Genomic DNA, 58381 nt, shown 5'->3' on the forward strand with positions numbered 1-58381 from the left:
AAAACTTTTAGTGCAAAGTCTCTTAAGGAGACGCAAATTGATGAGTAATCTTTACATGCATTGTTCAAAGAACAGTTCAAAGTTAAAAACTATCATTGGACTAAAGTGCGATTTTTTATACATACTGATAAAATTACAGATTTAAGAAAAATGTATGACAAAATAGCTAAATGAAGCTACTCTGAATAGCTTAATAAAGCTAAATCTGGAGATTGTACTGGACCTGGTCATTTTTTGTCAAGTTGTTTTTATTGTTCTTGATTTGGGCTAATAAAATTTTGTTTGGGCTACCAGATTTTGTAACCTCACTTGCCCTATGGGCTTGTAGTAAAAAAAGTTAAATGCAAAGACTGTGTTTTTACAATTAATTTCCTGTTGCCAATGGATGAAATAACGGTATTCTGGTGTCGTGTGTATATACAAAGGTGTGAAACCGGTGACTAAAACACAGGTTGGGGGCACGTAGTGTACACCGTTACACTTCATTGCATTAACTGTGTTTTTAACATTACAATTTCTCTGCTTAACGGCAAGTCACTATTTAATTAATTAATGGAAAGAACACAAATTAAATATTTTATGTTTGCTATTTCATTTTCTCAAACATAGCGATTACGGGGGATAACTCTATTTGAATATGAAACCACGTGTTGAGCTAATTATGGACGCCATTCCCTGTATTTACAATTAGCTTTCAAAGTATAACTTGATTAAACGAAATTTAGCAATAAGGTATTAATAAAATATAAAAGGTATGGTAAAATATTATACCTAGTTCTACCAGACAGAACCACGGAGGTTGGTGTTGCAATTAGATTTACACTATGTAAAATAACGATACATAACGATACACCGATGAATACGGAAGAGACCAAACAGCCACAAAACACAGATGTATTTTTAAAAATTGCTTAAAATATATATGTTGAGCAAATTAAATAACTTTAATTACTCTTTTGACTTTCTACATCGATATTCTGAAAGTATATACTTAATACGATGACTTCCTTAATCAGCAGTCATACTTTCACTATAGTAATCATCAATTGAAAATCAACTTATCCCCTAATTTGGCTATTCTAAGGATTTTTCTTGAATTTTGTCCAAAATAAGCAATTCGGCCTATACCCCACATCGACATATGCCTATATATATGACTACCTCGACATATGACTATAAAACCATCCATTTTAGCTCACTGAAAGGTCAAGGGGAGCTTATGCTATACCCCCGGCGTCGGCGTCCGGACCTGGTGAAAGTTTTTGTTGCAGGTCCTGTATCTAAGTTATTACTTGTCCTATCTTCACCAAACTTGCATGGATGATGCATCTGGACCTACTTATGGACTTTCATTGAAAGACTTGGATGCTGAATCTGGGTCCTAAATTTCAAATGCTGGAGGAGGTTAAGGTTTTTGGAGCAGGTTAAAGTTTTTGTTGCAGGTGCCCTTTGATAGCAACATCTAAGTAACTGCTGGTCCTAACTTCAGCAAACTTGCATGGATGGTGTGTCTTATGATACTGATGCACCAGACAGGCTTAAATGCTGAATCTGAGCTATGGGTTTCGGATGCTGGAGGAGGTTAAGGTTTTTAGAGCAGGTTAAAGTTTTGGTTGCAGGTGCCCTTTGATAGCAATATCTACGGTAAGTAACTGCTGGTCCTAACTTCACCAAACTTTCATGGATGGTGTGTCTTATGATATTGATGCACCATACAGGCTTGAATGCTGAATCTGAGCTATGGGTTTCAGATGCTGGAGGAGGTTAAGGTTTTTAGAGCAGGTTAAAGTTTTGGTTGCAGGTGCCCTTTGATAGCAATATCTAAGTAACTGCTAACTTCACCAAACTTGCATGGATAGTGTGTCTTATGATATTGATGCACCATACAGGCTTGAAAGCTGAATCTGAGCTATGGGTTTCAGATGCTGGAGGAGGTTAAGGTTTTTAGAGCAGGTTAAAGTTTTGGTTGCAGGTGCCCTTTGATAGCAATATCTAAGTAACTGCTAACTTCACCAAACTTGCATGGATGGTGTGTCTTATGATATTGATGCACCATACAGGCTTGAATGCTGAATCTGAGCTATGGGTTTCAGATGCTGGAGGAGGTTAAGGTTTTTAGAGCAGGTTAAAGTTTTTGTTGCAGGTGCCCTTTGATAGCAATATCTAAGTAACTGCTAACTTCACCAAACTTGCATGGATGGTGTGTCCTCTGATGATTATATCTTAGTGACTTACTTCTGGTCACAGGGTCCAAGCCTGTTTTAACATTAATTTCAATGTAACCATAAAGAAAGAGAGGGGTCGAACTGACTGACCCAGATAAAAAACTACCGCTTGCTTCAAAAGCCTAATAAATCAATTAATTTTTAAAACACTTGCAATATGCATTTATTTTTCAGAAAAGTAATGTCTGAGATACACTCATGCCGAAGTTGATGGGTCTTAAAATGTGGAGATAATTGTCATTATTTTCTCGAAGTCGCCAGTATATTTTTACTCGGACATTTACCGGTCCAGTGCTCACAATGGGATTTTGCCTATGACAACAGCAGTATTGCAACAGGTCGAGAAACATTCGCACTATTCTTTTAAAATCTCACATCAAACGCACATCCTTAAATTCCGATAAAATTCCTTAAATAGTATCTTTCAGAAAAGTAATGTCTGAGATACACTCATGCTTAGTTGATTAGACTATAATATGAATGAATTTTTGAAACAGGTGCCTTCTGATGATGATATCTTAGTTATAAAACTGGACAGGTATTGCTTTTGGAATGCATGTCATCATGAAACAGAAGAGTCAATCAATATTTTATCTGGATTGTTTCCATTTGCTAACAGAAAAATGAATAAAAATTTGAAGAAAAAAATATCATGCAATATTCAGACGCGGCAGTTTCATTAATCATTAATTGTATTTAGCTATAGATTCATTCAAATCATTTGAATGACTTTGGGAAAGTCACATGTATATTTTATCGCTTCTCAGTACACTTTAACACGCATAATTTACTTGCTACATTAAACTCTTCTATTAAACTTACAACAAATATTGATTAATTATTCAAAATTAGTTTTTAAAAAACCAAACGAACAAAATCCAAGTTGAACGCATGTTTTTCTGACCGTACAGCTGTGTATATAAATTTCATTTTATTCTTTGCATGTACTACATGTATATACACTATATCTAGGGTTCGCAAATCCCAGCAATATTTCCGGAAAGCTATAGTTCTGTAGCTCAGCAGAAAACTACAGTCATCTATGAAGCACGTTTTTTGCCTTCATATTTCATTATTTATCGCAAATATAGCATGGATGCAGTTATCACAACACTATTTTTCCAAAGGTTCACGTCAAAACATGGCTGAGTGAAAATAATTCCCGAATTCCCCTTCGTTTTTTGGAGTTTTCCGCCAGCGACAGGGACTGTACTTTTTTATGAGATGAAAAACAATGTGTAAAATGCCTGATTTTCCCACCTTTGTAAAACTACGAGGTCACTTGAATTTTTGATGCCAGTTGTTTGGGCAGGGGAGTGAAAGGGCTTGGACATGATTTTCAAGCACATGTGTAACTTTGATGTAAACAAACTCTCGTGCCTTTGTTGATGGCTGTGTGTTTTTAGCTCACCTGAGCTGAAAGCTCAAGTGAGCTATTCTGATCACTTTTTGTCCGTCATCCGTCCGTCCGTCCGTCTGTCCGTCCGTCTGTCCGTCTGTCTGTCCGTCTGTAAACTTTTTACATTTTGAACTTCTTCTCTAAAACCGCTTATCCAATTTCAACCAAATTTGGCACAAAGCATTCTTATGTGAGGGCGAATATAAATTGCAAAAATAAAAGTCCGATCTGTATTCAAAGCGGAGAAAACCTTGAAACTGTAGAAAAAGGGGGGTGCATTTTTAAAAATCTTCTTCTCAAGAACTACTGATTCCAATTCAACGTAGTTTAGCATAAATTATCTTTATGGGAAGGAAAATATAAATTGCAAAAATTAAGTGCTAATTCTGTTTCAAATCTGAGTTATTACGAAAATAATAATAAAGGAAATGCGTGTTTCAATCAGTTTAATAGCTTCGGGTTCAGCATCCGGTAATCCGGCATCCGGTAAAATGGGTAGGCAAGACGTGGTCTGGGCAAAACAAAGATTGGCAGTTATTAATCTGCCAATCTCATTAAAATTTCAGGATATTTGATGGAGTAGTATATTTGTATTCGCTGTAAATATTGCTGCAAAATAATGCGTATTTGGAATTGACGATTGTCGATCTGCCTTGGCTTTTATTTTGCCACGGCCCGGGTTTGCATACCCATTTTACCTAGACTCGTATTCCATACTTCTAAAACGAGGTTCTTTGTTTAAAGCAGCCATGACATTATACGAAAAAGGGTCGATCTGACTATGATGAATTTGCTTGTTGTGCAGATGGTCTTAAATGCTATCATCCGAAATATTCATGATACGGAGTGGAATAGTGTCCTGTCTACGGACAAGTGTTTTAGCCAGCATACATGAATTCTGAAACTTTTCAGAGGGTTCTATCAGTCCAGCTTTGGTTGGAAGTCCTCCATCAGAACTTGCACATATTTGCCAGGTTCAACTAACAGTTCTGATCTAGGCGGTACAGTCAATCGGTGAATAATGGCCACCTTATAAGAGCTCGCAGACCCTTCAAGCTGAATTGGGTGTTTGATACCAGATATTGATATCTGAAGCATCCTCATGTTAATGACGGCCTCTTGCCTCACCAGGAAATCTAGTCCAAGTATCCCATCTGCTGTCAAGTCTGCTACATTCATTTCCTGCTGTAGGGCAATGCCATTCAATGTAAAATCTACTGGAGTTCGCCCAAGCACTCCTAGTACTGAGCCAGTAGCTGATAGTACATCTCTTTCTACCTCAGTCAACGCCTGATTTGCATCCCTTGTAATGTTCTCATAACAAATCAGGGATAGCAATGATACAGTAGCACCTGTATCAACCTATAGGTAAGCATCCATCCCATGTATGCGAGCAGTGACTTAAACCCCTTATTCATTTATAGAGTGTACTACTCTTGAATACTGATCACCCGAACATAGGTTTTTTGGGAAACTTTTATCAGTTTTGTGATTCGTTTCTCTTGTACTATTAACTTGTACATGTATTAATTTGTCATCAGATCCATTATTCAATTGTGGTCAGTCTTTTCTCAGATGCTTGTCGAATCCACATCTATAACATTTCCTCGTCCGGTCCCTATCCCTTGCATATGTCTCTGGGCGAGGCATGCGTCTCTGGCTTTGAGACTGAAACTTCCATTGTTTCAAATCTCTCATATCGCGCTGTAGCGACAGCATGTTTTTCTCGACGGTCTCAATAAAATTGTCGAGTTTTGAAGTTTTGTACGAGTCTTCAGTATTTTCACTCATTGTCCGGACAGTATCTGTGTGGCGATTCTCTGCCCTATAATATGCTTCCAGCTCAACAGCTCTCTGTATTGCGTCATTCAAGTTTATGGGTCTAGCCTGCTTTATCTTAAGATGGATTTCTGAGTTATGTAGCCCATCTAAGAACTGTTCAGTAGCTAGTATTTCCCAAACATCATTGGGGGCTGTTGGGTAAGCTAAATTCACGAGCCTCCTTATGTCCTGTCCCATCTCCGGTAAACTTTCAGAACCCTTTTGTCTCCCTCAGCTGTGCTCTGTATAGCTCAGTTTGATTCATAGGGGCGAATCTATCTTGCAAGGCCTTCACTAATTTCCTATAGTTCTGTCTCTCGTCTCTGGGCTGATTTCCTAACACCTTGTGCTAGTCCCCTCAGGGATGCAGCCAAATATAGCCCTTTCTCAGTCTCTGACCATTCATTTAAAAGACAGACTGATTCAAAATGGGACAGATAATCATTCCATAAACCAGATCCGTCATATGTTGCAGGTTTCACAGTTCCGAGATTGGACCGATCCAGGGTTCGTATTACTTGTTCTTGGGTTTGCATTGCTCTGCACTGGCGGCCGGTTACTAGGTACAGGATCCTCAGCCTCATCACACATCCACACATCTCCAGACACATAGCCACTCACACTGTTTCTCCGTCTCACTTACGGGGTACTGGTACTTATGCCTGGTCTGGGTCTCTGGAGGCCTGGAGAATTCATAACCCGTAGAGGGTCATGTATCTCTCTACTGAGCCAATTTATTTCCCGCTCTAAAAACTCTACATCGGCGTGTAAATTGCGCACACTCATAATTAAATATTATTATAACAACAATTTGTAGAAAACAATTGACTGATCAAAATTCCGATGCTGCCACCAATTTTGTAACGTGTTTTGGGTTCGATGATTGAGACCAGGCTGAGGAATGTGTTTAGTTAATAATTATAATTATATGAATACCGGCATCATAGTTAAATATTGTTTTGCCTCAGACTAGAATGTCTCGACGTCATCGGATGAATCGCGTCACGTGATTGCCTCATAAATTTCTTTGACCCCCCTTTGCCTGTGACGTAATATTATGATCCTACAATAGCTTCGAGGTTTGCACAAACAACTGATTAGAAAGGTAAAAAATTAGAGAATTAAGCTATGAATTTAATCGTTATATATTATCTTTTGTTTGTTTACATATCAAACTGTAGTTCCTTGACAAAACAAAACACTTATTAGGTTTGTTACTGACTGTTTACAGAAATTTGTGGGGTCGGTAAAGTCCATAGAAGGCGAGGCGGAACCTAATAAGTAATATTTTTATAATAACAATTTGTAGAAAACAATTGACTGATCAAAATTCTGACGCTGCCACCAATTTTGTAACGTGTTTTGGGTTCGGTGATTGAGACCAGGCTGGGGAATGTGTTTAGTTAATAATTATATATGAATACCGGCATGAAATTATCACAAAAATTACGAGTCAATATATACAGATATACAGTACCCGCAACATTATTTTTTACAAGATAAACGATAGGATAGGATTCATGCACGATAGAATAGCATTAACGTACGATAGAACAGTATACACACACGAAAGGATAGGATTAACGCACGATAGAACAGTATACACGCACGATATGATAGGATTGATACATGATAGAAAAGGATAAGTTAAGTACGATGTTCATGATCAATGTATGATCGCTTTAAACGATATTTACGAACAAACTGATAATGGCAGATTTTGAGAGAGAACACGTACAAATAAAGATTTACGTGGAATTTCTTTTTAGTAGCAATTGCCGAGTTGTTAATCATCATTGCATCATTTATAGAATGTATAAAAATGACCTGCAGTTAATTTTTTTTCAACTAAAATTATGAGCTTTAATGATCAATAAATTTTCTGTATTGTATTTCTGTATTAATGAAATTATTTTCATTACCGAACACCCTAGCCGATCGCCACGAATATTTCAGCCCTAGATTAAATCACTCGGAAAATAGCAGGTTTAATCATATAAATCCAACTCTTGTATAAAGAAAATATAAAATCTATCATAACTACATTTCTTTCTGTATAAGAAAATGATGCATTAAAAACGAATTATTACAGACAAGTTAAATAAATATTTACGCAGATACACATTCTGCGTACAATTTGTTAACATTGTTTTCATTATCACACACCCTAGCTGATTGTCGAGAACATTTCAGCCTGAAATCAAATATCACACGGAAAATAACGGGTTCAAAATACAACTCGGATTTTAATTAAATATAAATTATATCAAAAATAGTTTTGTTTCTGTAAAATATGATGCAACAAAATTATATTGCATAAAAGTTAATGTTTACGCAGGTATACACTCTGCGTACAATTTAATATATTCCATATACAGGTAAATATGTTACCTTGTTCCTAAGAACTTCGTTTTTCATTTTCAATGTTAACAGATATGATTTAGATATATTATTGGTTAATTTTGATCTAAAAAATTTAAAAATTAGTATCCTGACGGAATGTTGGATAGGATTTTACAATTCTTGTTCGATAATATTCGTATCTGGCGCACCGAACGATTTGCAACTTAGTAATAAATTTACTTGCTTATGAAATGGCAAGAAACGATTAACACGATAGGATAAACGGAAGAATTGTTGAAATTAAACGATAAACCTGATAGGATTAACGCACGATAGGATAGGATTAACGCACGATAGAAAAGTATACACGCACGATAGGATAGAATTAACGCACGATAGAACAGTATACACGCACGATAGGATAGGATTAATACATGATACGATATGTTAGGATTGATACACGATACGATATGATAGGATTGTAAAAAATAACATTGCTGGTAATGTAATGTAATTGTAAGGATGACTTATCCTTAAGCATGCAAAACAAATAATTCACAAATTATTAAAAAAAGGATGGGGCTTGATGATCTGTGGGTTATAACCTGGGGCTCTATCCGAGGCACAGGTCTCGGCTTTGAGACCTAGCTGCGAGATCTGTCTCTTGGCTCTATGCCTATATCATATGTACAGGGCTGTATCCCTGCAGCTGACACAAGCTGCAGCCTGGTAAACTCATTTAATAAGATATGATGAAATATTAAACGCTCAATTTAAAGATGAACCCAATACTAACACTGTGTAGTCGTATTAACGTACCTACTTCTTTGATAGCCGAACACAGAATCAGCTCTTCTCTCGAGTGTGCTCTTATATATACTAAGTGTCATCCGGACTACCCTCGCACAATGCCATAAGCATCAAAGATAACACCCGCATGATATAAAAATTATCAGAACCACAAACCCGATCATTTGTTACAGTATAATAATATATTTTGTTGTACTCTGGACCTTAGCTTTGGTTTAATGCCTGTTTACAGAGAGAGTTTTGCACAGAATTTCAACAAAGGGGATAGTTGATAATGACTCCATATGGCAATGGGGAAAATTAACTGTTCTGAGAAATCCTTCAGCTCTGGCATTGCATAAGTGAGTACTGATAACTCTGCCTAAGGAAAGGATTTGAGTAATCATGATTTAAAAGTTTCACAACAATGGCGTGTTTCGTGACATTATCGGAATAAAAGCCAACAAAAGCAGGTTTGATAATATAATGCAGTTATATACGTTATAATATCATATGTTTCAATACTGTGATATGATATTATATCATATAATTCTATATTGTATATATAGTATGATATTGTATCATGTGATCAAATACATATGATAATCATACAATTTTTTAACATATGATATACAATAGTATACAGTATCAAAACAATATCTAAGATAGTTTTCATATACACTACGGCCAACGCGGTTTGCGTATTTACCGCGAGTCCTCGTGGTATGAAATTGATCGCGGTTTAGCACAGGTAGCTCAGGTAAAACCGCGCATCCTAGCAGTACGGCTTCTCACCTTGGCCACACCGTCGCGGTACTGTGAAACCAGTCCCAGGTGAAAACTATTGTTGTTTTTTAACGCGAGTTACCTCCCCCAATATCTTCTCATACGGGAAATATGATTGAGAGATTTAATGAATATTAATTTATATTCCGTTATTTTATAAAAGGAGCTGATTGTTACAATTTATTATTATTTTTAAAAAGTGGGAGAAATAAAAAGAAGGTGTAATTATGCTAATACAGAATTTTGTATACTATTTTGTTTACTCGATGGCCTTACATATAAATTAATCTTTGCACGTTCATCGCTGACAATTCTTGGTTATAAATTAATTTGATTGATAATTATATACCCGGTTATAAACACTTCACCAAAATATCTTATTTCGCCTCGAGAAAGGGATACTAATTAGCGTTTCATTTACAATCTTTCATATTTAATTCTTACCTTTAAAACATACCTTACACTTGGTCATTTCTCTTAAATACAATTCGTTTAATGAATAACAAAATACATGTAGATATAGTCTAGAATGTTTTAAAGTGCACTCGTTTATCACCGCTGCAACCCGAGTTCTATCCCTGCGATCGACATTAGTTGAATAGACATGCTGGTTGCCCGCTTGGACATGTGGGTTTTCTCCGGGCACTCCGGCTTTCTTCCACATCGATGACCTCCTCGCGTTAACATCCGTGCCAAGAAAGATATAAATATAAGTTGTATAACTTGTTTATCAAACGTTTTTAAATAAAAAAAAGGTTCAATCAGTTTACGAAAATGCTAATGTTAAAATCGTGTGTATTTAAAAATTGACTTTCCTATCCGATCTAGCAAAAGTATGATGTTCAGTGGGTCGCCCAATATTTATATGTTTGTCGTTCAAAACCCGGGATTTAAAAATATGAATTATCATTTATTCTGGGGTATCCATCACATGTTAAAATTTCGCAGTGTCAGTTGACCAACAGAGGGGGGTAAATTGCGTAACATTACGTATGTGTATATAGAATTTTGGGGTGGGTGACCGGCAGCAATTAGTGTGACTAGGGGTCCGCTAAATTGAAGTAATAGTCCGTTCTTTCAAACAGCAAAATTTTCTTGATAGAATAATTTAATTTCAAACAAATGAAAATTTGTTTTTAATTTAAATTAAAGGAACTTATTCTGCGTATTCATAACACAGTATTTACAAAATACATCCATAAAATTACCTTTTAATGATATACCGTACACTCGATTGAAATACAATTAACGAACAGACTATAATCAGGGTTAATCAGGAATGGAGAGAGTAATTGAAAACACAGCTAAAGTAAATTTTATATACACATCTAGTATTTGTACTTTTTAAAATGGTAAAAATGTGATTGTTTGAATGAATGTAAGTTTTGAATCATTATGGGAATCAAATGAACAAAGATGTGTGTTTGTGTGCATAAGTACAAAAAATCTTCTTTTCGCGATATGTGGTATATCATTTATTCCTCTAGCCATGTAAAAATTAAGAAAGTTTTAAATTTCAATTTTCTTAGAATTTTATATATTTTGATTTTGGAGAGAGAGAGAGAGAGAGAGAGAGAGAGAGAGAGAGAGAGAGAGAGAGAGAGTTGTCTCAACTTCTCACGGCACGTGGTCAGAGCACGGGCGCTGTCACAGACAGGAAGTGTTATGTAATAGTTATACACACCCGTATATATAATAATATGCAAGCGTTACCTAAGTTTAACACCTACTTTGTCATTTAAATGGCTCAAGGCATTAGACGCGGGACCCGTGTTACGGGAATTTCTTCAGGTAACACTTGTCCTGCAAGGTGATAATTGTCCATGATTGACCATACCGTTGCCTAGACTATAATTAACACCGATCGTCCTAAATGTACATATAATCGTATTTATTCAAAACGAGCGAGAGAGAGAGAGAGAGAGAGGCCGGAAAATATTTAATGCGTTAAATAAGAGTAAGATTGAGGGAAAACATACACGTTGCGTTGATGCCTACGGTAGCGACCTTATAATAGTACATCGCGGAATATTTGTCTTCTTTAAATATGTGGCATATTTTCAACTCATCATATGCAAAAAATAATACTTTAAAATATAACTAAATTTCAAGTACACGTATATGCATGATTTTGTAATACATTGCTATGTTTGGGACTCTTGAACAACATTAACAAAATACATGTAGCAATAGTTTTCTCGAAGTTTTTGTTAAAAACAATTCAAAGAGAATAATGAATTTTCTTCTTATAATATTTATATCTAAATTCTAACAATAGTTAAAACCGCTTGTTTTCTCCTTCTTGGTTTAATCCCTAATACAGATAACACGCCTGTTACGGTGTCTTACACCATCGCGGTAAAATCGTGACCCTGCGATCACTGCGATGACAATACCGCGACGGTGTATCGCGGAAAAGATTAAAACACCATCACGGTGTTGCGGGAAAATACGGGATCCGCGTTGGCTGTAGTGTAATATGATAAAGGTGGTCTCAAACAGGTGATGCCTCATAAGGTGATGCCTCGTCTCGGTGAGCTTTGTAATCTGTGATTACTTATGTTTATATAGTGTAGTAAGTGCCTGTGGGTTCTTGTGCTCTTATGTAAAAAGGGAGGGTTACTTTTGCAATTTTTTAGCTCAACTGAGCTGAAAGCTCGATATTCTTACTCGGGAAATATAGCACATTCTAGAATTTGGACGCATTTTGGTTTATAGAAAATTAAAGTCGGACTGCCTACAAAGGAAAATCTTTTGAATATAGTTTTTTTATCGCTTAAAATACTAAGTAAATCAAATTACGAAAGCCTAGTAATGAGTCTGTTCATTGTAACTTGTTTATTTACATTTATTTAGCACTACACTATAAAATATAAAAATGTCTGATTATAATGGATTATTTATTAGTTGCGGGAAACCGATTATCGATTATGAAAATCTCACCGACTCCCATCACTACTTCTTAGAAACCAATCAGTCAGGAAAGCTGAAACTTGTGTGGAAGCATCCTTAATATGTAGTATAGATACAAATTTGTAAAAATCATGACCCCCGGGGTAGGGTGGAGCCACAATGGGGGAGGGGGTCGAACTTTTACATAGAATATATAGTGTAAATCTTTTAAAATCTTCTTCTCAAAAACCATTCGGCCAGAAAAGCTGAAACTTGGGTGGTAAGGTAGATTCAAGTTTGTTCAAATTATGATCCCCGCAGGTAGGATGGGGTCACAATGTTGGGGGGTGGGGCAGGGGGACAAACTTTACATAAGAAAATATTAAAAAATCTTTTTCTAAAAACCACTTGCCTACGAAAGCTATAACTTTATTGAAAGCAATCTTGGATAAAGTAGATTAAAGGTCAGACGACATGTTCCTCGAGCTTCTTTTCTGTATCTTCTCATAATAAAGAGTTCCAATAAAAAATATTTTTTTATGATGATTTTTAAAATGATTGAAATTTACTTGTATATGTATATATATGTTTAGATGTCTTAGTGGTTAGAGCCGTGGCCACTCTCTGCCAGGAGCGTAGGTTCTAGAGGTTGTGAGTTCAAAGCCCAATGAACCCCAATGATACCCCAATGAACCCCAATGATACCCCAATGAACTTTGAAATACCCCAATGATACTAAGTATGTTCATAATTGTTACACTTTATGAATTTTATGTACCAACATGTTACACAAATTAATGAAATTTCAACTACGCAGCGTTTTTTTACTGATTGATTTCCCAGTGGACCCATTGTTATCCCAACCAAATTTCATTGATACCCTAACGAACACAATAAACCTGAAATGAGCTCTGTTTAATGATTCATTCACCCATGAATTTTAATTTTCCAAATGAAATAAATCTTATTAATACAAGAATGTACCTGTACTTAATGAACAATTAATCCCAACCAGACCCTGAATAACATTAACTTACCAATGATACCGTATTTTAGCTTTAATGATAAGTAAGCCACAGTGATATTTAATGATAAGTAAGCCACAGTGATACTTTGATGAACACAACAATTCCTAGACATTATTTAAAAGCCCACCCCACCCCCTAAACAAAGTTTTTTTTTTTGGGGGGGGGGGGAGAAGGGAGTTATAGGAATTATCTTGTCCATAACTCTCTGTGCATCATTTGTGTCTTGTCAATACTTATACTTATGGAGAAACACTGAAAGTTCTCTTACGACCTGAGTGTGTGTCATGAACTTGCCCCAAGTTCATTAGGTCCGATGGCACGATGCAGAGGTAGCGCGATGAAGCGATGGTACGATAGCGACAACACGATGGTGCAATAGTGATGACGCGATGGTGCTATAGCAATAACGCGATGGTGCAATAGTAATGACGCAATGGTGCAATAGTGATGACGCGATGGTGCGATAGCGTTGACGTGATGGTGCGAAAGCGATAAGGCGATGATGTGATAGTGAGGATCAATGGTGCGATAGTGATGACGCGATGGTGCAATAGTGATGACGCGATGGTACAATAGCGATAACGCGATGGTGTGATAGTGATAACTCGATGGTGCGATAGGGATGACGCGAAAGTGCGATAGCGACGACGCAATGCTCTATCATGTCATTGTAAGTTGTTTATCGCGCTATCGTCATCGTTTCAACGCACTATCACTCTATCGACTGTTTATTAAAGGATTTCATTCCAATTAACCATTATTTTTGCTCCTCCAAGAAATAAACTTATAAATCTTGACAAAATTTGAGGCGCCCGTCTGAAGGATTAAAACAATCAACCTACGACATAAAGCGCACAAGGGCTACATGTAGTTTTAACAATATAGGTTTTAATAATAACCAATCGGGTTCGAAGAGTGTTCATTTTTATTAAAGGAAATACATGTAAACCTAAACAAAGCTTGTTTTAATTGTAGAGTAGTTTAAATTTAGTCCTACACTCACTCCTTCGTAACATTTCTGAGTTTACGGAGTCACGATCCCACTGCTTATAGCTAATTATACCCCCCGCAAACAAAGTTTGGGGGGGTATATAGGAATCACCTTGTCGGTCTGTCCGTCCGTCCATCTGTCTGTCCGTCCGTAACAAAAATTTTTACACAGTGTTTGTTAAGGTATACCATATCGTTGGATATATTTTTGTACCAATCGGACATCAACTTCCTGTTAAATGACAGTTTTGCTTATTTTTTAACCAAAATTTTCAAACAAATTTTCCTCAAAGATTTCTCAGCAACTATTTATCGCAGATGCTTGAAATGTTTACACAATATTTGTCATAGGCATGCTATATCATGGGATGTATTTTTGTACCAATCGGACGTCAACTTTCTGTTTAATGAGTACTTTGTTTATTTTAGCCAAAACTTTCAAACAAATTTTCCTCAAAGATTTCTCAGCAGCTATTTATTGCAGATGCTTGAAATTTTAACACACTGTTTGTTAAGGCATGCCATATTGTGGGATATATTTCTGTACCAATTTGATGCCAGCTTTCTGTTAAATGTCGACTTTGCTTATTTTGCATATTCACATCAGAGCGGGGGTATCACTAGTGAGCATTGGCTCACAGATATCTTGTTTAAACTTATAATCTTTTGAATACATTTTGTTAATATTGAACATTATACGAGGGTTGTTCGGAAATTATTGAGACATTTTCTCTTATTCTTTTAGTAAAAAAGATAAACTCTTGAAATTTTACCAAAACGTAAATCAGGATAGAGTTTATCAATATGAAAAGTTTCTTGTTCATGGCATGAATAGATCATTCCTAGAAAGCTGACCAACGTGCTTTCGTCCTGTAACCCGGCGCAACCGCAAACTTTTCTCGACGTCATTTTAACGCTTCTTCTTGCTCCAAGGTTTTAAACACCTTACAAACGAACTGAAATAAGAATTTTTCTTTATTTCTCATCTTTTGTTTTAATTTCAAGATGTCATCATTTACATTTTCTCTCATTCTTGGTTTTTTTAGAGAGAAAATCGAGTTATTTTTCCCGAAAGTGTAATTACTGAGAATGTCTCCTGCAGAAATTTTTTACATATTTTAGAACTGTTGACAACAGTTAGTGTGTCAAAAGTTGTTAATTAATCCCTTTGGCCTAATTCTAGTTAAACAATCAGTGAAAAAAAATATGATGAACTGAAGTTCTATACCTTGTCTTGTCATCGTATAGATTGTTTACGCAATTGCGTGGCTTTAAAAGGTCTTCTTCTGAGATTTCCACCAGTTTAATGGTTTTCGTTGCGCCGCCTTGACGTCAAAATTCAATGTAAAGTAGTTGTCAGATTTTTATTGTTTGGTAAATATATGTGTACCATATCCGTATTTCAACTCGAACACCAGTGAAACTTAATCAACAGTTTGTCGCAAAGAATAGCAAGATGAACATATTTAATTTGATTTCTTTTATCATTAAGTGTAATTCTACGGACACTTATAAAGTAGATGTTTAAGTTGTTTAATCTCCGAGTTCATGGCTGCGCCAGGTACCCCGACCACCGACTTGTTTATCTACTATCGTAAACAAAATATTAAATATTCTTTAAATATTACTTTGTTTTATTATTTGTTGGTGTTTCTTCAGTGTCTATGTTAATTTTCACCAAAATTCGTCACTTAGAAAAGAAAATAATCGATTTGTCTCAATAATTTCCGAACAACCCTCGTAAGCATCATATTTGATATTTGCTGTACAACAGATGTCCAGTGTACACCAATCTCCCAGATGTTTGCCGTATAGTCAACGACTTTGCCAACCCCTGCTGTAAGAAACCAGACTGTACCATCTCCGCTCACCCTGGTGTAATTCAGGGAACCGGAACAACTACGCCAAACCCCGCTCTGCCTCAGACCCTCCCACCAAAACAACGTAAGTCATCAGTGACCATCCAACTTCAAAAGCAAGGAAATTTGCATTCACAAAAGTTTTGAATAATTTGAGATGGAAAAAAATTAGAATGTAAAATCTTGCAGTACAAAGAATTGAAAATGATAAACATTTGGCAAATTTTTACAATGAGATGTCCTGTTTTTCTCTTACAACAATGTTTAGAATACTGTGTGTAGAAAGGATGTAAATATTTCTCTCTTTTGACGATTTTCAAAATACTCTGTGTACTAAGAATGTACATATTTTGTTCTTTTGACAATTTCAGAATACTGTGTGTACAAAAATGCCCAGTATCTCCAGGGACAGACCTGGGAAGATGGCTGCAGCTACAAATGTCGCTGTGACGACTCGAGCCATGGAATCTACACCTGTAACCAGAGGTGAGTCGGAAGAAAGACTGTTGTCAAATTGTTTAGCTCAGGAGACCATGATAATGAATTCTACCCTCTGAACTTTAATACAATATAGACATGATAGATTAAACATTAATTGAGTCCCTTTTCAAGGAACTTTGGAGTTAGATTTACTCATTTTATGATCTCACTTTTCAGAGCATTTATAAACAGAATGATATAAACTTTAAAGAAAAAAAGGGGATATTTGCTTCTTAAAAATCTATCAAAACTGAGTATTTTTATTTATTCTTTAGGTGCCCAACAGTCACCAGTGTTACCCCAGGCTGCACAATGAAGACTGATCCTAGGGACTCCTGCTGTCTGGTGGAAGTCTGCCCACAGCCCACACCAGCCCCCGGTCAGACTAACCCAGTGCCCACTATTCAGCCCATACCCTTCACAGGAAAGGTCAATCTGCCCACACCTAGCTCAGTGCCCGGACAGCCAGCCCCATCACCAAAACCAGTTGGTACGTTATCAACTTTTTGGTCTCCTTGTTTGTTGAGAATTTGTTTGGCCATGCCTTGGTAATGATATCGATATTAAAGACAATTCAACCACTGTTCTCACCCTGGATATAACTCTTGTAAGACAGATTTTTATGTGTACATTTACAGAAATTTGAAGTGATTTTATTTTTATTTTTTTTAAATGAATTTCTATTTCATACTGATTTTTTTTTACCAATTCTAATAGGTTTCTGTGTGTACAAAAGTGTGACCTACATGCAAGGCCAGAAATGGGACGATGGATGTGATTATGCATGTACTTGCTATGACGCAGAGCATGGAAGATACAAATGTGATCCTAAATAAGTTGCTACATGTATGTAGTAAATGAAAAAATACTACCACCACTGTTCCTGTATACACATCTGAATTTGAAGCAATGTATCTTTTGAAGAAAATTTTTTTCTTCTTCATTGTGTAATAAAGAAATTACATACCGGTACTATTATAGCCAATTTTATTTGATTCATATTTGCATTTCATGATAAATGCGATCATTTTTCTTTAATTAAACCCTGCCTTACAGATGCCCAAGATACATGGATCTACCTGAAAACTGCAGACTTCACAAGGACCCTGCCAACCCCTGTTGTGACATTGTGGAATGTGCTGAGCCAACACCTGCCCCCAACCCAACTTAGACCCCTGCTCCAGGACAACCCAACCCCAACTCCAACCCTAACCCCAACCCCAACCCACAGCCGACATACAATCCTAAACCACAGCCAACTTCAGAGTCTAGATGTAAGTCATTCAAAATCATGTGAATCAATATGAGCTGTGTACATGTATATATAGTGTATATAGAGTAGTTTTTGCTCCGTTTGATTTACACATAGGGTTACTGTAAAAGATTCCCCCTTCCATTATATAAATTAAATGAGAAAAGAAGACGAGTGATAACTTGCGTTCATTCGGGTTGATAGGTACTTGTGAGTACAAAGGACAACAGTATCTCCAAGGACAGCAGTGGTATGATGGATGTGACTTCTCCTGTATCTGTGAGGACTGTGTCACTGGCGTGTACAGATGCAACCAAAGGTATGTCTCTCCATGAGAATCAAAAGAGGTTGAGATTTTATCAGAATTTAGTTTTACCTGCCTTTTTTTGCTGGTGTTGAAAATTTACTAGAAGGTTTTGTCTTTTGACAGGTGCCCAACATTCCAGGCTCCACCCCCAGAGTGTACTCTGATTGCTGATCCCAAAGATCCCCTTTGTAGTAAGATCCCAGTGTCCCACCACAGGAAACTACAACACTGCTCCTCCATTGGTCATTCAGGGAGGAAAAGCCACTCCTAGCCCCACTCTGAGACCCATCTTCACCCCACAACCTACACCCTTCATTCCAAATCCTAACTATAATGGATTTACCAGTGGTACAGTCTACACACCAAGACCCACTCCAGCAATCCTGATCCCTGGAAGACTTTATCCCTCAGGCACACCTTACCCAGGGGGCACATACCCACCCGGTACAGTTCCCACTGTTCCTCCCGTAACCTACACACTATACCCAGGAGCAACCTATCCAGTGAACTACATGCCCAATCCTTCAATGATTCCAACATTCAGACCAGGGCAGACATACCCAACAAATATGACTCCATATCCAAGTGGAACATACCCAACAAGGGTAACGTATCCTCTGCCAACCATCTATCCAGGTGGAGAAACCTATCCTCCAGGTTTCAGCCCAGTGACAACCCAAGTTCCTTACAGCCCTGTTGTGGTGTACTTTACAAATGCTCCACTGATCCCATGTGGCACCTATCCACCAAGACAGACACCATTTGTCGGCGGAACCTATCCAACTGGAACTGTACCCCCAAGGACTTACACTCCATTTGTCGGCGGCACTTATCCACCCAGTCAGACCTTTGGTCCTTATTTCACTCAGCCCACATTTAGGCCCTACCAGACCTACCCAACCAACAAGACTCCATACGTTGGTGGAACCTACCCAACTGGAACTGTACCACCTCCAACTCCATTTGTTGGTGGAACCTATCCTCCAGGATACATACCAAGGCAAACACCACCACCCAAACCACAGGCTCCTATTCTGGTCCCTGGAGAACCCTATCCATCCAGAGAGACACCCTACCCTGGCGGAACTTTCCCTACAGGCACTGTTCGAGTACAGTACACTCCCTTCATTGGTGGATCATATCCACCCTCTTTCACTTTCCGACCAGGACAGACACCACCAACTTTTGTGCCAGGGCAGACCTACCCAACTAATAAGACCCCATATCCAAGTGGAACCTACCCAACCTGTGTCACTTTGCCTCCATACACACCTTTTGTTGGCGGAACATATCCGCCAAGCTACACACCACCTCCATATTACAGACCATCAACATTCAGACCAGGTGGCACATATCCAACCAATCAGACACCTTATCCATATGGCACCTATCCAGTTGGCACTGTCCCAATGGGAACACCCTTCGTTGGAGGAACCTATCCACCAGGATTCACCTTTAAACCACTAGGGCTGGGACGATACTGTACTGAGCCGATTCGGTACATATCACGATACATGAGATGCGATACGATACATATCACGATACATTGCAATTAAATGAAAACATGAATAAAAGTTAAAAATTTATTCAACCTGCCCATGTATTACCGCATGTCCAAAGTTATTTGGTTATATTCATAATGAGCGTTGCACAATTTACAAATTACTTTAGTCTCGTGTACACTAGTTTTTCATAAACAAGTACTCCAAAAGTTTTCCACACTCCATATTTGACAACCTTACGAGGTTTTTCGCCATCTTTGTACTTTCATATTAGGCGTGCGGACTAAAAATAGCCGATATATGAAGCTCGGATATTTTTGAAAAATAAAAAAAAGTTTGGTAAGGTATCGTTGTATTAATGGTAAATGTATCGATCCAAATATTGTCAAAATAAATACTGCGATGCACCGGTGCATCGGTGGATCGTCCCATCCCTATAAACCACAACCTACCACACAAAGCCCATTCATTCCAGAACAGACCTATCCAACCAATGTTACACCATATCCTCTCGCCAAACTGTCACACCTGTGACACCATATCCTGGTGGGCCAAATCAAACACCTTATCCAAGTGGAACCTATCCATCAGGCACTGTACCCCCACCAGTACAATATCCAAGTGGTACCTATCCACCAGGATACACGGATAATAATCCAAACCAGCCTTATTTGATTCCAGGAAGAACCTATCCACCATTCTTGACACCATTCCCCTCAGGAACATACCCACCAGGTGTGACGGTGCCATACACCCCCTACCCACAGGGAACTTACCCACCAGGCTTTACTATTCTGCCACAGTTCACCACACCTCAACCAACCCCATCACCACAACCAATCTATGTCCATAAGTAATTTCTCTCTCCATTTCTGTTTAGAGCTTATAATGGTAGCATATTCATGCAATAAAGGCAGCTTTTATGCAGTATGTATGTTTTATACTAGGATTTTAATAATAATTTGCCCATTATGAAATATATTTAAACAGCATATATTTATGGCAATTTCTAGCTGCATTTTTAATTTTGGTTATTTTTAAGGCGTCGAGCTAATGCTCGGCAGCCTTCTAGCGATCGTCTGGATTGGCAATCGTCCAAAAATTCATGCACTGCACCGCCTTTTAAATGCGCACAAAACAATAAGTTCCTTAAAGTATTAAACGTATTACATGATTTTTATTCCATTTATTCAACTACATTGTGTACAAAAAATCCAACCTTGCCTCTCTGGTTATTGATAACTCTTTGCATAAGTATAAATTTGCCTATTCAAGAATGGCGGATGAATACAAAAGGTGTAAACATTACTAAATATTATTTTAGTTTATCGATTACATTTTAACTGGAGACCGTGCCCGATAGAAATAAAATTTGATATGAAAATATATTTGTTATCGGGAACGGCCTCCAAAATGAATGTAAGCGATAAACGTATCTAGTGATTTTGTTGCAATAAATAAACACGATAATGCAGTCGGTTTGGTCGAGCAAAAAATAGCACGTGTTGTGGATTTGTTTGTAAACAACCATACCATAGGTAATCTTGTTTCAAACGGGAATTGAAATAAATAAAAGTATGTTTTATTATTATAATTAGAGACACAATGTAATCAATGTATTCACCTTGAAAATTGTTCAAAGACTGTTTAAAGCAGAAAGAAAATATAATTTTTTTTTAACTTTGAAATTTCTTTGATTTTTGTAACTATGATGAGTTATTGTATTATAAACGCATCACAACCTATTATATATGGAAATATAGTGATTTTTGTTTTTAAAGAACGCAAAACATAATTCATTTACTTTTTTTATTCTAATAATTATGTATTATTTGATATAAGACTATTAGTACAAAAATTTAAATTATTGATATAATTTTATCAATCTATATAATAGAAAATGTCAGCTCGACGCCTTTGTGGCCGTTCCGGCCTTTGATTTTTATGACAGAACTCCATTCTTTTTCACAGAACTAATCTTTTTGTTGAAGAATAAATGATGCTTTTCCATTTTAGCCAACACTTGTATCTACAAGGGTAAATCCTACACCCAAGGACAAAGATGGCAGGATGGTTGCGACTACGACTGTGTATGTGAAAATCAAATGACTGGAGTCTACAAATGTACTGAGAAGTAAGACATCCTTCTAAAGCCTAAAAATGTTCGACTTGACTTACGATTTAAAGGCCAAAATATTTGTAATCTATGATTATTCTTTCAAGTTTAGTCCATTTTTGAGTCATATTATTTTACACATTTGGTCATGGATAAATATGATATCATGACTTTTGTGGCCCATAGATGCCCACGAATCACAGACTTGAACCCAGGCTGTCAACTGGTCCAAGACATTAATGATCCCTGCTGTAAGAAGCCTTACTGTCCCCCTAATGTGTCCCCCATTGTCATCAAGGCCCCAACACCCACCACCATTAACGGATCTCCAGGTGAGCAAATCAAATACTTCATAGCATTACAGTAAAACCAGGTCAGCCAATCAAATGCTTCGAAGCATTTCAGTAAAACGTGGTAACAGATACACACTTTTTACAAATGCATGAGCACAGCAAATTCAGTTTCATTACTCTTACTATTCAAAATGTTTTTTAAACTAATTGGATATAAAATTTAATATATAATGAATAGATCCTCTGGGGCTTTGCTAAAAATCTGTTTTAGTGTACTTTTAAGACTATGCCATCTTCTCCAATCAGAGACTGGATATTGCCAAAAATGGTCAGAGAATAGAACAGATTTTTTTTTTGTCTTCAAATTAGAGTTTTCTTGATCAATCTTGGATGGTGAGATGCTGATATGTTATTGATATAGAGACTATAGAGGGGGGGGGGTCCCAAAAATATTTCTGTACACTTGTTTTCTTGGTGGATTTGATGGAAGTGCTGATATGTTATTGATTGTTTTGACAGCTGTCTGTATGTACAAGGGCGTGTCCTTCCAACAAGGCGAGTCCTGGAAGGATGGCTGTGACCTGGTCTGTGAGAATGGAACAACAGGATTCTACCGATGTGACGACAGGTAAATGTGACCAATTTTATTAATGCATTGGATGCCAGTTAAATTTTACTTAAGTATAGTTAACTTAGAATGTTTTACCATTTTCAGACACCCCCTTCCCACCCCACCCACCCCCCCCAAAAAAAAAAACCAGCATAAAAGTAATACATGTATAACAAACCACCCCCCCCCCCCCCCCCCCAAAAAAAAAAAAAATACCGGTATGTTAAGTGGAAAATCTTAGGTACTGTGGTTTCTTTAATATTTAAGGGTATCAATTTTCGTGGTTAAAGTGAAAAACACAGTTTCAAGGATACTTAAATTCATGGCCAATGATCCTATAAATACAAACAGTTAGTAGAAAGTGCACTTCAATGAACATTTATTTTCATGGGTAAACTTAACAACGAAATCCATGAAAATTGGTATCCAACTAATATTGATGAAACCACAGTATTTAATGAAGTTTCTAGTGTTTTGAGAACAACATTGGTTTTTGGAACAGATGTCCACAGTACCAGCTGACTGAGGGATGCTCCATGGAGGCAGATCCTGATGACTCTTGCTGCAAGAAACCAGTCTGCCACCTAGAGCTGATGAAACCCCCAACTGTGGCCCCCACACCTTCACCCAAACCTGGCGAGGTCCCAATGCTCACACCATCCCCTACCCCATACACTCTGCCCATGCCAACAGCTATTAACTATGGATCTGGACCCAATGGAGGACGTAAGAGAATTTTCTTCTCCTGAAACAGTTTCAATATTTGATTTAAACATATGGTGACCAATTTCTTTTTAAAGATTCTTTGTTTTCTATCAAACCTGAAAGTCTTTGGTATCAATATTTACAATGGCAGCAGTCTTACATGAATTTTGTCAAATCCTCAATTTCAGGGACATGTAAATTTGTACATGTAGATGATTATACGCCTATCAATTGAAACTGGAATTTCTTATTTCAATGAACAGTTGATTTCATTCCATGAAATTCATTATAAGTGATGTTCATTAATTAAGTGATACAGGATATTAAAGCTCTATCAGAAACATTTTTTCTGGTTTGAACAGATGGATGTTTGTACAAGGGAGTCTCTTACAATGCTGGAAAGACCTGGAAAGATGGCTGCTTCTACACCTGTGAATGTTTGGACATGCAGACTGGTAGATACAGATGCAAGGACAGGTGCAAAAATCTAAATTAACTAAATATTATTCTCAGTTCAGTCAGAGGCCGGGAATTTTGAGCAACGATTTTACCAACTGGTCTTTTTGTCCAATGTTTTGACAGTCAGATCTGTGTCTTCCTTTCTGTAGATGCCCATCCATGGATGGTGTCGTCCCACCACCCAACTGCCAGATTGTCTCTGACCCTGCAGACCCATGCTGTAAGATGATGCAGTGCAGACAACCTACCCCCGCCCCCTCATTCAATCTGGTCACAGGAAACAAACCCCCGATCACTGGCAGCATCACCTTCCCCCCACAACCTAACAACACACAGGTACCCAACCCATACCAAACAACCCCAGACACCTATGCCAACACCTAAGAGTAAGTGCATCCAGTTGATTTTTCATCAGGCTGTAAAACTGAATTCAAAATTTTTCTAAATAAGTCACCTCTTGAGAGTGTGTTTCTTTATTGGTGGTGATATCTTTCTCTCTCATTTAGACATCTGTATTATGAATGGCAAGACCTACAGCCAAGGACAGACTTGGTATTACTTGGTATGACGGATGCGCCAGAGTGCGTGTGATGATGATGGAAAGACTGGCTACTACAGATGTAGTCAGAGGTAAGTATATTAATTACGAGGACACAAAGGTTATTAATGTAACCATGCTTTTATTCCTCTCTCTACAGAATTTTTATTACTACCGTATTTCACGGAATTTAGGTCGATACTTTTTTCCCCTGACATGTGGACCTCGCCCTATTCATCGCTTCGCCCAATTTATGTTTTTTTTTTTTTTTGGTTGGAATTTTGCAAAAATTTATGCAACCCTCCAATAAAATCATGAGTGTTTACTATAATACTGCTTGAATTTCTGTGTAAAAATCGTATGGATTTTAATCAATATACTGTAGTAATTTATCATTTAAACAAAATTAAATGTAAATAGATTTATTAGGGTTTTCCGTTTTTCAACGGAAAACCCTTCTGTTATTCTACTGTTTCTTATTAGGGTTTTCCGTTTTTCAACGGAAAACCCTTCTGTTATTCTACTGTTTCTTATTATTAGGGTTTTCCGTTTTTCAACGGAAAACCCTTCTGTTATTCTACTGTTTCTTATTATTATTTTTTTTTTTTATCCGCAAATTTTGTGTAGGCCATTTCTCGTACATTTGTTGTCTGATTGTTATGAAACTTTCAGGGTATGTAGACAATGTTAATATCTAGGGACGTTTTTTTCAAATTTTTAAAATTCACTTCCGGTTATGAGTTATTGCCCTTTAATTGAAAATTGGGGGGTCTTTTGTCCAGAGTTGATCTCGGGAACTACAAAAGATAGTTGCATGAAATTTAGCAGAATTGTTGGTAACATTTTATAGTTTTGCTGGCATGAAAATTTTGGCAAAATGTTTTTTAGTTTTTAAGCTATTTGCCGGTAAAGTTTAAGGTTTTGGGGGGTCTGAAATTTTGTTGCTTTTTGTATAATAACCTTTTAACTAAAAATAATTTGTTAATACATATAGAACAAAAGTTGTTAAGAATAACGAGAGCTTTCATTTAAAATTAAGAAAAAAGGGCTGGCCCCTATAATTAGGGGTCAGCAGCTCATACACGTATTTTTCTGATAGCAAAAATCGTTATCATTTTATGAAAAAAAATTAATTCAGTTATTGTTAATATATTAAATAATGTCATTTGGTATCAAATTTAAAAAGTTCTGTGCCCTATTTTTTTCAAATTTCATAAAACAAATATGTGTGAATCGTACATGAACGAGTTAATTTGTCTACATAGACACACAAGCGAACAAATGCCGTTTTAAGGCCCAGGCATTTACTGCATTACGTTGTGTTGCGTCTTAGATAAATTGTTGTGATTCAACTTCATTTTTTTTTCATCAAGGCTATATCATTTATGAATTCAACTACTTTTTTAACACGTTCTAATCGGCCACGCAGAACAAATGTTTGCAATGTTTGTCGCGGACCCGCGAATGTAAACAGTAACGAACGGCATTGTAGAAAAGAGAGAGCGTAATGCAGAAGATAAGTTGTGCATTTTTCGGTTTACACATGCATTTTCAAGTTACTGTGAAACAGATGAACATGCACAGGGAACAATACTACATATTTGTATAAGGAGGGATATATTCTCGTGTGAAACGTTTACGAGGAAATTCTGACAGCCACACTTCTGTCGACCATGTCGACGAATGTTTATGTTTCCATTGATCAGCCGTTGATAAGCTACGAGTAATAAAGGGGAAAAGATGGACATTAAAGTGTGTGATCTATGTGGATGTTACTGAAGAAGGTGAGGCTTTTTATTCCTTTTAAAGTTTCTTGTCTATAGTGGTTAAAATGTCAGCATGTTAACTGGTTAACATTTAGTCTATAGATGTACATGTAAGGAATTACAGTCAAGTCGTACCCAACCCGACTCGCACCCAAACCAACTCGTACTCAAAGGGTAAGGTCGTACCCAAAACTATGTGGTTCACTCGTACCCAAATATTTGAGTACGACTTCACTAGTCAACTCGTACCCACGGGGAAAAAATATAAAATGAATGGCTTTTATTTGTATGTTGTTATGTTTTGTATATTATCGATAACATTAATATGCGAATTGTATAACAAAATTTAAAAGAATTTGTTATAAAATCTAATATACTATAGTTCTGTGCTTGAATGCGGACGGATCAAAGAATGATTATGAGCAGGTTAACTATCATCAATTAAAATTAAAATTAATTGCTTAATGTGATTCCGTTCAACCGATCAACCAATGAGTTTGTCAGCACAAAATAAACATGCTGCTCATAATTATAAGAAGAAACACACATTTTTATCACTTTTGGAAGATCAACATAGTTCGAGAGAGGTGTGTTTCCTGCAAGAAAACGGTAAGTAAATCACTATATTAGATATTGTTTAATAATTAAAGCATATTTTTTTGAGTAATCAAATGAATTAAGCAACAGGCAAAGTTTATTTAAAGTTAAATAAAACATAAATTAAAAAATTACATATGAATGAAAACTATTGTATTTTATTTTCTTAGTATAAATATATTTTCCCCATGGGTACAAGTTGACTAGTGAAGTCGTACTCAAATATTTGGGTACGAGTGAACCACATAGTTTTGGGTACGACCTGACCATTTGAGTACGAGTTGGTTTGGGTGCGAGTCGGGTTGGGTACGACTTCACTTGATTCCCATGTAAGTACGTGCACACTGTCACTGATGTATGTTATTTTTCTAGTCCAGACAATATAAATCCTTTTAACAGAATTGAATCCCAAATGTTGTACCTTTCACTTGTTTTTTTCTCCTTTTTACCAGAATTTTGTGTAAATTACAATTCAATTTATTGACAAAATCCACATGTGGCGAAAGTCATACATACAGTATACAAATATACATGTAGTTGGTACTGTACATAGATTTTCTTATGATATGTCCATCGCGTATGAATTTACAAATATATCTTGATGATTAAACATCTGCTGGGTTAAGAATTTTATAAGAATTACAGAGTTAGATGTTTTGTTATGGTGTGGGTGTTTGTTTACTAACGTGTAATTTTTACATTGTTTACTGGATGTTTAGACTTGCTCGAGGTTCATTGGTGACTGGAAAGGATGACCAAATTTATCTATTTAAAAAAAAATTAGATTGTGAATTTTCAACTCAAAATTCAAAGCAGGGTCTAATTAGAAACATATGATCATATTCTTGTGCGGAAGACTCCAAATGTAGACATAAATACCCTGTAGACATACATGTAACATCAAGTAAATAAAATTGTATACTTCAGACTTCAGAGTTAAAACATGACTAAAAAGTCTTTAATATTTTTATGATGCCGATCAATGTATCATTAGAGAGGTTTAGCAGACCAACGGGTAACCGGTACATGTACTTGTACATGTAGTTTACAAGTTAGAACTATGCGTACCACTCTACCAGTTCACATAATTTTTCTTGTTTAGCAGTTTTGATATGTACTTGAATTGTCCTTGTTAATGTTTAAAATGTAATTTTTCATTTATATTCTCTTTTTTTAATCTGACTACTGGCAGTACTGGCATGCCAGCAGTTCTTGTCAAGGACCATTTCTCGCTGGTGCAATGTTACATCATATTTTCGTATATAATTTTATGTGTTGATAAAATGACGTAACAATGCACTGATGAAAAATGGTACTCAACGATAACTGATCGCAAGCCAATATTGATTAATTACAGACAAAAACTGAAGGTTGCAAGTGTTATTTTTTATTGAACACCATTGTTTAAAATAACTTTTTATATATGTGACGGTCAGACCGGTTTAAATACCAGTGTTCAGTTGGTAGAGCACCTGACTAGAGATTCAGGGGGACCAGGTTTAATTCCTGGTTTGGTCCTTCATTATTTCTCCCATCCTGTTACAATATTAAGGCTTGGACGTTTCTGTACATAGCCGATTCAGTACATATCACTATACATGAGATGCGATACGATACATATCACGATACATTGCAACTAAATGAAAACATGAATAAGGGTTAAAAATTTATTCAATCTGTCGATGTATTACCGCATGTCCAAAGTTATTTTGATATATTTAAAATGAGCGTTGCACAATTTACAAATTACTTAAGTCTCATATACACTACTTTTTCATTAACAAGTAATCCAAAAGTTGTCCACACTCCAGATTTAGCTTCCTAACAGGTTTGACAACTTTACGAGGTTTTCCGCCATCTTTGTACTTTCATATTAGGCGCGCAGACTAAAAATAGCCGATATTTGAAGCTCAGATATTTTTGGAAAATAAAAAAAAGTCCGCATAGGTATCGTAATGTATTAATGGTAAATGTAACAATCAAATAACGTCAAAATAAATACCGTGGTGCATCGGTGGATCGTTCCATCCCTATACAATATTGGTGTTGTAACCAACCCCTGGAACTGACAGGTTAACTCCTGCCAGGGGAAGAGCCAGGGGTGATCTTTGAGGGTGAAGATCATTTAAAGGGGGGGGGGGGGGGATGTGACGGTCAGACTGGTTTGAATACCGGTGCCAGATACATGTAGCTCAGTTGGTAGAGCACTTGACTAGAGATTCAGAGGGCAAGGTTCGAATCCCAGTCTGTTCTGTCATTATTTCTCCCATCTTGTACATATATATCAGATCTATTCAAGTCAGTGTCAGCTACATTATGCATAAACAATTTTACCCGCTCCTAAACCACAAACTTTCTTATTAGTGGATTCAGCTTACCGCTGATTGGCTGCTGTTGCAGCAGACTTATAATATATGCACGCACAAAACACAATGAACTTATCAGAGAATGAAAAATTCATCGAGTTACTTTCAACTGTTGGAATTTGGGTATTTTTTATAAATGTATACTTGTGACAAAACATATGATTATGTGGTACATACAGCTGTAGCTTTATGAAGAAAATTTGGGTTAGACATATATATCTACCATGCAAGTAAATGATATTTACTAAAACTTCCAATTTATGACGCACGAAATATACGCTACTTTTATAAAGATTGACATACATGTAATGTAACACATTCTGTGAAAAATAATCTATTAAAAATTCTTCATTAAGTTTACTCATACATGTTTTATGCTTATTCAAATAGTATTGTTTTTAAAAAATGTAATTTAAAAGAAAAGAAACCAAAACCCACGCCAAATTTATTTGCAAAATAAAAACCCGGTAGAATTGATAAAACATCGTATACCAGAAGGAAATACATGTACTTTGACGCTGTTCAGATGGGTAATATTCCTTTGTAATTTTCGAATTGAAATGCTTGACTGTTGCACTACAAGAAATAAACTCAGCTCTCTCTCTCTCTCAAACTCTCTCTCAATCTAATAAGTGTCTATACCTAAGAATTTTTTGTAATATTATATTATGACTTGATATGCAAATTTTTGATCCTGTACTGCCTAAATGTTATGTCATGTATTGGGATATGTAATACTTATTACACTGCATGGTCAGTGTATTTTTTCCAGAAATAATATGCATATGTTAATGTAAACACAGCTATTACTAGTACATGTATGTAAAAACAGCTAATTTTTTTTTTTTTTATTTCAGCTCAAAACGAACTCTTGTTCCGACATGGCACCACATTGCTTTTACCTGTTGATTCTTGTGGGTCAACTCTTGAGATTAACCTGTCACCTCTATCCACATGCATATTCCTTGTGTTCTACAGACTTTTTACCGGTAATTCAAATTAAATCGGATAATGCATGAACAATAATGGAACTTTATGAAAGCATCATCCCATGTTGTGGTTTGTGTTTGATAAGAAATTATGAAAAACAAAATTAAGGCTATTTAAAGAAATTCATAATTGTTGTGAAAATTTGTTTTTCAATAAAAGTATGCAATTATGTTTCCTTTATTTTTTATTTTATAAAGGTATTTAGATGTGTTTACATAATTGAACCCCCCCCCCCCCACCCCACCCCCACCCCACCCCATCCAATTGTCTGCATTAAGATTACATTTAGGATATGTAAATGTACATTTGACTTTGAAATAACATCTGCTATGATAATTACTTTTGAAATGAACAAGAAACAACCTATTTCTACCTTTCTAAGGTATATATGCATAAAAAAAGGAAAAAAACATGTCAAATTTTGAACATTTTTCATGGAAATCAACTCTGTCTCCACCTACCTGGGTGTTTGAATTTTATTTTAATTTAAGGCAGATATCTAACTTGTAGGTTGTATCTTACTGTTTTAGCATGGTTAGAAGGAGACTAGAAATCAAAATAGATTAGATATTCACTAAATATGATTGTTAGCTTACTTTTTTTCATAAAAACAAGAAATCACAAGCAGGACAGCTGTCTATTTGTTAATTAAAATGGTGTAAATCATAAAATAAACAAATAATTAGGATCAAATTTTAGAATCATCGATGATTGTTTTCAAATATGTGTGAGATATGACTCAAGGAAATTGCCATAAGTTTCATAAAATTAGGTAAAACATTTTTAACCATGACTTTTTATGAAAATCAAAAGATGGGGGGGGGGGGGGTATACATGTAAGGATATTTCTAAGTGATGTGAAGCTTTTATCATGATTATATAATGTAGATGCATGTTGTATTGAATAAGGTTTCTTTTCAAAGGTGGTTGAACAACAATTGACCTCTAAAAGGTCAGGTAAAGATGTTTTACTATGGAGAACCCTGTAAATCTGTGTTTACTAATGGAAATTGGAAATGGGGGGTTCACTTAAATGGCCATATTTTTATTAAACCTCAATGGAATTTGCAATATGTGGTATTCTTTTTCTCAGAATTGCATTAGCTTTCTTATTCTAAGACAAACCGTCTTTTCATAAAATGTTAGTGTACTAATTGCAGTTAAAGGTACATGTACAAGGAATAGTTTCGGATAAAGAACCGTCAATATTTTTGTAAAATTGATAGTGACTGTACTTGAAGATTTACCAGTGTTGCGTAGATTCATGAAATGAATTTTAATGTTTATCAATAGTTAATGGGATGTCTCTTGTTGGAATTGGTAAGGCCTAAAAAAAAAATAGTGTGTTTAGGGTAACACTAATGAAAAAATTAGGTTAGGTAGGTGGGGATTTTTTTTTATTTTATCTATTTTTTTTGCCTGAATCCTAAGAATGTTTGTTTGTTTCATATTTAAAAACGTATTTTTTATTGGAAATAAGATAAAATTCACAGTCGGATAAAATCAGGCATCTAAAAATGGGAGGATCGGGCCATTTTTGTAGGTTAGGTCGGGTTACCCGAAACACACAACTTTTTTTTTTTTAGGCCTAAGCAATATTAAGGCCCCTAATTTTAAGTACATGAGAAGCAGTAATAAATTGTGAAACTTGCGGCTTTGACTGTTGTGTTGCCTTTACACAGTGAAATTGAAGGTTACAAACTGGAGGTTATATAACATGAAATGGAGGTGGATGGGATATTATATGCCTATTTAGTATCTACTGGGTATGAGGACAATAGCAAGTTTATTGTCCCTCAAGACAGCAACTATTTCATGAGGCAAAGCCAAGGGAAATAGTTGCTGTGGGGTGGGACAATAAACTTGCTATTGTCCAGATAGTCAGTTAATTGGTATATTATTGTACCGAAGATAACTTTATTTGTCAGCGATGCAGAATTTCTTGATGATAAACAAATTAGAGTTATCAAACTTTGTATTTAATGCGGTGATCTGATTAGGTCAGAGGTGTTCCGAGTTTAAAAAGGAGGGAAATCAAATTCTGCTGATGAATGGTTTTGATGACTATTCACCATGGGCAGATACCATGGATACTATTTCAAATTAGATAGAAAGCAAGTTTGTGTGGGCGCCTTCTAGTGATCAGTTTGTCCGTCTGTCCATCCGAGATCGCTTGACCGGAGCATAGCTTCTCTCCCCTTGGCCCAATCTGGCTCATACCTCATCCACAGGGTTCCTTTGGTTTAAGGATGTGCAGTGACCTTGAACCATGTTGTTAGGTATAAGGTTAAGGTCATAGTAGAATTACATATATAAAATCCTTGTCTGGGGCATATCTTCTCTCCCTTTGGTCCAATCTGGCTAATACTCACAGACTGTCTCTATTGTTAATCGATGTGCAGTGACCTTGCATGAAATTTCTAGGAAAAGGGTGAAATATCATATCGGATCATGCAAAAATCCTTTTTTCAGAACATATATACTTTCTACTAACCCCTATAGGGCTCAGACTTCACATAAGCAGAGCTTTTGAGTAAAGGGTGTGTAGTGACCTTGAACCTATTTTCAAGGTAAACTGTGAAGGTCATAGCAGAATTATATTTAAAAAATCCTTGTCTGGAGTACATCTTCTCTCCCTTTGCTCCAATCAGGCTCATACTTCACCCACATGATGCCTTTGATCAAAGGATATGCAATGACCTCTAATGATATTTGTAGATCAAGTGTCAAAGTCATATCAGATCACACAAAAATCCATATTTTAAGAGCATATATATACTCTCCTTTTAGCCCCTAATTGGCTAATATTTTGCCTAAACAGAGCTTATTGGTTAATGGCGTGCAGTGACCTTGAACCATGTCAATGTGAAGGTCATAGCAGATCTTAATAAAATTAGTTTTAGACAGTAGAATATTTCCCAGATATGCTTAATCTTGGTCAGATTGAACAAAAATGCCTATATGTTAGGGGCAATGAAATTGAATTAGAAGTTCTATGCCAGCTGGAATAATTTCAAGTTATAGGTCAAGGTCAAAGCAAAATTCTCTAAAATAACATCAGCGGGGCCCTTTGAAATGTTCACCATTTCAATGTTGTCTGGTTCATAGTAATTTTAAATAAAAATATTCACAGAGGAATAATAAAATTAAGTAAACTATACATCGATAAGTTTCTGACAATTGATGATGCAACAAGCGCATAGTACGAAAGGTCAACCCTTTGAAAAGCAGTGTAGAGGAAATGTTGCTCGGAATTATGTTTTAAACAAAATTGATTTTTTACGGAAATTTTAATTTTGCATTCTGGGTCAAGAAATTAGATGTTAGTTCCAGATAAAGTTAACTTTTACCTAAAATGAAGTCAAATTTGTTAAGTCGTACTTAAACACATTCTGATTTTTTTGTTAACTCGGTCTTGAAATGGTTATGTTTTTTGTTAATTTGTACTTAAAACCATTCGGATTTTGTTAAGTCATACCAAGAATCATTCGATTTTTAAAATCTTTTTTGTACTTAAGTTACTTTTGTCATTAGATTAAGAACACTGCTTCTTAGAGGTACTTCTAGCATTACTTTCGACATCAGCGGAAAACCCACTCGTTGCTTTGCAACGAGCTTTGCTCTAGTTATTTTTTTTTTTTCCCGCAAATTTTGTGCACGAGATTTCTCGAACATTTTTTGGCTGATTGCTATGAAACTTTCAGGGTATGTAGATGATATTAATATCTCTAGACGTTTTTTTTAAATTTTTAAAATTCACTTTCGGTTATGAGTTATTGGCCTTTAATTGAAAATTGGGGGGTCTTTTGTCCAGAGTTGATCTCGGGAACTACAGATGATAGATGCATGAAATTTGGCGAAATTGTCGGTAACATTTTATAATTTTGCTGGCATGAAAATTTTGGTAATTTCTTTGTTAGTTTTTGAGCTATTTGTCGCCAAAGTTTAAGATTTTTTCGGGGCTGAAATTTTGTTGCTTTTTGTATTATAACCTTTAAACTAAAAATATTTTGTTAATACATATAGAACAAAAGTTGTTTAGAATAACGAGAGCTTTCATTTAAAATTAAGAAAAAAGGGCTGGCCCCTATAATTAGGGGTCAGCAGCTCATACACGTATTTTTCTGATAGCAAAAATCGTTATCATTTTAGGAAAAAAAAATAATTCAGTTATTGTTAATATATTAAAAAATGTCATTTGGTATCAAATTAAACAAGTTCTGTGCTATATTTTTTTTCAAATTTCATAAAACAAATATGTGAGAATCGTACATGAACGAGTTAATATGTCTACATAGAACACACAAGCGAACAAATGCCACATTAAGGCCCAGGCATTTACTGCATTACGTTGTGTTGCGTCTTAGATAAATTGTTGTGATTCAATTTCATTTTTTTCATCTATATCATTTATTAATTCAATGAACACACATTATTTAAACGTTCTATGTGCAACTATTTGTCGGGGCGCCCCTGTTTGTGACCCCCGCGCGCGCGCGTCGAATGTATACAGTAACGAACGGCATTGTAGAAAAGAGAGAGCCGTAATGCAGAAGAGAAGTTGTGTATTCTTTCGGTGTACACATGCATTTTCAATTTGCTGTGAAACATATGAACATGCACAGGGAACAATACTACATATTTGTTTAAGGAGGATATTTTTCTCGTGTGAATCGTTTACGAGGAAATTCTGACAGCCACACTTCTGTCGACGATCAGCCGTTGATAAGCTACGAGTAATAAAGGAGAAAAGATGGACATTAAAGTGTGTGATTTATGTGGATGTTACTGAAGAAGGTGAGGCTTTTACTCCTTTTAAAGTTTCTTGTTAACTGGTTAAAATTTAGTATATAGTATAGATGTACATGTAAGTACGTGCACACTGTTAGATGTTTTTGTTATGGTGTGGGTGTTTGTTTACTAACGTGTAATTTTTACATGTTTCATGGGTGTTTAGACTCGCTCTAGGTTCATGGGGGACTGGAAAGGGTAACTGAATTTATCTATTTAAAAAAATAACAGATTGTGAATTTTCAACTCAAAATTCAAAGCAGGGTCTAATTAGAAACATACCAAATATTCTTGTGCAGAGGACTCCAAATGTAGTCATGAATACCTGTAGACATAACTTCAAGTAAATAAAATTGTATACTTCAGACTTCAGAGTTAAAACATGACTTTAATATCTTTATGATGCCGATCATTGTATCATTAAAGAGGTTTAGCAGACCAAAGGGTACCCTGTACATGTACTTGTACATGTAGGTTACAAGTTAGAACTATGCCTACCATTCTACCAGTTCACATAATTTTTCTTGTTTAGCAGTTATGATGTGTACTTAAATTGTCCTTGTTAATGTTTTAAATGTAATTTTTTATTCTCTTTTTTTAATCTGACTACTGGCAGTACTGGCGTGCGAGCAGTTCTCGCCGAGGACCATTTCTCGCTGGTGCACTGTTACATCATATTTTCATATATAATTTTATGTGTTGATAAACTGACGTAACAATGCACTGGTGAGAAATGGTACTCCGCGAGAACTGATCGCACGCCAATATTGATTAATTACAGACAAAAACTGAAGGTTGCGAGTGTTATTTTTAATTGAACAACATTGTTTAAAATAATACCAGTGCCAGATAGCTCAGTTGGTAGAGCACCTGACTAGAGATTCAGGGGGCCCAGGTTCAAATCCCTTCATTATTTCTCCCATCCTGTTACAATATTGGTGTTGTGACCAACCCCTGGAACTAACAGGTTAACTCGATCCTGCCAGGGATGATCTTCGAGGGTGAAGATCATTTAAGGGGGAGGAATGTGACGGTCAGACTGGTTTGAATACCGGTGCCAGATACATGTAGCTCAGTTGGTAGAGCACTTGACTAGAGATTCAGAGGGCCAGGTTCGAATCCCACTTTGTTCCGTCGTTATTTCTCCCATCTTTTACATATTCATGTATATCAGATATATGACAGATGATTAAGGTCATCACATGTTTTGCAAGATGCAATAAGTGTTAAAAACCTTTACTTTACAACAGAATACATTTAAGTGAATATTTATGTTTCTTGTTATTATTTGGTGTGGTTTTCTTGACAGTGTCGCATAAACAATTTACCCACTCCTAAAACACAAACTTTCTTTTTGTGGATTCAGCTTACTGCTGATTGGCTGCTGTTGCAGCAGACAAATAAGATATGCACGCACAAAACACAATGAACTTATCAGTGAATGAGTTGAGTTTATTTAAACTGTTTGAATTTGGGTATTTTTTTTTAAAATGTATACTTGTGACAAAACATATATGTGGTACATACAGCTGTAGCTTTATGAAGAAAATTTTGGTTAGACCATATATACCTATCATGCAAGTAAATGATATTTACAAAAAACTTGCAATTTATGGCGCACGAAATATACGCTAGTTTTATAAAGATTGACATACATGTAATGTACCACATTCTTTGAAAAATAATCTATTAAAAATTCTTCATTAAGTTTACTCATACATGTTTTATGCTTATTACACGTAGTATTGTTTTTAAAACATGTAATTTATATAAGAAAATAAGCAAAAACCCTCGCTAAATTTATTTGCAAACAAAAAATACACAGTAGAATTGATAAAAAATGGTATACCAGAAGCTAATACCAGTACATGTACTTTGACGCTGTTTGGTGGGTAATATTCGTTTGTAATTTACGAATTGAAATATTGACTGTTGCACTACAAGTACGGTAATAAACTCTCTCTCTCTCTCAAACTCTCTCTCTTTCTCAATTTGATAAGTGTTTATACCTATGAAAAATTTTTAATATTATATTATGACTTGATATGCAGATTTTTGATCTTGTACTGCCTAAATGTTATGTCATGTATTGGGATATGTCATACTTATTACACTGCATGGTCAGTGTATTTTTTACAGAAATACTATGCATATGTTAATGTAAACACAGCTATTACTAGTACATGTATGTAAACACATCTAATTATTTTTTTTATTTATTTCAGCTCAAAACAGACTCTTGTTACCACATGGCTTTTACCGGTACCTGTTGATTCTTGTGGGTCAGCTCCTGAGATTAACCTGTCACCTCTATCCACATGCATATTCCTTGTGTTCTACAGACTATTTACTGGTAATTCAAATTAAATCCGATAATGCATGAACAATAATGGAACTTGAAGAAAGCATCATGCCATGTTGTGGTTTGTGTTTGATAAGAAATTATGAAAACAAAATTAAGGCTGTTTAAAGAAATTCATAATTGCTGTGAAAATTTGTTTTTCAATAAAAGTATACAATTATGTTTCCTTTATTTTTTATTTCATAAAGATATTTAGATGTGTTTACTTAATTGAAACCCCCCCCCCCTCTCTTTTTAATTGTCTGCATTAAGATTACATGTAGGATATGTAAATGTACATTTGACTTTGAAATAACATCTGCTATGATAATTACTTTTGAAATTAACAAGAAACAACCTATTTCTACCTTTCTAAGGTATATATGCATAAAAAAGTAGAAAAACATGTCAAATTTGAACATTTTTCATTGAAATCAACTCTGTCTCCAGCTACCTGGGTGTGTTTGAATTTAATTCTAATTTAAGGCAGATGTCTAACTTGTAGGTTGTAACTTACTGTTTTAGCATGGTTAGAAGAAGACTAGAAATCAGAATAGATTAGATATTCACTAAATATGATTGTTAGCTTACTTTTTTCATGAAAACAAGAAATCACAAGCAGGACAGCTGTCTATTTGTTAATTAAAATGGTACAAATCATACAATAAACAAATAAAGATCACATTTTAGAATCATTGATGATTGTTTTCAAATATGTGTGAGAAATGACTCAAGGAAATTGCCACATGTTTCATAAAATTAGGTAAAACATTTCAAACCATGACTTTTTATGAAAATCAAAAGATTGGGGGGTGGGGGGTATACATGTAAGGGTATTTCTAAGTGATGTGAAGCTTTTATCATGATTATATCATGTAGGCATATGTTGTATTGAATAAGGTTTCTTTTTAAAGGTGGTTGAACAAAAGTTGACCTCTAAAAGGTCAGATAAAGATGTTTTACTATGGAGAACCCTGTAAATCTGTGTTTACTAAAGGAAATTGGAAATGGTGGGTTCACTTAAATGGCCATATTTTTATTAAACCTCAATGGAGTTGGCAATATGTGGTATTCTTTTTCTCAGAATTGCATTAGCTTTCTTATTCTAAGACAAACCGTCTTTTCATAAAAATGTTAGTGTACTAAGTTAAAGATACAAGGAACAGTTTCGGATAAAGTACCGTCAATATTTTTGTAAAATTGAGAGTGACTGTACTTGAAGGTTTATCATTGTTGCGTAGATTCATGAAATGAATTTTAATGATTACCAATAGTTAGAGGGATGTCTCTTGTTGGAATTGGTAAGCAATATTAAGGCTCCTAATTTTAAGTACATGAGAAGCAGAAATAAATTGTGAAACTTGCGGCTATGACAGATATGTTGACTTTACAGTGAAATTGAAGGTTACAAGCGGGAGGTTATATAACATGAAATGTAGGTGGATGGGATATTATATGCCTATTTAGTATTTACTGGGTATGAGGACAATAGCAAGTTTATTGTCCCCCAAGACAGCAAATATTTAATGAGGCAAAGCCAAGGGAAATAGTAGCTGTTGAATGGGACAATAAACTTGCTATTGTCCGAATAGTCAGTTAATTGGTATTTCATTATACAGAAGAAAAATTTATTTGTCAGCGATGCAGAATTTCTTGATGATAAACAAATTAGAGTTAAATCAAACTTTGTATTTAATGCGGCGATCTTATTAGGTCAGAGGTGTTCCGAGTTTAAGGTGATTTGGGACACTTCCATGTTGTGACGTATTGTTTATCGAAATAAACAATAAAGTGTAATTATATAAGTACATGTAGTTTCTTCTCAAAAATGGTCACCTAACTCCTTAGCACAGTGGGTTAGAGGGTTTACTAGGAACCTGTAAGTCATGAGTTCGAATCCCGCTGGGGTTTTTACAATTTTTACCTTTTCAAATATTTTTAAAAGCTATTTTTTGGTTAAATATTGTAAAATTTGAAAATTCTAAACCGGTGAAAAGTTTTCAATTATATAGTACTTTAATCCACATTAATATCGACAGATGTCCCATACCACCTTAAAAAGGAGGGAAATCAAATTCTGCTAATGAATGGTTTTGATGACTATTCACCATGGGCAGATAGCATGGATACTATTTTAGATAAAAAGGCATGTTTATGCGGGCGCCTTCTAGTGATCAATTTGTCGGTCTGTCCATCCGAGATGGCTTGACAGGAGCATAGCTTCTCTCCCCTTGGCCCAATCTGGCTCATACCTCATCCACAGGGTTCCTTTGGTTGAAGGATGTGCAGTGACCTTGAACCATGTTTTTAGGTATAAGGTTAAGGTCATAGCAGAATTATATATATAAAATCCTTGTCTGGGGCATATCTTTTTTCCCTTTGGTCCAATCTGGCTAATACTCACAGAGTGTCTCTATGGTTAAACGATGTGCAGTGACCTTGCATGATATTTCTAGGTAACGGGTGAAGATCATATCGGATCATGCAAAAATCCTTTTTTGAGAGCATATATAATTTCTACTAACCCCTATTTGGCTCAGACTTCACATAAGCAGAGCTTTTGAGTAAAGGGTGAAAGGGTGTGTAGTGACCTTGAACCTATTTTCAGTGAAAAGAAACTGTGAAGGTCATATCAGAATTATATTTTTAAAAATCCTTGTCCGGAGTATATCTTCTCTCCCTTTGCTCCATTCAGCCTCATACTTTACCCACATGATGCCTTTGCTCAAAATATATGCAATGACCTCGAATGATATTTGTAGATGAAGAGTCAAGGTCATATCAGATCACACAAAAATCCATATTTTAAGAGCATAGATATACTCTCCTTTTAGCCCCTATTTGGCTAATATTTTACCTTTACAGAGTTTATTGGTTAATGGCGTGCAGTGACCTTGAACCAAGTCTGTCAATGTGAAGGTCATAGCAGATCTTTTTAAAATTAGTTTTAAATAGTAGATTATTTTCCAAATATGCTTAATCTTGGTCAGATTGAACAAAAATGCATGTATGTTAGGGGGAATGAAATTGAATTAAAAGTTCTATGCCAGCTGGAAAAATTTCAAGTTATAGGTCAAGGTCAAAGCAGAATTCTCTGAAATAACATAAGCGAGGCCCTTTGAAATGTTCACCATTTCAATGTTGTCTGGTTCATAGTAATTTTACATAGAAAATATTCACAGAAGTACAGTAAAGTAAACTTAACAGCGATAAGTTTCTGACAATTAATGACGCAACGAGCACACAGTACGAAAGGTCAACCTTTTGAAAAGCAGTGAAGAGGAAAAGTTGCCCAGAATTATGTTTTAAACAAAATTGATTTTTTACATAAATTTTAATTTTGCATTCTGGGTTAAGAAAAATGATGTTAGTTCAAGGTAAAGTAAACTTGTACCTAAAATGAAGTCAAATTTGTTAAGTCGTACTTAAGCACATTGGTTTTTTTGTTAAGTCGTTCTTGAAATGGTTAAGGGTTTTTGGTTAAGTCGTACTTAAAAACATTCGGATCATGTTAAGTTGTACCAAGAATCATTCGATTTTTTTTTATCTTTTTGTACTTAGGTTTCTTTGTTACTAGATTTAATAAGAACTCTGCTTCTTAGACGTACTTCTAGCGTTGCTTTCGACATTAGCGGAAAACCCACTCGTTGCTTTGCAACGAGCTTTGCTCTAGTTATTATTTTTTTTTTTTTCCCGCAAATTTTGTGCACGAGATTTCTCGAATATTTTTGTCTGATTGCTATGAAACTTTCAGGGTATGTAGATGATATTAATATCTCTAGACGTTTTTTTCAAATTTTTAAAATTTACTTCCGGTTATGAGTTATTGCCCTTTAATTGAAAATTGGGGGGTCTTTTGTCCAGAGTTGATCTCGGGAACTACAGATGATAGATGCATGAAATTTGGCGAACTTGTCGGTAACATTTTATAGTTTTGCTGGCATGAAAATTTTGGTAATTTCTTTGTTAGTTTTTGAGCTATTTGTCGCCAAAGTTTAAGATTTTTTCGGGGCTGAAATTTTGTTGCTTTTTGTATTATAACCTTTAAACTAAAAATATTTTATTAATACATATAGAACAAAAGTTGTTTAGAATAACGAGAGCTTTCATTTAAAATTAAGAAAAAAGGGCTGGCCCCTATAATTAGGGGTCAGCAGCTCATACACGTATTTTTCTGATAGCAAAAATCGTTATCATTTTATGAAAAAAAATTAATTCAGTTATTGTTAATATATTAAATAATGTCACTTGGTATCAAATTAAACAAGTTCTGTGCTATATTTTTTTTCAAATTTCATAAAACAAATATGTGAGAATCGTACATGAACGAGTTAATATGTCTACATAGACACACAAGCAAACAAATGCCACATTAAGGCCCAGGCATTTACTGCATTACGTTGTGTTGCGTCTTAGATAAATTGTTGTGATTCAATTTCATTTTTTTCATCTATATCATTTATGAATTCAATGAACACACATTATTTAAACGTTCTATGTGCAACTATTTGTCGGGGCGCCCCTGTTTGTAACCCCCGCGCGCGCGCCGAATGTAAACAGTAACGAACGGCATTGTAGAAAAGAGAGAGCCGTAATGCAGAAGAGAAGTTGTGTATTCTTTCGGTGTACACATGCATTTTCAATTTGCTGTGAAACATATGAACATGCACAGGGAACAATACTACATATTTGTTTAAGGAGGATATTTTTCTCGTGTGAATCGTTTACGAGGAAATTCTGACAGCCACACTTCTGTCGACGATCAGCCTTTGATAAGCTACGAGTAATAAAGGAGAAAAGATGGACAATAAAGTGTGTGATTTATGTGGATGATACTGAAGAAGGTGAGGCTTTTACTCCTTTTAAAGTTTCTTGTTAACTGGTTAAAATTTAGTATATAGTATAGATGTACATGTAAGTACGTGCACACTGTTAGATGTTTTTGTTATGGTGTGGGTGTTTGTTTACTATAACGTGTAATTTTTACATGTTTCATGGATGTTTAGACTCGCTCGAGGTTCATGAGGGACTGGAAAGGGTAACTGAATTTATAATATCTATTTAAAAAAATAACAGATTGTGAATTTTCAACTCAAAATTCAAAGCAGGGTCTAATTAGAAACATATCATATATTCTTGTGCAGAAGACTCCAAATGTAGTCATGAATACCCTGTAGACATAACTTCAAGTAAATAAAATTGTATACTTCAGACTTCAGAGTTAAAACATGACTTTAATATCTTTATGATGCCGATCATTGTATCATTAAAGAGGTTTAGCAGACCAACGGGTACCCGGTACATGTACTTGTACATGTAGGTTACAAGTTAGAACTATGCCTACCAATCTACCAGTTCACATAATTTTTCTTGTTTAGCAGTTATGATGTGTACTTAAATTGTCCTTGTTAATGTTTTAAATGTAATTTTTTATTCTCTTTTTTTAATCTGACTACTGGCAGTACTGGCGTGCGAGCAGTTCTCGCCGAGGACCATTTCTCGCTGGTGCACTGTTACATCATATTTTCGTATATAATTTTATGTGTTGATAAAATGACGTAACAATGCACTGGTGAGAAATGGTACTCGGCGAGAACTGATCGCACGCCAATATTGATTAATTACAGACAAAAACTGAAGGTTGCGAGTGTTATTTTTTATTGAACAACATTGTTTAAAATAATTCTTTATATATGTGACGATCAGACCGGTTTGAATACCAGTGCCAGATAGCTCAGTTGGTAGAGCACCTGACTAGAGATTCAGGGGGCCCAAGTTCAAATCCCGGTTTGGTCCTTCATTATTTCTCCCATCCTGTTACAAAATTGGTGTTGTGACCAACCCCTGGAACTAACAGGTTAACTCGATCCTGCCAGGGATGATCTTCGAGGGTGAAGATCATTTAAGGGGGAGGAATGTGACGGTCAGACTGGTTTGAATACCGGTGCCAGATACATGTAGCTCAGTTGGTAGAGCACTTGACTAGTTTTACGCTAGTTTTATAAAGATTGACATACATGTAATGTACCACATTCTTTGAAAAATAATCTATTAAAAATTCTTCATTAAGTTTACTCATACATGTTTTATGCTTATTACACGTAGTATTGTTTTTAAAACATGTAATTTATAAGAAAATAAACAAAAACCCTCCCTAAATTTATTTGCAAAAAAAAAACACACAGTAGAATTGATAAAAAATGGTATACCAGAAGCTAATACCAGTACATGTACTTTGACGCTGTTCGGTGGGTAATATTCGTTTGTAATTTACGAATTGAAATATTGACTGTTGCACTACAAGTACGGTAATAAACTCTCTCTCTCTCTCAAACTCTCTCTCTTTCTCAATTTGATAAGTGTTTATACCTATGAAAATTTTTTAATATTATATTATGACTTGATATGCAGATTTTTGATCTTGTACTGCCTAAATGTTATGTCATGTATTGGGATATGTCATACTTATTACACTGCATGGTCAGTGTATTTTTTACAGAAATACTATGCATATGTTAATGTTAACACAGCTATTACTAGTACATGTATGTAAACACAGCTAATTATTTTTTTTATTTATTTCAGCTCAAAACAGACTCTTGTTACCACATGGCTTTTACCGGTACCTGTTGATTCTTGTGGGTCAGCTCCTGAGATTAACCTGTCACCTCTATCCACATGCATATTCCTTGTGTTCTACAGACTATTTACCGGTAATTCAAATTAAATCCGATAATGCATGAACAATAATGGAACTTGAAGAAAGCATCATGCCATGTTGTGGTTTGTGTTTGATAAGAAATTATGAAAACAAAATTAAGGCTGTTTAAAGAAATTCATAATTGCTGTGAAAATTTGTTTTTCAATAAATGTATACAATTATGTTTCCTTTGTTTTTTATTTCATAAAGATATTTAGATGTGTTTACATAATTGAACCCCCCCCCCCCTCTATTTAATTGTCTGCATTAAGATTACATGTAGGATATGTAAATGTACATTTGACTTTGAAATAACATCTGCTATGATAATTACTTTTGAAATGAACAAGAAACAACCTATTTCTACCTTTCTAAGGTATATATGCATAAAAAAGTAGAAAAACATGTCAAATTTGAACATTGTTCATTGAAATCAACTCTGTCTCCAGCTACCTGGGTATGTTTGAATTTAATTCTAATTTAAGGCAGATGTCTAACTTGTAGGTTGTAACTTACTGTTTTAGAATGGTTAGAAGAAGACTAGAAATCAGAATAGATTAGATATTCACTAAATATGATTGTTAGCTTACTTTTTTCATGAAAACAAGAAATCACAAGCAGGACAGCTGTCTATTTGTTAATTAAAATGGTACAAATCATACAATAAACAAATAAAGATCAAATTTTAGAATCATTGATGATTGTTTTCAAATATGTGTGAGAAATGACTCAAGGAAATTGCCACACGTTTCATAAAATTAGGTAAAACATTTCAAACCATGACTTTTTATGAAAATCAAAAGATTGGGGGGGGGGGGGTATACATGTAAGGGTATTTCTAAGTGATGTGAAGCTTTTATCATGATTATATCATGTAGGCATATGTTGTATTGAATAAGGTTTCTTTTTAAAGGTGGTTGAACAAAAGTTGACCTCTAAAAGGTCAGGTAAAGATGTTTTACTATGGAGAACCCTGTAAATCTGTGTTTACTAAAGGAAATTTGAAATGGTGGGTTCACTTAAATGGCCATATTTTTATTAAACCTCAATGGAATTGGCAATATGTGGTATTCTTTTTCTCAGAATTGCATTAGCTTTCTTATTCTAAGACAAACCGTCTTTTCATAAAAATGTTAGTGTACTAAGTTAAAGATACAAGGAACAGTTTCGGATAAAGTACCGTCAATATTTTTGTAAAATTGAGAGTGACTGTACTTGAAGGTTTATCATTGTTGCGTAGATTCATGAAATGAATTTTAATGATTATCAATAGTTAGAGGGATGTCTCTTGTTGGAATTGGTAAGCAATATTAAGGCCCCTAATTTTAAGTACATGAGAAGCAGAAATAAATTGTGAAACTTGCGGCTATGACAGATATGTTGACTTTACAGTGAAATTGAAGGTTACAAACGGGAGGTTATATAACATGAAATGTAGGTGGATGGGATATTATATGCCTATTTAGTATTTACTGGGTATGAGGACAATAGCAAGTTTATTGTCCCCCAAGACAGCAACTATTTAACGAGGCAAAGCCAAGGGAAATAGTTGCTATGGAATGAGACAATAAACTTGCTATTGTCTGAATAGTCAGTTAATTGGTATTTCATTATACAGAAGAAAACTTTATTTGTCAGCGATGCAGAATTTCTTGATGATAAACAAATTAGAGTTAAATCAAACTTTGTATTTAATGCGGCGATCTTATTAGGTCAGAGGTGTTCTGAGTTTAAGGTGATATGGGACACTTCCATGTTGTGACGTATTGTTTATCGAAATAAACAATAAAATAAAGTGTAATTATATAAGTACATGTAGTTTCTTTTCAAAAATGGTCACCTAACTCCTTAGCACAGTGGGTTAGAGGGTTTACAAGGAACCTGTAAGTCATGAGTTCGAATCCCGCTGGGGTTTTTACAATTTTTACCTTTTCAAATATTTTTAAAAGCTATTTTTTGGTTAAATATTGTAAAATTTGAAAATTCTAAACCGGTGAAAAGTTTTCAATTATATAGTACTTTAATCCACATTAATATCGACAGATGTCCCATACCACCTTAAAAAGGAGGGAAATCAAATTCTGCTGATGAATGGTTTTGATGACTATTCACCATGGGCAGATAGCATGGATACTATTTTAAATTAGATAAAAAGACATGTTTATGCGGGCGCCTTTTAGTGATCAATTTGTCCATCTGTCCATCCGAGATGGCTTGACAGGAGCATAGCTTCTCTCCCCTTGGCCCAATCTGGCTCATACCTCATCCACAGGGTTCCTTTGGTTGAAGGATGTGCAGTGACCTTGAACCATGTTTTTAGGTATAAGGTTAAGGTCATAGCAGAATTATATATATAAAATCCTTGTCTGGGGCATATCTTTTTTCCCTTTGGTCCAATCTGGCTAATACTCACAGAGTGTCTCTATGGTTAAACGATGTGCAATGACCTTGCATGAAATTTCTAGGTAACGGGTGAAGATCATATCGGATCATGCAAAAATCCTTTTTTGAGAGCATATATAATTTCTACTAACCCCTATTTGGCTCAGACTTCACATAAGCAGAGCTTTTGAGTAAAGGGTGAAAGGGTGTCTAGTGACCTTGAACCTATTTTCAGTGAAAAGAAACTGTGAAGGTCATACCAGAATTATATTTTTAAAAATCCTTGTCCGGAGTATATCTTCTATCCCTTTGCTCCATTCAGCCTCATACTTCACCCACATGATGCCTTTGTTCAAAATATATGCAATGACCTCGAATGATATTTGTAGATGAAGAGTCAAGGTCATATCAGATCACACAAAAATCCATATTTTAAGAGCATAGATATACTCTCCTTTTAGCCCCTATTTGGCTAATATTTTACCTTTACAGAGTTTATTGGTTAATGGCGTGCAGTGACCTTGAACCAAGTCTGTCAATGTGAAGGTCATAGCAGATCTTTTTAAAATTAGTTTTAAATAGTAGATTATTTTCCAAATATGCTTAATCTTGGTCAGATTGAACATAAATGCATGTATGTTAGGGGGAATGAAATTGAATTAAAAGTTCTATGCCAGCTGGAAAAATTTCAAGTTATAGGTCAAGGTCAAAGCAGAATTCTCTGAAATAACATAAGCGGGGCCCTTTGAAATGTTCACCATTTCAATGTTGTCTGGTTCAGAGTAATTTTACATAGAAAATATTCACAGAAGTACAGTAAAGTAAACTTTACATCGATAAGTTTCTGACAATTAATGACGCAACGAGCACACAGTACGTCAACCTTTTGAAAAGCAGTGAAGAGGAAGAGTTGCTCAGAATTATGTTTTAAACAAAATTGATTTTTTACATAAATTTTAATTTTGCATTCTGGGTTAAGAAAAAAGATGTTAGTTCAAGGTAAAGTAAACTTGTACCTAAAATGAAGTCAAATTTGTTAAGTCGTACTTAAACACATTGTGTTTTTTTTGTTAAGTCGTTCTTGAAATGGTTAAGGGTTTTTGGTTAAGTCGTACTTAAAAACATTCGGATCATGTTAAGTTGTACCAAGAATCATTCGATTTTTAGGGTCAACGGAAGACCCTCTTGTTATTCTATTGTTTTTTTAAGGTCTTCCGTTTTCCAACGGAAGACCTTATTGTTTTCGTTCGGTTTCTTTTTCCCTATTATTATTATTTTTCTTTTTTTTTCCAACCAATTTTGTGTACACGATTTCTCTAAAACTACTCCACCGATTTACATGAAACTTTCAGGTCTGATAGATAATGATCTGAACCTTATTGGAAATTTTTTTTAATGATGATGTCACTTCCGGTTTTGAGTTATTTACAATATAACGATTTTCAGAGGGTCGGCTTGTCCAGGGGTAAACTCCTAAACGATTAAAGATATTGAGTTCAAAATCTCAGGGATTGTAGACAAAAGGTTGTAGATCTGACATGTGGTATATATATTTTCCTGTGACCAAAAGCGCCGAAGCTCGCCCGAGCTCGAAAATCACAGTTAAAAAAGCGTCGTGATTTTTCGTTGTTTTCTGTCAATATCTCTTTCCTCGATTGTATTTTGTTATAATATGTAGAACAAAAAATCTTAATAAAGTCAAGAGCTTTTATGTGACATCAAGAAAACGGGGCTGGCCCTTCAAATAAGGGGCTGAGGGGGCTCTAAAGTCTTTTAATGATAACTTTTTACCGTGAAATATTTTGTGATACATTATAGAAGCAATTATGTTCATTCTTATGTCATTCACCCACACATGACAATCATTTACTCCTATGTTACATAGTTAGGGGATTTAAGGGGCCAGAAGTCCAAAAATTTGATGCTCAATATCTCAAAATGGAGGAAACTTTTGAAAAGCAATATTGAACAAAAGATGCTCAAAATATTGAGCTTAACAATCTGCAACCATAATTTCTTTGTTATGCAGTCCCTAAAAGGAGTTACAGGGTCGGCCCCTGAAACGACCCTCTCAAGATTTCTCGAGAACGGTACAAAATTTGTAAACACTTGTTGAAAAAAAAGTGTTTCAATTGATTAGATCTTTCATCTGAAATCATGTAAAAGGGGCTGGCCCTTCAAATAAGGGGCTGAAGGGGCACTAAAGTCTCTTTATGATAACTTTTTACCGTGAAATATTTTGTGATACATTATAGAAGCAATTATGTTCATTCTAAAGTTATTTACCTATACATGGCAATCATTTACTCCTATGTTACGTAATTAGGGATTTTAAGGGGCCAGAAGTCCAAAAATTTGAAGCTCAATATTTCAAAATAGAGGACAATTTTGAAAAGCAATTTTGAACAAAAGATGCTCAAAATATTGAGCTTAACAATCTGCAACCATAATTTCTTTGTTATGCGGTCCCTAAAAGGAGTTACAGGGTCGGCCCCTGAAATGACCCTCTCAAGATATCTCGAGAACGGTACAAAATTTGTAAACACTTGTTGAAAAAAAAGTGTTTGAATTGACAAGAACATTCTTATGAAATCAAGAAAAAAGGGACTTGCCCTTCAAATAAGGGGCTGAGGGGGCTCTAAAGTATTTAAATGATAACTTTTTACCGTGAAATATTTTGCGATACATTATAGAACAAATTTAACAAAAGATGCTCAAAATAATGTGCTAAACAATGTACAACCATATATTGTTTGTTATCTGGACCCTAAAAGGAGTTTTAGGACCGGATATCAAAACTTTTTTTCCCAGATATCTCAAAAAACGGTAACCAATTTCTAAACACTTATTAGCGGTACACAAAAATACCTTTTAACTAAAATGAATGAAAAGGAGCTGATACCTCAAATAAGGGACATTAAAGGGATAGATAGTCTTTCATTACAGACATTACACTCATAGATTCCGCCTCCTTTTCCGGATAAGTTTCGTTGACGAAGATCAAGAGTAAGGTCATTCCTTATTCTAAAAATCGGACGGAAGACCTCCTCGTTGCTCGCAACGAGATCGTGTCTAGTTTTATTATTATTATTCTTCTTGTTTTTCCTTCTGACTTCTTTTTTCCTTTATATCTCAAAAACTATTCAACCGATTTGCAAGAAATTTTCAGGGATTATGTTAAGTACTTGTCCCTTGAAGCTTTTAAACTTTCAGTCATAATGTCACTTCCGTTTTCTAGTTACGTCATTTTAAAAATTTTCAAAAAGTGATTTTGTCCAGGACTTTTCTCGTAAACGGTTGTTTATAAAGACTTGAAATTTTCTGTGATTGTAAATCTGCGGATTTACTTATGGCATTTTTACAAAAAAAATTATTTTGTCACTTCCGGTAGAAACCGGAAGTGATTTTAATTTTTCGAAAAATTGAATTTTTTGATCGAATCAAAAACGAATATGTGTTTTGTAGAGCTTTTTAAGCTGAACCTAACACTGAAAACCGTTTAAAAATCGGACGATGCATTACAGAGAAATTTGGCTTTAAAAATTGATTTTTCCGGAAATTTAGATTCCGCTTTTTTGGTTAAGAAAGTAGTATCAAGTTCTTGATTAAATTAACTTGTACCTTAAAATTAATTGTTAAGTCGTACTCTAACACATTCGGAACTTTTTGTTAAGTCGTTCTTGAAATCGGAAAGGTTTTTGTTAAGTCGTGCTTAAAATAATTCGGATTTTGTTAAGTCGTACCAGAAATAATTCGATTTTTTCATCTTTTTATTTTAGTTTCTCTTGTTATTGGTTTAAGAGCTCTGCTTCTTACAGGAACTTCCAGCTTTACTTCCGACATGAACGGAAGACCCACTCGTTGCTTTGCAACGAGCTTTGCTCTAGTTTCTTCTTACATTTCTTACTTAGATCACTGACTGAATCATTAAATGCTGTCATGCATTTTGATCGTGTGCTTACGATAAACAGGAAATCAATTTCGCGTGGTAAAAGTAAAATGAGAACCGTACAAAGGGTAATTACGGGGGGAAATATCGTCGGGTAGAAATAAAAAAAAAAAACAATTTGTTTTCATAATAGAATACATGAACAAGTTTTTTTCTGTATATTCACCATAAAACTTTCGATGAAATTTTAGCCAGGTGTCTCTGAAATCAGTCTGGGTAGCGCTGACTTTGTTTATACACAGTTGAACTCTCGGCACATGCTTCTCATGCCTTCAGGCTTCAATAAGATCAGAGGTTGACTCGTGTGTATATACACAGTAAAAAGTCACATAGAGACACAGGGTGGCATGTGCTACCGTAGTCATGCCTCCAGGCTAGGTAACTATCCCCCGGTTAACACCAGTTTGTACACATGGCAGGGAAGTAATAAAAAACGATCTTAAATTAAAACCGGCTGTACTGAATTATTTGGTTTGAAAATTTTGACGCAATTTCAGACATTTTCTTACGACGTTTTCAAGAAATACATTTTATTTCCCTTTTGTTTAAAACTGTGAAATAAGATTAAAGGCTACTATATGATAACGTTATTGGTTTAAACCATTTATTCATTAGAACTAGCGGTAATTTTTCGACCAATTCTTCGAAGTCGACCTATTTATACTTTTTTTTATATTCTGGCTAAAAACGGCCTCCTTCGCCCAATAGACCGTATCGACCTAAATTCCGTGAAATACGGTAGTTTAAAATGCTACAAATTTGACCTTTTTCATTCATAATTCTAAAAAACAAGTGAAATAGAAAGATAGAATATATAATATTTAAGACAATTTGTTTTCTTTTTCCAGATGCAACACTTACGACAACTTGCCTTCCTCTTGCACATTGATCCCTGATCCAAACGACCCCACCTGATGCCAGGTGCCTCACTGTGAAACGCCCACACCTGGACCAAACCAGCCTGTCACCATCAAGGGACAGCCTGAATCCTTCACAGGATATGGAATCACCGAGACACTACCTCCTACCCAGCCTACCACTGTCAACCCATTCCTGCCAACTCAGCAGCCTACTCCTTCTCCTCAGCCTAGCACTCCTAAACCAGATGGTGAGATTATCCTGTACACTATTACCTACTAAAAATGTTTAGAAAAGGGAGGTTGGTGTTTGGAGGATGAGGAATCTGAATTTCAGTGTTAGGAAAGTTTTTGTGCATGGTTTAGAAATATGGGATAGGAAATGAAGCGAATATGAGATATGATTTTACTCATTCACTAAATTTTGATTTGTAAATATTTAAACAAATTTATAGGTACGGTACAAAGAAAGGGAGGGAGGAGGGAGAGAAATGAAATGAAAATAGTTGAACAAAATTTATGTTTATTTATTATATCAAATTTAAGATAAAGTCTGTTGATTTGTATTTGTCAGTTTGACCATTGTGTTAGAAACTGGCTTTAAGGGGTCAAGAGTTAAACTTTTAGAAAGCTTTGCAGTACCATTGAACTGGTCAACATTTTTGAACACATTAATTTTATGTTGTGCAAGAAGTAATAATTTTTTTTTTTCAGTCTGTATCTACAATGGACTGGCCTACAGAACAGGTGACCAGTGGCAAGATGGATGCAAGTACAACTGTATCTGTGAGGATGGACACATGGGATTGTACAAATGTACCGAGAGGTGAGAGGACTTTTATATACCAAGTATTAAAGCAATACCAATTTTTAATTGACAAAAATGCATACTGTATTTCTGGTAATTTTTCGTGGGGGTCTAATTTTTGCTTTTTTAGCTCACCGAGACGAAGTCGGGGGGAGCTTATGCTATACCCTCGGCGTCGGCGTCGGCGTCCGGACCTGGTTAAAGTTTTTGTTGCAGGTCCTGTATCTAACTTATTACTTGTCCTATCTTCACCAAACTTGCATGAATGATGCATCTGGACCTACTAATGGACTTGAGAGACTTGGATGCTGAATCTGGGCCATGAATTTCAGATGCTGGAGGAGGTTAAGGTGTTTGGAGCAGGTTAAAGTTTTTGTTGCAGGTGCCCTTTGATAGCCATTTCTAAGTTACTACTGGTCCAAACTTCACCAAACTTGCATAGATGGTGTGTCTTATGATACTGATGCACCTGACAGGCTTGAATGCTGAATCTGAGCCATAGGTTTCGGATGCTGGATGAGGTTAAGGTTTTTAGAGCTGGTTAAAGTTTTTGGAGCAGGTGCCCTCTGAAGATTATATCTTACTTACTACTGGTCCTTACTTCACCAAACTTGCATGGATGGTGTGTCTTATGATACTTTTGCACCTGACAGGCTTGAATGCTGAATCTGAGCCGAAGGTTTCGGATGCTAGATGAAGTTAGGTTTTTCGAGCAGGTTAAAGTTTTTGTTGCAGGTGCCCTTTGATAGCCATTTCTAAGTTACTACTGGTCCCAACTTCACCAAACTTGCATAGATGGTGCGTCTTATGATACTGATGCACCTGACAGGCTTGAATGCTGAATCTGAGCCATAGGTTTCGGATGCTGGATGAGGTTAAGGTTTTAAGAGCTGGTTAAAGTTTTTAGAGCAGGTGCCCTCTGATGATCATATCTTAGTTATTACTGGTCCTAACTTTACCAAACTTACATGGATGGTGTGTCTTATGATACTGATGCACCTGACAGGCTTGAATGCTGAATCTGAGCCATAGGTTTCGGATGCTGGATGAGGTTTAGTTTTTTTGGAACAGGTCACATGTTTAATATATGTAGGTAATAGCACTATTTCAAACTTGCATATATGATCTAACTATAATATAAATGAATGGCAGAGGTAGCTTCAGATGCAGAGCCTGATCTCCATTATCAAGGATGCTAAAAAATATATCTTAGTTATTTCTGGTCCTAACTTCACCAAACTTGCAAGGATGGTGCGTCTTACGATACTGATGCACCTGACAGGCATGAATGCTGAATCTGAGCCATAGGATTCGGATGCTGGATGAGGTTAAGGTTTTAAGAGCTGGTTAAAGTTTTTAGAGCAGGTGCCCTCTGATGATTATATCTTAGTTATTACTGGTCCTTACATCACCAAACTTGCAGGGATGATGCATCTCATGATACTGATGCATCTGACAGGCTTGAATGCTGAATCTGAGCCATAGGTTTCGGATGCTGGATGAGGTTTAGTTTTTTGGAACAGGTTACATGTTTTATAGATAATAGCTTGCATAATTGATTTAACTATAATATAAATGAATTGCAGAGGTAGCTTCAGATGCAGAGCCTGATCTCCATTATCAAGGATGCTAAAAATTCTCCTACCTCACTCAAACCTGCTTGATAGGTGTGTTTGTTGTTAAATGATTTAACATGATTCCTATGATATAGTATTCTATGATATGATACACTATTGTTTTATATGATACAATGTAATATCAAACATTATATTGTAAAAAGTTATATGATATGATATGATATTGTATCAATTTTTTTGTACATTATTATATGATATTGTATTATGATATTGTTATGTATAGTATTGTATATTATTATACAATATTGTAGAATATGATATTGTATAATATATTATTTTATCGAATGATATTGTTTCATATTATATTGCAATATATGATATTGTATCATATGATACGATATTGTATATTATAATTATAGCATATCGTATGATACAATATTGTATAATATGATATTGGTTTATATAATATATTGTTATATAATACATGAAATTGTATTATATGATATTATAAGATATCATATAATATGATATTGTATAATATGATATTGTATCATATGATATGATATTGTATAAAATGATATTGTATTATATAATATCGTACTGTATCAGATGATATTGTATCATATGATATGAAACAATGTTTTATCAAATTATATTGTATCATATGATACAATATTGTGTATCAAATATGATACAATATCATACAATACAAAATTATACTATATTATACAATATAATATCATATGTTACAATATTGTGATGTATTATGTGATATGATATAGTATCAAATTATGCTATATTGTATTTATATTAGATATTATGATATTGTATTATGTGATTAAATACAATAATGTTTAACACGATACAATGTCATATTATATGTTACAAAATCATATTGCATCAATATTTATTACAGTATTATATTGTATTAAATGATATATATTGTAAGTATCATTGGATGCAATATCATATTTTATATTATTGTATTGATAAACATTGTATCTTATAATAATGTATGAAATGAACATAGGATTATCATACAATTTTTTTACATATGATATACGATATTGTGTCAAAACAGTATCCATGAATATCCAAGATCATTAACTATGATTTTCATATCATATGATAAAGGTGGTTTTAAAGGTGATGCCTCATAAAGTTGATGCCTCGTCTCGGTGAGCTTTGTAATCTGTGATTACCTATGTTTTGCAATCACTTTTAAATTGCAAAATATTCAATATGCAGAAATTATATCCAATAATGTTTGGTAAAAAAATTTGAATTGCAAAATAATGACTAAGGCAAATTAAAATTGGTACACATTTTATCCTGTTTCGCAAATTTTGTGACACAAAAAAATGGATGTACAGTATATCTGTTAATTTGGCACATGACATGGGAATTTCTCAGCTAAGACAAGAATATTTTTCTCCTTTTTCATTTATAGTTCAATGTTATGTTTTTGAATTATTCTTTTTTCATTTAGAAAATTTCACATTTTAAGATTTTGGGCATAGCTGAAAATTGATTTACATGTACATTAACATGATAACTACCTTAGATCATTCCTATTTTACATGAAGATAAATAAAACTTTAGGTCCCAATATTCTGAAAAATTTGTAAAAATTTAAATAATGCATACAGATTCTGATGCTAAGCTTTGATCTTACAGATGCCCAACAGTTCCTCGTCTGTCTGCGGGATGTACCCTGGAGACTGACCCCAGCGACTACTGCTGTAAGGTGACTGTGTGTCGTCAGACCACAACCTCTGCCCCTGGACAGCCAACACCCTCACCCACCAAACCACCAAGTAAGTGACCATCAAGGTCACTGTCAAAAAATTCAAAAATTTCTTTTTTCAATGCCCCACCCATCAAACCACTCAGTAAATGAACATGCAACCACTGTCAAAAGTTTCACAAAGCACTTGCCATCATTTATGTGGATCCATTCATTACTAATTCTATAGATTTTTACCCTTGCCAACCAAAGACTTCTGTATGACAATGTTTGCATTGTACTTGTAGCTATCTGTGTGTACAAAGGAGTCCCATACATCCAGGGCCAGACCTGGCAAGATGGCTGCTCCACCACTTGCAGATGTGACAGCAACATCTACAACTGCTTTGACAGGTAAGTGTATATAAGTGAAGAATATTCTCGTTCAGAAGAGAAGTTTTATGGTATTAAGAATTGTGTTTGTGATAACCGCTTCTACTACAAGCTGTCAAGCCAAGACTAGATACACTGATGTGCAATTAATATGAATTAAGATATTGGGCATTATTGAAATTTTACTTCTTTTATGTGTACATGGCATTTTCATTAAGATTGGTAAGGTGCAATTACAGTGTTGTTAAGTATCCATTGTTTATACTTCCAGGTGCCCTCAGTATCCTAACTTACCTGCAGGATGTACCAAGACTGCTGACCCCACCGATCCATGCTGCCTGGTGCCAGTCTGCAGCACCCCAAGACCCACACCCTACAACCCTCAGTACCCAACCACCACCCCCAATCCTAACCAGCCTACCACACCCTACAATCCTTATGTTACACCACTGCCTAAAGGAGAGATTGTGGGATACAATCCTACCACACAGAATCCTTACAAACCTTCACCCAAACCAAGTAAGTGTTGAGAAAATTATTGATAAAAGGGGAAAAAACATTACAGAAAAGTGATAATTCAGGAATTGATTCAAGATACAGGTATTATATACAGTACCCGCAACATTATTTTTTACAATCCTATCCTATCGTATCGTGTATCAATCCTATCGTATCGTGCGTGTATACTGTCCTATCGTGTGTTAATGCTATCCTATCGTGCGTGAATCCTATCCTATCCTTTATCTTGTAAAAAATAACTTTGCGGGTACTGTAACAGTGCATAACCTGATCCATTGCAGCATTCTGTGTATACAAGGGACAACAATACACCAATGGACAGACTTGGCAAGATGGATGTGACTACAACTGCGAATGTATCGATCAAGCCACAGGCCGCTACAAGTGTACCGAGAGGTAACAATGTCATCTACGTTTAACATTCTGATTTTAAAGTTAATTTAAATGTGCTTTAAGGAAGGCCCATCAAAAACGATCTTAGCACGGAATGGTTTTTTTATTCTGATATGCTTTTACAGGTGCCCATCCTTCCCTGTTAAGCCTAGCTGCTTCATGGTACCAAGCCAGACAGACAACTGCTGCAAAGTACAGTACTGTCCACCCCCAACCCCACCCCTATCCCCACCCACCACCCCAGTACCACCAGAGAACACCACTCCCGTGGGCGTAACTCTTGTACCAAACCCAGGCTCAACCTTGGTACCACCACAGCAGATTACCACAGCTCCAGTCATCCCCATTCCACAGCCCGGAGGTCAGAGTTAACCAGTTTCAATCTGTAATCTATTCATTTAACACTGTTTCTGCAGGCTTTAAAATTTAGATCTGTAGAGTGACTGAAACAGTTTTATGGGTCAGGGTAGGAATATGGAAATAACAAAAACAATCATTGGCAAGGATTTTTTTGTGCAAGAGTGTTGGTATAAATATGGATATATTTTTATACCCCTGCTCCGAAGGAGAGGGGGTATACTGTTTTACCCTTGTGTGTCCGTCTGTCCGTCTGCCTGTCTGTCCGTCCGTAACAAAAATTTCTGTCGCATTTATCTCAGCAGCTATTTATCGCAGATGCTTGAAATTTTAACACACTATTTGTTTAGGCATGCCATATTGTGGGATATATTTTCGTACCAATCAGACGTCAACTTCCTGTTAAATGAGTACTTTGTTTATTTTAGCCAAAATTTTCAAACAAATTTTCCTCAAAGATTTCTCAGCAGCTATTTATCGCAGATGCTTCAAATTTTAACACACTTTTTGTTTAGGCATGCCATTTTGTGGGATATATTTCTGTACCAATCGGATGCCAGCTTTCTGTTAAATGACGACTTTGCTTATTTTGCATATTCACATCAGAGCGGGGGTATCACTAGTGAGCATTGGCTCACAGATATCTTGTTGTACCAATCTGACATCAACTTCCTGTTAAATGACGACTTTGCTTATATTGCACATTCACATCAGAGCAGGGGTATCACTAGTGAGCATTGGATATCTTGTTTCAATTGGGCAGTTCATGCGCTCCACCATGCCATCAGATTGTGGATGGTATGGGGTTGTGTGAGTCTTGTTGATTCTCAGTATATCCCATTTGTTTGAATAATTTTGATTCACACTTGCGCCCTTGGTCAGTATGGAGAGTTCTAGGTGGGCTGTATTTGGTAACGTAATTGTTTATGAAGGCTTACGCTACTGTCTTGGCCTCCATGTGCGGAAGTGGATTAGCTTCGGTCCATTTAGTGAAGTAGTCTTGAATTACCAGATAGTTTTTATTCCCTCTGGTTGATGTAGGAATAGGACCTAAGATGTCAATCGCAACTCTTTCTCCTGGATCTCCTGCTCTGGTAACTTGCATAGGCGCACAAGGAGTTTACTGTATTTCTTTCTTTTGGCGCAATGTTGACAGAATGCACACCATCTTCTAACATCTTTGTTCATGACAGGCCAGTAGAAGCTTTGCTTTTTTTTTTGCAAGAGTTTTCTGTCTACCAAGATGTCCTCCTGATGGCACATCATGGAATGTTTCTTGGGTTGTTGGCATATAGGCTTTGCATCTACAGTATCAATTTTATGTTTTATCAAGTTTGTGTGACCTTGATCAGCACCCTGTTCAGCTAAAAGATTTGCATGCTTAAGCAGAAACGAACTTGCTTGCTTTCTTTGTTCTGGTGAAAGACCATCGGTATTGTCCAAAAGAGTTTGAATGTGTCAGGTAGCTTTGTGTT

General features: G+C 35.5%; 2 long non-coding RNA genes and 1 pseudogene across 2 annotated transcripts; all 3 read left to right on the plus strand.

The window, feature by feature from the left end:
• Nucleotides 1-13945: 13945 nt before the first annotated feature.
• Nucleotides 13946-56921, plus strand: LOC128182318 (mucin-2-like; annotated as a pseudogene).
• On the plus strand, nt 25770-30282 carry LOC128179852 (uncharacterized). Its single transcript, XR_008243149.1, has 2 exons — nt 25770-26178; nt 29981-30282. It is a non-coding gene; the product is annotated as an uncharacterized LOC128179852 (long non-coding RNA).
• On the plus strand, nt 34453-37426 carry LOC128179853 (uncharacterized). Its single transcript, XR_008243150.1, has 2 exons — nt 34453-34910; nt 37130-37426. It is a non-coding gene; the product is annotated as an uncharacterized LOC128179853 (long non-coding RNA).
• Nucleotides 56922-58381: the final 1460 nt, after the last annotated feature.

This window comes from Crassostrea angulata, chromosome 4 (assembly GCF_025612915.1).
Source record: "Crassostrea angulata isolate pt1a10 chromosome 4, ASM2561291v2, whole genome shotgun sequence".
NCBI classification, from domain to species: Eukaryota; Metazoa; Mollusca; class Bivalvia; order Ostreida; family Ostreidae; genus Magallana; species Magallana angulata.